Source organism: Microtus oregoni, unplaced genomic scaffold (assembly GCF_018167655.1).
Source record: "Microtus oregoni isolate MIOR12 unplaced genomic scaffold, Mior012 000032F_ref0000030, whole genome shotgun sequence".
In the NCBI taxonomy this organism is placed as follows: domain Eukaryota; kingdom Metazoa; phylum Chordata; class Mammalia; order Rodentia; family Cricetidae; genus Microtus; species Microtus oregoni.
The window spans coordinates 5,427,252-5,499,340 of record NW_024543091.1 but is presented as its reverse complement, the minus strand read 5'-3'; positions in this window follow the sequence as shown (position 1 = coordinate 5,499,340).

Sequence of the window (72,089 nt, the reverse complement as noted above, 5' to 3'; positions counted from 1 at the left end):
TAACCTTGAATATTGTGAGATAAATTCCTAGAGTAAGAAGCAAATGAGTTAGACAAAGTTTGCAGTGAATGGTAGATTTGATTTCATTATGAAGACCAAAAAAACCTAGCACTTGCCTCTCTCCCTGTGTCTTCATAACAATATATTCTATTTATCTCTCCTGGGAAGGTTCTCTTCTCCCCCAAAATCCCTTACTAAATTCTTTATCTTTGTGGTGATATGGATTGTAGCATGTATTTCAAAATTTTACACTAACAAAAGCTAACATCCACACATTTTGTCTTTGTGGATCTGGGTTACATGAAACAGAATTATTTTGTCTAGCTCTATTCGTTTTTCCTGTGATTTTCATATCTGTGTTTTTAAAAGGTGAATAACATTTCATGTACCTCATTTTCATTATTCATTCATCACTTGATAGACATCTAGGCAATTTCCAATTTATGGCTATTATGGCTTGAACAATGAACATGAATGAACAAGTATCTCTATAGTAGGATGTAGCATCCTTAGGGCATATGCCCAAGAATAGTATTGCTGAATCTTGAGGAACTTCTATTCTCCACTTCACGAGGAGCTGCCATAGTGCTTCCAGTAAGTTGTGCATATGAACTTACAGAGACTATAGCAACACACACATAGGGCTGCAAGGTTCAAATAAGATAAGGTCCCATTGCTGAATCAGAAAAGAACAAGGGCTCCCACCCCTAACCATGACTCTATCTGCAATTGGACCTCACTTGCAGAGAAAAAACATTTGTCTTCTTCAATGTGGTCTCCCTGAGTATGTTAATGACACTCAGGGTAGGCTCTATGCCCAGGCGTGGATGGCCATTACAAATAAACTCAGTGGTATTTGTAGACATTTTGCCCCAAATTTCTTTATTTTAGCACTTTTTATTTTATTGACTTTTTGCTTGTATATTTCTTCTGGGTTTTTTTTGTTTTTTTGTATGTATTTTTTATGTATGTAATTTCATTGTTTTATTTTTATGAGGGTATGGGGAGAGCATGCATTCAAATGATAGGGAGATAGAGAAAATTTGGGAAGAGTTGGGGGAGGAATACATCAGGGTATATTGTATGAAAACAATTTGTTTTAAAAATTTGAAAAATGTCATTTTAATATGGCAATTGCTCCAAAAAACAATTTTGTGACTATTTGTGGTTGTGTATAATTTGAACACCTGACTCGTTGTATAATCAATTAAATCAGATTGGGCCAATCTTCACTTCCAATGTTGAAAGGAGAACATATATTTGGTAATACAGAATGCAAACAAGCCCCGCATATGGTTGCTAAGACCAGTCTGAAGGTTTAAATGAACGCAGCAGAGAGAGAATGAAGATAAAAATGCTTCTCGGGTGTTTTGGATGAAACAACCTCTAAATATAACACTTGGAATTGATGCCTTATTCTCACGTATTATTCTTCTCATGGAAATTTAATTTCAATTTTCTAGCTCACTAAATACACCCTAGTTTTCATTATTGGATGGTATAGCTGAAACTGAACACTTCATATCTTATGGAGTACCTAGAAATATTCAAAAAGTATCAACCACCAGAGAGAACTAGTTCCTGCAATGAGAAAGGTCTGAAGAGGATTATGAATAAAAGGAACAAATAAAGTAATTTAAAAAAAAAACAAGAGAAATTTGTGATCTTCATTACCAGGCTGAGGTGTGGAGAAAAGAGAGGTGCAAAACTGGAAGATGTTAATCAGTGGCCACAAAGTCTCAGCTGCTCTGGAGGAATAAAAATGGGAATAAGGAGTGTAATCTTTCACATTATACACCACCCACGATGAATAGTAATTCACTGTGCGTTTTTAAATTACTGAAACAGATACTTTCTTAACACCAATAAATAAAACTACCAAATACAAAACCAAAACAATGAAGTACTGAGACGATAGATGTGTTAATTATCTTGGTGGAATCTTTTATTTTTTCAGTTTTTAAATTCATGTTTATATAATGCATATAGTAATGATTTTCATATTGGTATTTTCATACAGGTATATCATGTATTTAATCATTTCAACTTCATTTTTCCTTTTTCCCCTCCATCCTGGTTCCCCTCATTGTGTGTGTGTGTGTGTGTGTGTGTGTGTGTGTGTGTGTGAGAGAGAGAGAGAGAGAGAGAGAGAGAGAGAGAGAGAGAAAGGAAAAGAGAGAGACTGTATGTGTCCATATACAATCCTAGGGTCCACAAATGCAAGATACAGTCCTTTTGTCTTTTAAGTCTGACGTATTGTGCTCAATATGATGATCTCTCGTTACATATCCCTCCCAATTATATAAGCCCATTCTTCTTTATGTATGAATATAATGTCATTGTGTGTACACATCACATTTTCTTTATTTATTATTTTATTTATTTATTTATTAAAGATTTCTGCCTCCTCCCCGCCACCGCCTCCCATTTCCCTCCCCCTCCCCCAATCAAGTCCCTCTCCCTCATCAGCTCATAGCTGACAATGAGGACTACTGAGAACTCAAGAACAATGGCAATGGGTTTTTGATCCTACTGCACGTACTGGCTTTGTGGGAGCCTAGGCAGTTTGGATGCTCACCTTACTAGACCTGGATGGAAGTGGGTGGTCCTTGGACTTCCCACAGGTCAGGGAACCCTGATTGCTCTTTGAGCACATCACATTTTCTTAATTTGTTCCTTTTTTGACAGTCGGCTAGGCTGATTCTATTATGTGGTTATTGTGAATAAGCTACAAGAAACATAAACATGTGCATATCTCTGTAGAACATACTTTATTAATTTGGGTATATACCCCATTCATATATCTGGATCACGTGCAGGTCTGTTTTTAATTTTTGAAAAATCACCTTCATTGTGGACTCATTTATATTCCTACCAGGAATATATAAATATTTATTTTCCCTTATAGACTCACTAGCCTTTGTTATTTATTATTCTAATTATACACAGTCTGGCCAGACTGAGACAGAATTTCAGGGTAGTTTTACTTCATGTTTCTATAAATGCTAAGGTTATTTAAATTATTTTTAATCTGTCTATTTTCCATCGAGTGCCTGTCTTTTGAGAACTAAATATTTGTTTCATCATTCCATTTATCAATTGTTGCATAGTTTTGAATATTTAGTATTTTTTTAAATATATATATATATACACACACACTACTAATTCTCTGTTATATGTATACATAGCAAAGATTTTCCCCATTCTATAAGGTGTGTATCCATGCAAACATTTCCTTTGATGTATAGAAGGTTGATAATTTTAAGAATCTCATTCGTCAATACTTGTTGACATTTTCTAAGCTATAGCAATCCTTTACAGAAGTCCATGCCTAAGCTTATGTATGGAAGTATTTTGTTCATTTCCTTTAACTGTTTTGGATCTCAAATTATGGTCTTTTACTTATTTCACATTGTTTTATGCACAGGTTGAACATAAGGATCTAATATCTTCTTTTTACATATTGCTATCCAGGTTTATTAGAGGCTGTTTGTGTGCTCGCTTCCTTTAATGATTTTATTGGAATATGTAAAAATTCAGGTGACTGCAGCTGCAAGGATTTGCTTCTAGATTCTCTCTTTTATTCTGTCGGTCTTTACGCCTGTCGGTGTAGTGCTATATGTTTCTGCTACTGTAGCTTTACAATGCATTGACCATCTGTGGAGACTCCTTATTGTCATTTCACGTAGGATTCCTTTGTCTGTTCAGTACCCTTTGTGCATCAAGAGTTTATATCCTACAGTTCTCTATTTGGTTTTCGCTTTATTCCCTATGTTCAGATAGGATATAAGAAACAATTTCAGTTTTCCTTTTAAAAATTTCAATTTATTAAAGACTTGAATTGTGCAGTAAAATATGGTTTACTTTAGAGAAACTTACATAATGTGCTGGGGAAAATACATGTTCTATGGCTTTAATGGGAATATCCTGTAAATGTCTACTATGTTTGCTAGTCTCCATGCCCTTTAACTCCTATCTTTATGTTTCTACTGGATGACATATATGCAGGTGAAAATGGAGTATTCAAGTTACCCATGGTTACCATGTGATGCCAGTCTGTGCCTTGACAGCAAGTAGTTTTGTTCTTGTGGTTGGCAGTATGTGGTACATGTTCTTTACATGTTCTTGGTAGATTAAACCTTTAATCTGTATTTATCTGTTCTCATAAAATAATTTTAAGTTTATTTAGTCAGATATGAGTATAGCTATACCTGCTTGTAAGGAATATTTCCTAACACGAGCTCTCTGCAGACACAAAATCCCAGTCAAGCCAAATCAAAACAAGCCAAATTAAAAAAATTAAACCTGGAGGCCACAAATGCTACCACCAGGAGAAAGGAAAAGACACCATGTGTTCCTCTTTTGGGAGTTCATTTAAATATTCTGTGGGAGTGGTGGTCCTGACCCTCCTTCCCCCAGAGGGGTCAGGATCTAGCCTGCTGGGATTTGGAGTCCAGACCAATACATCTCTCAGGCCTGGGGCTGGGATAGGAGGGGCTAGGATCTATGTTCCCAAATTAACATTGCTTTTAGTTCCATTTTTTAAAAAAAAATTAATTGATTCTTTGTGGAATTAAAATCATCTTCCCATTCCTTAGCATCTGCCCTCTGCCCTTGAAGCCTTCCCCCAAGATAAAACAAAATAAAACTGTAAAGAAAAGAAATGAAATAAAATAAAAAATCCAATCATGGAAACCGTAGTGTGACACAGTGAGTTACACAATATACCCTTTTGGTCACACATCTTTACTTCTAAAAGTTCATTGCAATGAGTCATTGGTCTGGTGTGAGGTCTCTAGTGCTTTGCTACACCATAGATACTGAGACCTTACTGGAATTCCTCTCGGGTATCCCGTTGTTTTCCTGTGTCGTGGATATCCTGCAACCTTGGATCCGCAGGACTGGTCGGTCCCTTCATGTGCTCCAGCAGATTATAGATGGGATGGGAGATAGGCCAATTCATAGTCCAGGTTCTCGGTCTTGGTGGTTGTTAGGTGGTTCAGTTCACCAGCTCTCCCCACATCCTCAACACTAAGGTAAGCTCTCCAGCACCATCCAGGCTAGCTCAACCTGTGCAGTCTGCAGCAAGGGGTGGGGCTAGTTCTGCTCTCAGGCCCTTGGGACTGGCTCACCGAGACCTACACCACCAGGGCCAGCTCTAGTGTGGTGCAGCGGACCACTCTGTCAACTGCTGCAACTGATGAGAGGCAAGGCCAGCTCATGACCTCAAGGTAACTCTCCCTGCTGCCACAAGCAGTGAGGGGCCAGTGGGAGGGGTGTTTTCCCTCCTTCACCCATGCCACCTTACGGCAGCTGAGTAGTGGGCCATGTCTCTTTTAGTTCTTGGGGCTGGTTCACCAGAGCCCCATGAATGGGGTCAGCTCGATTGTGCTGACCAGGTGCAGAGGCCATTCTTCAAGTGTTGCAGCTGATGAGCGACAGAGTCACATCTCTTGCCTTCTGCAGGTGACAAGGAGAGAGAGGGAGGGTATTTTTCTATCACCTTTGCTAGAACATGGCAGATGGGCAGGAAGGGGCAGGACCAGTTCACCCACTCTCAGGCATTCAGGACCAGCTTACCTGCACCTGTCAGCAGGGCCGCTCTGTCCTGCTGCCCCTCTAAAGTTTGTAACTAGATTACTCTAGTGCTATAGCCAGTGAGGGTCAGGGCCAGTGCTTCCCAGTGTTTTACCCAGTGACGGGAAGAGCCAACGCTGTGCAACGCTATCCTCTCGGCCTTCAGTGGTAACAGGAGCCATGGACATGACACAAACCATGGCAACAGCAGGGCCAGGGGCACAGACATAGCTCTTGGCAGAAGCACAAGGCCCAGACATCATTATAGCCCCAGATAGTAAGGAGACCATCCACCTCAGCCCACGCCTCACCACCTTCCCCTCGGTTAATCTGCCTCGCTACACAAGATATGAACCACTCTGTCTCTCTCTATATTCCATACATCCACCTATATTTGCTCATCATAATAGCATCTGTGGTTTTCTCCTGCTGGCCTGGGCAGATAGTCCTGGGCAGGCATGTGGATCTTTGTTTCTTGATCATTCTTTTTTTTTTTTTTACTTTTTTTTTATTGAGAAAAGGAGAAAAAAAAAACAACAAGTTTCCACCTCCTCCCAGCCTCCCATTTCCCTCCCCCTCCTCCCACCCTTCTCCCCCTCCTCCCACCCTTCTCCCCCTCCCCCCACTCCTCTACCCCTCCCTCTCCAGTCCAAAGAGCAGTCAGGGTTCCCTGCCCTGTGGTAAGTCCTATGTCCTCCCTCCTCCGTCCATTTCTAGGTAGGTGAACATCCAAACTGGCTAGGCTCCCACAAAGCCAGCACATTACGTAGGTTCAAAACCCCGTGCCATTGTCCTTGGCTTCTCATCAGCCCTCATTGTTCGCTATGCTCAGAGAGTCCAGTTTTATCCCATGCTTTTTCAGTCACAGTCCAGCTGGCCTTGGTGAGCTCCCAATAGATCAGCTCCACTGTCTCAGTGGGTGGGTGCACCCCTCGTGGTCCCGACTTCTTTCCTCATGTTCTCCCTCCTTCTGTTTCTCATTGGGACCTTGGGAGCTCAGTCCAGTGCTCCAGTGTGGGTCTCTGTCTCTATTGATCATTCTTAATGGTGCTGTGCTCCCCTTGTCTCCTCCCTGCTCAGGGCAGAGAGCCCCAGAAGGACTTGTAAATCCTGGTGTCCTGCTCAGTCTTAATTGTAGTACCTTTTTTTTAAATGCCTCTTTCCATCTTTTCACTCCCAAGTTATGTTTCTGTTGGCTATTGAAGTTGTTGTTTAAAGCAACAAATAGATTGTTCCTGTCATTAATTTCCATGTCAGCAACTTTTGTTAGGAGAATTAAGATCGTTAACATTCCAAATTGTTATTAAAAGATGTGTCTTAATACTTGTTTTGTTATTCTTATTTTATTTGATGTTTTTCTAATTTCCATTATCTTATTTACCATTTCAGTGCAGTTTCTTCTTCCTATGGTTTCATAGGTGTGTTTATCTTTGCCTTCAGTATGTAGGATTTCTTAAATTATTTTCTGTGCTGTTAGATTAATTCTCATGAATTCCTTTACTTTGTGTTTACCATGAAATATTTCCCTTTAATTATTCAAGTATAGCTTTATTGCATTTTCATTTTGGATTGGTAGCTATTGTCTTACAGAGCTTAAAATACATTGTTCCATCCATGCCATCCATACCAGACATTGGGAAGTAGAAAAAGGCAAGATCTGAGTAAATTGGGAGCATGGAGACCTTAAGGGGAGGGTTGAAGGGAGAGAGGAGAGGCAGGGAGAGGAGCAGAGAAAAATGTAAGGCTCAATAAAAAAAAAAAAAAGACACAAGCTCTGACCACTCCCAAGCAAGCTGTGTCTCTCCTCCTCCTCTCTCCTTTCCTTTCCTTCTCTGTCCCTGTATTTCTCTCTTTCTCTCTCTTCTTCCCCATACCATCCCTACCCTTATACCCTCCCAATACCCACTAAATAAACTACATATCCAAACTCTCTGTGCTAGGTGTATCTGCCTGTCCTTTACCTGCTGAGGTTCCACACCCACAGTGGAATCTTCCAGGGATATTCTTACTATAAATCATAACAATATGGGTCCTCCATGAGTCTCATGGCTGTGAGGACTTGAGACTGTATTCAGGCACATACCATGATACACAACAATGTATTCTGAAAGCCCTTCTAACCTAGGACACAAATTTCTCCCAGTGCTTGGGCCAGTCCCTAAGCATGACTTGGATGTAGTTGTGTTTGGATGGGTCGTTGGCGACAAGGCAACTATCTCTTGTCCATGCAAACTGATGCTAAGCTGAGTTGCATCTAAGTTTCACAGTTATACTGACTTGCACAACCGGGGACTACCTTTCCTGTCATCCTTTCCCTGAAGTGTTTGAATCTTTCCAGCTATAAGTACCCAGGCAACACTGTAGTATGCCCTCCTGAAGTGAAACATGTCACCTGATGTTTCTTTGGATTTATAGGTTCAATGTGTGAGCTCTGGACTAGATATAGAGATCTTTCCTTTTAATGCTAAGTCTTGTGTACTGGGTCTTACACTGAGCTCTATGCTACATTTGGTGTCCCCCTTCCAAATACATGGAAACTCTCTTTCTTCTGCTGCAGGCAATAGGGGAAGGCAATCAGCTACTTTACTGACATCATTCTAAAGTTCTAATACCTAATAATCACAATCAGGACAAAGGTTATGAAGTTTCTCCCCTGTATATTGGGTCACTGTCTGGTACTAGGGTTCAGATTCAAAGCCTGGGATTAATCCCAGCTACCTCTCCCAAGTGTGAGGCATCACTCTTCACTGGTTGCAAGACAGCTGGGGATAATGCTCTTCTTTCTGCCTTCTCCACAGAAATTTTTTATTTATCCACTCAATCATTCTTTAATGTGTGGTGGTTTGATTGAGTCCAGGATATTGTAAGCTAAGTAATTTCTTTACCACAAAGCTCAATTCCTAGAACATATTTTCTTACCATTATTCCCATCAGTGACTGTGGTGTTTCATCTGGCATCTTCAGGCCTTGAGAATATAATTTGGCTTGTGAATAGCTGTTCAAACTAGTATGTTTGTGAGGGGATAATTCTCAGAGGATGTAAGTAATCACCTTGTACTGCCACCAGGTGAAATCTCTTTAATACCAAGCGTATATACTAAACCCTATGTTTTTGTCTGCCTAGACAATAATTAAATAAAATGTTATTCTTATCAATCATATGTTTTCCATTCATGGAAAAATGTGTGTTTTGAGATTATGGAATGTACAATGGGAATTAGTTTTGAAGAGAATATATTAGAAGCAAAGTAGTCTAAAGCTGACAATTAACACATTTAATTAAGTATATGAAGAGGCAGCTAAGTCTTTTAATAATTAAATTTCTCATAGAAAAACTCATCATCTGTACCTCTAGGATTCTATCAAGTGTCATAAACTTAACTTGAGCAGAATTTAATGACTTATGTAGTTAGGTACCATCGTGATGCTGTTTTAGGGAATTTCTGGATTCAAAAGATTAATTAACATTATTTTTTTCTGTGAAGAATACTGTAGGTGAAGTTTCTGTCCTGCCAAAAACTTCAAAATAAACATACTGAGACCTAATATTACTTATAAATGCTCAACCATTAGCTCAGGCTTATTACTAACTAGATCTCACATTTTAGGTTAACCCATATTCCTTATTTACACTCTGCTACCTGGTGGCACCTTAATTAACATAGTTTGTTCATATCCTGCTCCCTCTTCATCTCCCTGGCTATTCCTCTGACTCTGCCCTTCCTTTCCCCATCATTCTCAGTTTGGCTCTCCTGCCTAATTGTATCCTGTTCAGCTCTTGGGCAGTCAGCTTGTTCATTAAGCTAGTCACAGTAACACATATTCACACAGTGTAAAGGAATATTCCACAGCAGAATATTGTGGGTATTTTGATGATGATTGCATTGAATCTGTGAATTGTTTTTGATAGTATAGTCACTTTCACAATATTAATTCTGTCAACCTATGAACATGGGGCATCTTTCCATTTTCTACTGTATTATTTAACCGCTTTCTTCAGATATTTATTTATTTATTTATTTTGCTGTTGTTGTTGCAGAAGTTTTTCTTTTAATTTATTAGGTGTATTATAAGGTATTTCCATAGTCTTTGAGTATACCCATGACCTCTTTTTCAGTGTTTATTGTTGATATATCTAAAGTCTTCTGGATTTTATACATCATGGCTTTGCTGAAATTGTTGATTGTTTCTAGAAGTGTTCTTTTAGAATTGTGGGCATTCTTATGTATAATATCATATTAGCAGCCAATTGGGGATAAGTTGACATCCTTTCCTATTTGTATTCCTTAAACTTCCTTCCTCTCTCTTATTTCTCTGGCTAATGCTTCCAGCACTATATTGAAAAGAAATGAGGATAGTGAACACGCCTATATCATTCTTGATTTTAATGGGACTGCTTTCATTTTTTCTAGATTTGGTATTGAGTGACTGTAAGACTTGATGGGACAGAAACTTACGTCTACAGTTTTGATATGTTATGCTCAAATTGTTAAAGAAGAAACATAAAAAAAACCCTTAAACTTAATTAATGGGCTCATCAGTGCTATGTTCTATTTATGATTAGGTTAGTAATTCCTGGATGAGAGAAAATACAAGTATATTCTACCAGACAAGAAAACAGAAGCAACTAAGTTTTTTTCTCTCCTTCACTTCTCCCTCTCTACCTCCTCCTGCTCTTCCTCCTTCTCCTCTTCTTTTTCCTCCCATTTTCACTACATTTTATATTCCACTCTCTCTTTCCTCTCCTAAATCCTCTTAAGGACAAAAATGATTTGGGTAATAGCTTTCTCCTTTCTGTAACTCTTTTATTCAAAGCTTATGCTTTCTATTGTGGAATTATGAAAAGAATTCTCAAATTAAAGTAAGCTTTTTTCTCTTTACACTATAGAAAAATTACAACTGAGTTAGATTCTTGCTATTTATATTTGATATTTTCATAACACTGATCCAAAATCAAATACAATTCACTAAACCTCAGTGAGATCAAATGTAATATTTCACGATAATAATGCAAGTAATTAGGTAGTATTAGCTCAGTGTGAATGTGTTGAGTGGAATTGCTTCAACAAAGTGCCTCTAGCATGTCTTTGCATTTATGTTATGGCACACAATCATGTTTTTAGTTCCTACTACATAAACTTGATTTTTATTTAGAGTTCCTATTTTTGAGTGGTTTAATAGTAGGCTAACAATTTTCTCCAAAACTAAATTTGTTTTATTAAAATATTTTTGGTTGTATTTAAGAACCAATACAAAGTTCCTCTTTTAAAAAAATCATATATTGACAAGGTTTTTTATTTTGAATTATGATACTAAAGGGTTATAATTTTTTCTACTAATAAATTTTTGAAACTATCTGGAAAATTCATTCCTAAGATTCATGTATCAGTCTTCATAATTGATTGAATAGTGTTCCCAGATAAAAAATGTGCAAAGAATTTGTGAATATTACCTTCTATGGAAAAAAAGTCATTGCAGCTATGATTAACACAGGTCTCAAGGTGAAGTTATTACAGCTTATGGTCAGACCTGTATGCAGTCTTGAGTGAAGAACAGGCAATGTGTGAGAGAGGCAGAAACTGGGCTCATTCTATAAAAAGAGACAACAAAACCGATCTCTCCATCAGCAGCAGGAAAAAAGCAAAGCAAGACTCCTTCCTGGCATCTTTTGAGGAAGTATTGCTTATTTGACACCTTGTTCTGAGATGTCTGAGTTTCAGAACCACAGGAAATAGTTTTTAATCTACCAGATCTGTGGTTATTTACCATGACAAGCTTCAGAGTTTCTCCGAGTTTCCTGGGAATTCCTCCATCCAGAAAATGATTTCTTGAAAGATCTTTGAAAGCCTGTGTTGGATTAGAATCACACATTTTAGAAGACTTCTCTAGAGTTATTCATTTAAGAAACGTTGGCTCCCAATCCTGACATTATAATTTCCTTAATTGTTTTTCTTTTTTTGTTAGAATAATTATGACATTGTTCTTGTTACATTCAAGGACTTTATGTTAGGAAACTCCTTTCTTTTATATCCCCTAGGAAAATGAGTTTTTTTTTTTTTTTGTTTGTTTTGTTTTGTTGATTTTCGAGACAGGGTTTCTCCGTAGCTTTTTGGTTTCTGTTCCGGAACTAGTTCTTGTAGACCAGGCTGGCCTCGAACTCACAGAGATCCGCCTGCCTCTGCCTCCCAAGTGCTGGGATTAAAGGCATGAGCCACCACCGCCCGGCAGGAAAATGAGTTTTATTGGAGAAAATAATGAAAAGTTCCATGACAACAGTGGTTCATATATAAGCTTAATTAGTAAATGAAATGACAGATAACCCCAACATTAGTACTATTCACAAAGAAGACAGCATGGACAGAAATCACTATCTTTAGGATTAGCGCTTGCTTGATGGAAAACAAAGAGCTATCATTACACTATGGAAAGTATCATCACAGTAGATCATCTTTCTAAGTAGTCTTAAATCCTTTAAAAATGAGAGACAAGACACCAATGAATATTTCATAGGGAAATTTCTTTTTCACTCTATTGGGAAAAATCAACAATTATATAGAGCTATTCTTATAGTTCATGAACAGTAGACATTACCTGATGATCTTGATCTCAGATTTCAGCAGGATAGATTTCCCAGTGTGGCACAGGCTTGATGGACCCTTATTGTAAGGAGAAAAATGCATAAAAATGACCTGAAATCTGTAATGTGAGCTTGAGATTGGAGGACAGAGAACAGCATTTATCCTTGTTTCAGGCCTGATTTTAACATTTTCAAGGTACCAGTGTTGGAATGCAAATAAAGACTCAAATTCTTTCTACCTAATTATTTTGAAGTTAGAAGTTATCAAATATCATTTAAATTTATGTGGCACTTTTTTGTCTTTGTGGTCCAAAGAGCAGCACTGATCTCTGTATTATTTTCCTTTTTTAAAATTGATATTTATTGAGCTCTACATTTTTCTCTGCTCCCCTTCCTGCCTCCCCCTCCCGTTTCAACCCTCTCCCAAGTTCCCCCATGCTCCCAATTTACTCAAGAGATCTTGTCTTTTTCTACTTTCTACTTCCCATGTAGATTGGATCTATGTAAGTCTCTCTTAGTGTCTTCATTGTTGTCTAAGTTCTCTGGGATTGTGGTTTGTAGGTTGGCTTTTTTTGCTTTATGTTTAAAAACCACCTATGAGTGAGTACATGTGATAATTTTCTTTCTTTGTCTGGGTTACCTCAATCAAAGTAATGTTTTCTAGCTTCATCCATTTTCCCTCAAAATTCAAGCTGTTGTTATTTTTTTCTGCTGTGTAGTACTCCATTGTGTAAATGCACCACATTTTCCTTATCCATTCTTCGGTTGAGGGGCTTTTAGGTCATTTCCAGGTTCTGACTATGACAAACAAAGATGCTGTGAACATAGTTGAGCACATGTCCTTGTGGCACAATTGAGCAAACTTTGGATATATACCCCAAAGTGATATTACTTGGTCTTGAGGAAGGTTGTTTTCTAATTTTCTGAGAAATCACCACACTAACACCCAAAAGGGTTGTACCAACTAGCAAATCCACCAGCAATGCAGAAGTGTTCCCTTTTCCTCACAACCTATCCAGCATATTTTGTCATCAGTGTTTTTGATCTGTATATTTTGGAGCAATAAGACACCAAAAGGAGATCAAGGGGATACAAATTGGAAAAGAAGAAGTCAAGCTCTCCCTGTTTGCTGATGATTTAGTTTACCTAAGTAATCCCAAAAATTCTACCAAGGAACTTCTACAACTCATAAACACTTTCAGCAATGTAGCAGGATACAAGATTAACTCAAAAAAAAAAAAATCAGTAGCCCTCTTGTACACAGATGATAAAAGGGCTGAGGAAGAAATCAGAGAATCAACACCCTTCACCATAGCCACAAATAGCATAAAATATCTTAAAGTAACTCTAACCAAACACGTGGAAGGCTTGTATGACAAGAACTTTAAATCTTTAAAGAAAAAAATTGAAGAAGACACCAGAAAGTGGAATGTTGTCCGTCCCATGCTCTTGGGTAGGCAGAGTTAACAATAAAAATGGCAGTCTTACCAAAAGCAATCTACAGACTCAACTCAATACCCATCAAAATCCTAGCAAAATTCTTCAAAGACCTCGAAAGAATGGTACTCAACTTCATATGGATTAGCAAAAATCCCAGGATAGCCAAAACAATTCTGTACAATAAAAGAACTTCTGGAGGCATCACAAGGCCTGACTTCAAACTCTACTACAAAGCTACAGTACTGAAAACAGCCTGGTATTGGCATAAGAACAGACACGGGGACCAATGGAACTGAATAGAAGACCTGGATATCAACCCACATATCTTTGAACACCTGATTTTTGACAAAGAAGCAAAAAATATCAAATGAAAAAAGTAGCATATTTAACAAGTGGTGCTGGCATAACTGGATATCAACATGTAGAAGAATGAAAATAGACACATATTTATCACCATGCACAAAACTCAAGTCCAAATGTATCAAAGACAACATAAAGCCCGCCACACTGAACCTTATAGAAGAGAAAGTGGGAAGTACACTTGAACACATTGGCACAGGGAACCACTTCCTAAATATAATGCCAGCAGCACAGACACTGAGAGAAACAGTTAATAAATGGGACCTCCTGAAACTGAAAAGCTTCTGTAGAGCAAAGGACACAGTCAACAAAACAAAACGACAGCCTACAGAATGGGAAAAACTTCACTAACCTCACATCAGACAGAGGTCTGTTTTAAAGCCTTAGTGAAACCCAGGTAGGTCATAACCACCAGAGTTTGTTTTCTACAACCCTCTTCTTATCTGAACAGGAGATTGGAAAATCTTTTTCCAATCTTCACCTCTGGATTTTCCCCTTTTAACTTTCTATTATTTCAATTAGTGTTTTTAGTTTACCTTTTGCACTGAACTTATGTCCCTCATACAAAAATATAATCACTGATACCTCACAGATCTGTTCCACTTATATATCTTGGCACTGAAGATTTCTCATTACTTTTTTGGTGGTAGCTGATTTTACCTGTTGCTTGCTCATGCAGTTTCTTTATTGTTATTCGAGAAAATAACCAGAAGGACTAATGCCCCACCTTCTCACTTATCCACATCTCATGTATCTAATCTACAGAATAAGGAAAATAATAGTTTCTATTTTATAGGATTCAGTGTACACACACACACACATATACATACATCCATACACACACATATATATGTATGTATATATATATATATATATATGCATACACACAGGACTGTGAGATTTTATTGCCCACCTTTGTTTTTCCTGTCATAATTATGTTTTTTGTAACATGTTGTTTGCCATCCCTTTGGTATATAGCAAATGTTAGCTGGTTAATTCTTCCTCTGGTGGTTTAATAGCTCCTTTTCCTACAACCTAGTAATGCCTTGTAATGCAAGCATACCTACTTGTTTCTACTGAGTGAGTTATATCCAATAAATGCTGGCCCCGAGTTAGAGCTCTTATTTTGAGCTACTAAGTTCCAACTTATTCAGCAGCTTTTAAATTTTTGTTTACCATGAATTTCCAGAGACGTTTTCCTTGTGTTTTCAGAACACATAGTGGGTAAGAAAGAACAAACTAACATGTGGTAGGAGGTGAGTCAATCACAACTGCAATTTTATCAGAAATATTCTGACAGCATGCTATTTAGGGGAAGGTATAGAACTAAAATGTAGTAAAGAACTAGATTATTCCCCAGCACAATAATGGGCACTTACACTTCTCCCATGGAGAGTACAATGTTAGGTAACAGCTAGAAAAAACATTTAAAGTATCTTTAAATAAAATCCCAGAAGTTAACTCTATTAAAAGTTTCAAAAGAATGAATTACTTACCCATAAACAAATTTTGTTACCATAATAGTTACCTTGTCGTCTGTCTTTAGATTAAGTGAGTAGTCATATATATTTATCAACTATGGAAAAATCCTCATTAAAATTACCTTTCTAGTTCAAAGTTATAGAGAAAGATAAATCATATGCTATTAGTCATAGAAGATACCTCTTCCAATACAAAAAAAATTTCACTGTAATGCATAATGTTTATTCATCTGGATTTTTAATTTATTTTTTGTAGATTATTTCAGTTATCTACAAAATTGGGTAGATTATGGATAATGTTGTATTAGCTACAAATATAAAGAAAAAGACCAAAAGATTCAGTAAAATTTCCATTTTAATAATCTACTTTTCATTACAAAAAACAATAAATTAACATCTAGAACATGTCTTACCATAATTTCTATATTGTTCATCTATTGGATTTATTTTAATTTCATAAGAGTATAAATAACATAAGGATAGATGATGACAGCTAAATTCTATTTCTGATAGAAACAGAAACAATGGAAGTATTGAATTAAGACTATATAGTGTATATAATTGTAAATACACTATTTGTATTGATAAATATGTGTATAATGTTTATAATTAAAGAATAATGTATTAAAACTGAAATTCACCTAATGTCCTGTTGTCTAGCTATCTTGTTGATTTTGAGCCACGATAGAGCTAGAGTCCTAGTGTTTCCATGCATAAGAAGTGAGTGAGTGATTCAAGTTTGAAACAAGTTAATTGTATGAGACAATCAATACAAGGATTGGTGGCAAAAGGAGTCACTGGGCTGCCAGAGGGAAGAATGGAACTTGTGCAAATAGAATTATAATAGGAAATGAAAGAGAAAGTTGAACAGTTAAAATCTCTGTCCCTAAGATTCTTGATAGTATCAAACATCACTTGATGTGGGTTCTGTATATGTGTTGCTTTTTATTGGTTGATGAATAAAGCTGTTTGGCCAATGACTTAGCACAGCAAAGCCAGATGGGAAATGTGAACAGAGATATAGTGAGAGAGTAGGCAGAGTCAGGAAGACACCTTATAACTACTGAAAGACAATAATGCCAACTTCCAGCCAGAACCTTACCATAGGTCCCAGCCTCATGGTGATTCACAGATTAATAGAAATGTGTTAATTTAAGATGTAAGAGTTAGCTAGAAATACACCTAAGCTATTGGCCAGTGTTGTAATTAATGCAGTTTCTGTGTGACTATTCAGGTCTGAGAAGCCTGGAAACGAATGAGCAGTCTGCATTTACAATCACTTATGGTTGGAAAAGTTCCCATCTACTTCTGAGATTTTAGGCAACACTCATTGCTTTCCTAACCTCATAGACTGCCTGTCTTGACTATTTATCTTTTGAGTTTTTGATTCTTTTCTGTTTAATTTGTTTCTTCTATCTTGGCCTTTAAAATTCACTGTCAATTACAAATTTTTAAAAGCTGAAACAGTACATTAATATTTTTCAATATATTGGCATTCCCATTTTGAGAAAGCTCTTTCTGAAGAATATTAACACATCATCTTAATAAAAGAATAAATGACAGTGCTGGTGAATTTTAATACATCTAATGAAGAATTAGTCATCATAAAATAATGCATAAAGGAATGAGAAAATAAACATCAAAATGGAGGACTCCTATCCACAAAATTTACATGAATAAGACCAAAAAAAAAAAAAAGAATAGAAAGGAATCCACCTGACCTTTCAAAATGTTTCCATTGTTGTGTAAATATACAAAAGTCACCATACCTCATTCACAATCAAGTATATTCAAATTAAAATCATTTGAAATAAGAGTTTCTATTTGTTTATTTAGTAAACATGAAAATATCTAACATCAAGTGCTGATATAAGTGAAGTAATAGGAACTCACCTATATTGATTATGTTACTTCTTTTGAAATGTTCATCATGGAAGAAGGCCAACTGCTGTCTAAGAAGGGTTCAGTCATTTTGAGAAGCAGAGTCATAAACAAAATTTTCATCATAAAACCCATCATTTCCAATTGAAGAATAGAGATAAATAGTTGTAAATATGCATGAGAAGTAATGTCCCAGTGTATTTCAAGCTATATCCTGTCTGACCAACTAAAAATGACAACCTAATGTCATCCTAAACTGAGACCAAGATATGAATCTTATCATCACATCATGGCTTTTGCAAATCAATTTAAGTGAACAAGTGAAGTCTACATGCAAAAAAAAAAATGTGTATGAAAACACAATTGCCAGCAAACCTCAGAAGAATGCACAGGGAAACATTTATTTATTAAACTAGCAGAACTAAATCATATTGCTTGAGGATATGTGAAAATATGGTAAATCTCTAAGAAAGACAAAGAAATAATTATAACTGAAGTCAGGCTAGAGATTGCCTCTGATGGGGAGTTTAGTGACTAAAATTATGAGGAGGACATGAGGTGGGAGGAGGATGGAGGGAGTGTCTATTGCACTGGTTAATATGTTTCTTGACCTAAGTGATGTTTTATCAATATTTAAATTTAATTTAATTTAATTTAATTAAAATTAACTCTGAGGCCTGGCGGTGATGGCGCATGCCTTTAATCCCAGCACTCGGGAGGCAGAGGCAGGCGAATCTCTGTGAGTTCAAAGCCAGCCTGGTCTACAAGAGCTAGTTCCAGGACAGGAACCAAAAGCTACCGAGAAACCCTCTCTCGAAAATCCAAAAAAAAAGAAATAAAATAAATAAATAAAATTAACTCTGAGATGAATAAGAATGGGGCAATTGTCTTCAAAAATGGCTTCCAGTGAAGTGTCCTCAAGGTAGCCTCTTCTTTTGGAATCTGTGCTGCCTTTCACCCACAAAATATGTTGAAGAGAAGGCTATGGGACTTCTCATCCACATCATAAAAATCTTTTGTTTCTTTATTTGTTCTTTTGGAACGTTCTTTGTATTTTAGTTGTTTATATAGTCTAGATATTAACCCCCTGTCAGATGTGTTGCCACGCAACAATTTTCTCCCATTGTGTGGGCTTCCTCTTCATTCAATTGACTGTTTCTGTACCTGTGCAGAAGCCTTTGAGTTTTATGATCCCCTGATTGTCAATTGTTGATCTCAATTCCTGGGCAAATGGTGTCCTATTAGGAAAGTCCTGTCTTGTCACTGTGTCCTGTAAGATGCTGCCTATAATTTCTTCAGGAAGTTTCAGTGTCTCAGGTTGCACATTTCATTCTTTGGCTGACTTGGAATTGGTTTTGTGAAAGATGATAGATATGATGTAATTTACTTCTTCTACATGTGAACATACAGTATTCCCAGCACCATTTGTTGAAGATGCACTCTTTTCTCCTTGTTCTTGCAATCTTTGCTGAGTATTAGATGACTGTAGTTATATGTAATAATATATTGCTGCCATGAGGACCAGCTTCCAGCAGCTCAGGGTTTGAGAGAAAGTCTACAGAGTCCGGGGCTATCAATCAAATGACTTTTCAATCTGGGGTAGTAAAACTTAATTCTCTGTGGTCAATGATAGGGCAAAATTTAACTCTCTGGGGCTGGCAAAGAAGGAAAGAACACACACACACACGCACTTAAGAGTCTTTTTGTGTTCTCTCTTTCTCTCTCTCTTACACACACATATCTTTATTTTTCCTTTACAGCTTATATATCCCAGCAAAATATTTCAAGCAATATAAAAATTACAATATGGTTACATTCTATTTTTCAAGTGAATGATTACAATAAATACAGGTAAAAATTATCTTTCTGATTTTCCTTATATGGTTAAACATCCCACATACTATAGATGGAAAATAAATTATCCCAAGAACCTACATACATTCATATCCAAGCAACTAATTATAGGTTAACAGAGTTTAAGCAACCAAAGTATTTTTCCTCACCAGTTCTTTTACTGGCAGGCTACATTTTATGGTTAAAAAGAAAGGATCAATCATGTTATTGTTTATCTCAAAAAATAATCTTATAAGAAATATTAAAAGAATCACAAAGCCCAACTTTTATATATGAAAACAATCAGTCATCTCTACTTTAAATTCTCAGGGGCATACCCATTCATCCATGAGTTTTTATATCAGGAAGCTGAAGGCAGAAATGGGTACAAGGAATTATCAGCAGCATAGATCATCAACCAATCTTGGCAAGAAAGAAACATCAGGCAGCATTTGCCAGGTTGTCATTGTTCTTTTTTCTTGACCTCAATAAGTCCCTCTCTCAACTGTTAAAAGTATGCTTTTAAATTGTTTTTCAAGTTTTTTTTTACCTCAATGCCATTAACAAAAACATCTCAATCTAATCTTATGTTATATTTAAGACTGTTTAACTCTGATGAACACCAAAACTAGTAAACACGTCTCTCAACATTAAGATTATAATAACTTGAGCTGGCTGGGTTTCAGGGGATCAGTTTTTCTTATCTATTAACTTAAGTAACAGTCTATAAGGATCCTCAAGAGAAACTAGCAATGTGGTATTTCAAACTAGCTGTTGGATTTGGTGGGTTGAAAAGGACACAAAATTGGGTGGATAAGGAAGAGGAATGTGTATCTAGAGGATGAAGAGTTCAGAGAATAAATGTGGCCAAAATACATTGCATAAAATTCTCAAAGTATTAATAGAATGTATTTTTAAAGTAATGTTCCTTATTACAAATAAATAAAAATATCATGCAACTATAAAAGTGTTTTCTGTTCTTTCCAGAATCTACCCACACTTCTAGAAGTAGTTTACGGTTTGGTACACATATTTTTTAAACATTTTCATTTACTATCATACTTAAATCAACCTAGAGGTAATTGGTTGCACCCTATACCTGTGTGCATCATTACAGATGGAAACATATACAGTGCACATGTCAACAACACATAAGGACACCAGCTCAAGTCTTCACTATGTCTTCTCTGTTCAGATTCTTGTCTTTTAACTTTAGACACCTTAGTTTATTTCAATTAAAAATGAGAATTTATGTATGTTTACTTTGTGTATATACCTTCAATATCCTCCATTCTTATTTGTCATTTTCTGTCTTCTTTTGTATCACGTGAGGCTGCTTTGTATTGACCATATCAACAAATTCTCTTGATTTCTGACCTTCAGAAACACAAGTAACAAACTGGAGATACAAAGAAAGCTCCTGTTTCTCCTATTTCCCTTCCTGCTCTTCTTCCTCCTCCTCTTCCTCTTTTCCTCTTTCTCTTCCTCCTCTCCTCCCCTCTTCTGTCTTTTCTCCAGCCCTTGCCTCCTCCTCATTCTGTCCTCTTCCTCCATGTTCTATTCTTCATTCCTCTTCCTGCTTCTCTGCCCCTTGTTGTTCTGTTTTTCTTTTAAAATTATGTTTATTTTATTAATTTAGTTTTGACAAAGTATCTCTATATAACCTTGGCTTGCCTCTAATCCCTGCACTGTAGTGTGAAATTTCATATGCAGGTCTAGGGTATTGTTTTTAAACCTCTATGTGTTCTAATGTGCAACTCTCCTATTCTATATGGACAATACTCTTGTAGCCATCTGCAAACCTCTGGGTCTAATAGTACTTTCCTTACCACTATCTGGAAATTATCTCCGGACTGCAGATGCTCTGTTGTGTCTGGCAGACACTGTTTCCTTGCATTCATCTACCACCTCTTACATTCTCTTCATGCCATGTGCTCTTAGAGGCTGTTTGTTTGTTTCCCAGCCACTCCAACCCAAAATAATCACACAGACACCATATTATTTCCAATACTGTTTGGCCAATAGCTTAAGCATAATTCTAGATAACTCTTATATCCTAAATTAATCCATCTCCATTAATCTGAGCATCACCACAAGGTCGTGGTCTACTGGCAAAGTTTCAACGGGCTCCAATGGCGGCATCTGTCCCCTGCATGTTGTTGCATGGCTTCTCATTGATTCAGACTTCTCTCTCTCTCTCTCTCTCTATATATATATATATATATATATATATATATATATATATATATATGCATATACATATATATACATATATAGTCTACGAACCCAGCTCTATTCTGTTAAGTCATTGGACAAAAGCAGCTTCTTTATTTATTACCCAATAAAAGCAACACATATGCAGAAGGACTGTAATATAGATTTAGTGTTAATCATTCTCTGTATTTTTATTTTTAATATTTTATAATTATACATACCGATCCCAGTTTCCTTTTCTTCATGTCCTCAGACTTCCCCACCTCACCCCCTACCCACTACTCAGATCGGCTGAGGCCTCCCATTAGGGAGTCAAGGAAGTCTGTCATATCACTTGAGTCAGGACCAAGGCACTTCCCCCGTATCTAGGCTGAACAAGTTATCCCTTCATAGGAAGTGGGTTGCAAAGTGCCAGTTCATATACTATGGATAAATACTGGTTCCACTGCTAATGGCTCCACAAACTGCCCAAGTCACACAACTTTCACCCACATTTAGAGGACCTAGTTTGGTCTTAGGCTGGTTCTTTGGCTGTCAGTCCAAAGTCAATGAGCTTCTACTTGCTCAGGTCAATGGTTTCTGTGAATTTCCCCATCATGGTCTTGGTCTCTTTGCTCATAATATTGCTCTTCCCTCTTTGACTGGACTACAGGAGTTTGGCCCATTCCTTAGTTGTGGGTCTCTGCATCTGCTTCCATCAGTTACTGGATAAAGGTTCTATGATGACAATTAAGGTAGTCATCAATCAGATTACAAGGGAAGGAGTGTTAAGGTATATTCTCCACTATTGCTTAGATTCTTAGCTGGGAATTTCCCTAGTGCCTGATATCTTGCTAACCTATAAGGATCCCTCTTTCCAGGTATCTCTTTTCTTATTCTCCCTATTGGTCCTTCCCCCAATTCGACCTTCCCAATCCCTCATGTTTTCCATTATATTCCGTTTCTTTCCCTACTCCCTTACCACCCTCCACCCTCCAACCATGCTACAAATTTACTAAAGAGATCTTGTCTATTTCCCCTTCCCAGGGTTATCCATATATGTCCTTCGTAGGATTCTTCTTGTTTCCATTCTTTGGAGTTGTGGACTATAGCATGGTTATCCTATGCTTTATGTCTAAGATCCACTTTGGAGTTAGTACCTACCATGCTTGTTTGTATGTGTCTGGTTACCTCATTCAAGATGTCTTTTTCTAGTTCTGTCTATTTGCCTGCATTCAGAATGGCTGTATTAATCACAACCTACTGCAAATAGAAACTTCTCTGAGAGTTTACTTTTAGCATTATGCCGCACTCACTTAAATGCTATACAGATTATTAAGCTATACAAACATCTAATTTACAAAAAAGTGTTTAAGATTTTTAGAAGCCAAGAGTATTCTTATGATAGAAAAAAACCTGCTTTTCAGATAAAATTGTACCCCAGCTTTATATATTGCAAACATAGTCTCACTGTGTAAAATATCTTGTCTCCACATGGATGTCTAGGATGTGCAAAGAAGAGAATAAAAATATTTTTTATTTGAGAAGTCATCAGTTGGTGACCACGCAGCACTATACACATGAGTAGTGTGCTATCCAGTACCTCATTAACACTAACAAGCACACATGACCTGAATGTCTGTGTGTAGTCTTTTAGTTCTTATATAGAAGAAAGAAAATATCCTTTTTATCCTTTATCATTGATATGGGCAGAAAGTATTTTGCTACTATGAAATCTGATTTTTTTCCCTGTGATTCTGGCAATATAGCAACTTGTCCAATTAAAAAGCTGTCCTTTTCCTGTAAGTTTAAAAAGTCAGTGCCCACGCTTCACTGTGGTGCTTAGCTCTCACTTATTAATAGCTCTCTTGACATCTTATTAAATTGGAGAGGTTTTCAGGCACACAACCAAATGGAATGTATGAATATCTTTATATTATTTGAGATGTATTTTATACCCACATAAGTAGCTATTTTATTATATTTATTTCATGTATTTCCATTACTTATATGAATTATCACCAACATCACTGGGAGTGATATTTTCCACAAAGAAATTAGCCTGATAAAAGAGGGTCAAAAATAAATCCATAAATGGAAGAAGTTTAATCACAAGAAATATGCATTCTTCGTGAAAAAATGAATAGGTAAGACAAACAAAGTCTTATCTTTTTTATACCAAATCTATGGAGTGCAGAGGAATAAACATGCCCCCAAGTTGCACAAAGTAGATTTATATTGGCTAAGATTCAGATAAAGTGATTTAACTACAAATATATATATATATATATATATATATATATATATATATATATATATACACACACACACATAAGTACATATATATACTTTTAAATCACTAAATATAGACTTTTATTTTTTAAAAATAATTACTTCTTTTAATAACTATCTCTTCTCTCCCCAAACCTATGTACATTTGTCCAACATTTTGACCCATTTAGAGGTCTTTTCCGTCTGGATTTGCCTTTATTGCATGTATATCAATAATTATTTATTGACCATCAGTGCTTTTTTTCTTTCTTTTAAATGCTATATTAGAAATCAAGAGGTAGGGACACCAGTTCTTTTCACGTTATTGTCAGATAATCATTTCTAGGTCTTCTGAACTAGCAGAGCAAGGCTGTCTACATGTATCTACTAATCCACGTAAAAGCATATACTCAGAAATATTTCTTTTATTGTATAGGATTGTTTTGGCTATCCTGGGTTTTTTGTTTTTCCATATAAAGTTGATTATTGTCCTCTCAAGATCTGTGAAGAATTTTGATGGGATCTTGATGGGGATTGCATTGAATCTATAAATTGCCTTTGGTAGAATTGCCATTTTTACTATGTTAATCCTCCCAATCCAAGAGCAAGGGAGGTCCATCCATTTTCTGGTATCGTCTTCAATTTCTTTCTTCAATGCCTTAAAGTTCTTGTCAAATAGATCTTTCACTTCCTTGGTTAGATTTACTCCAAGATATTTTATGCTGTTTGTGGCTATCGTGAATGGTGAAGCTTCTTTGATTTCCCTCTCTGCTTACATATCCTTTGTGTATAAGAGGGCGACTGATATTTTGGAGTTGATCTTGTATCCTGCCACATTACTAAAGGTGTTTATCAGCTGTAAAAGTTCTTTGGTGGAGTTTTTGGGGTCGCTTATGTACACTATCATATCATCTGCAAATAACAAAAGTTTCACTTCTTCCTTTCCAATTTGAATCCCCTTGATCCCATTATGTTGTCTTATTGCTATTGCTAGAACTTCAAGCACTATATTGAAGAGGTATGGCGAGAGTGGACAGCCTTGTCGTGTTCCAGAGTTCAGTGGGATGGCTTTGAGTTTCTCTCCGTTTAATTTGATGTTAGCTGTAAGCTTGCTGTATATTGCTTTTATTATATTTAGGTATGACCCTTGTATCCCTAATCTCTCCAATACTTTTATCATAGCAGTATTATTTGTAATAGCCAGAACCTGGAAACAACCTAGATGTCTTTTAATGGAAGAATGGATGAAGAAAGTGTGGAATATATACACAGTAGAGTGCTACGCTGCGGTAAAAAACAATGACTTCTCGAATTTCGCATGCAAATGGATGGAAATAGAAAACACTATCCTGAGTGAGGTAACCCAGACCCAAAAAGATGAACATGGGATGTAGTCACTCATAATTGGTTTCTAGCCATAAATAAGGGTCACAGAGACTATTATTGGTAAACCTAAAGAAACTAAATAAGAAGGTGTACCCAAGGAAAAACATATAGTTATCCTCTTGGCTATGGGAAGTAGACAAAATTGCCGGGGAGAAAATTGAGATCTTGGGGGTGGGGTGGGATGGGGGTAAGGGGAGATGGGGAGAGAAAAGTTAGAAGGGAAGGAGGGGGGAACTTGGGGAAACAGGAGGATTGGGATAAAGGAAGGTTGGACAGGGGAGCACGGAACCACAATTCTTAGTTAAGGTAGCCACTTTAGGGTTGGCAATAGACTTGATCCTAGACTGGCTCTCAGGAGCCCATGGTGATGTCCCCAGTTAGTCCCTTGGGCAGCTGAGGATAGGCAACCTGAAATTACCCTATCCTATAGCAATACTGACGAATATCTTGCATATCACCATAGAACCTTCATCGGGTGATGGATGGAGATAGAGACAGAGATCCACACTGGAGCACTGGTTTGAGCTCCTAAGGTCCCAATGAGGAGCAGAAGGAGGGAGAACATGAACAAGGAAGTCGGGACCCTGAGGGGCGCACCCACCCACTGAGACAAGGGGGCTGATCTAGTGAGAGCTCACCAAGGCCAGCTGGACTGTGACTGAAAAAGCATGGGATAAAACCGGACTCTCTGAACATGGCAAACAATGAGGGCTGATGAGAAGCCAAGGACAATGGCACTGGGTTTTGACCCTACTTCATGTTCTGACTTTCTGGGAGCCTAGCCAGTTTGGTTGTTCACCTTCCTAGACATGGACGTGGGGGGCAGACCTTGGACTTTCCACAGGGCAGGGAACCCTGACTGCTCTATGGACTGGAGAAGGAGAGGGAGAGGAGTTTGGGGGAGGAGGAGAAGGGTGGGAGGAGGTGAAGGGTGGGAGGAGGGGGAGGGAAATGGGAAGCTGGGAGGAGGCGGATACTTTTTTTTCCTTTTCTCAATAAAAAAAAGAAAACAAAAGTAATAGAGTAAGAAAAACCATGTAAAGAGGGAATATACATACAGAGTCTGGATTATGTATATTATTGTATTTTCTTTGAATTTTTGACTGTAAAAAAGCTAGGTACAGAGAGATATTTGATTCTGGGGACTACTAAGCTAAGCCAACATATATATTGTTAAATTGGAGACCATTTGAAAATCTAGAGAAAAGTGTTTAGGTTGACTATCATAAAAATATGTTTTTCATTTGTCTGATATGGTTGGCTATAAATATTGCCCATGCTACTATTTTTGTTTTAGGTTGAATTTTTTATTATATTATATAATTTTCAATAAAAATTATATTTAAATACATTGTAGTTTATATAGAAAGATGAATTACACTTCCTTTTCATTTAAATTTATTTCAAAAAACACCCTATATGTTTTTAAACTTGAAAGTAAATAGATATAGCTGGCAATTAATGAACTTCCCAGCAATTGGTTGTCCCATCCATGAAATTATGCATTAAAGGCTTAAACTCTAGTGTATTAACATTTAGTAGCAAAGTTCAGAATAGTCTGACGAGAAATAATGGTCCCTATTCTAATCAATACAGCAGCAAAGGGCAATCTATACTGATTCCTCATACCTTTTAATTTGTGCTAACCTAATAGAAAATATTAGCACTGCACTTAAGGGTAAGTGCATAAGGGCCTAAACACAGAGATAATCAAGAAATGAGTAAGACATGAGCAATGATGCACACAAATATGTGTTCTCTTAATTTAAATGTCTACAGAAGAGGCTGTAGTTGCATCCTAGACCTGGATGGAGGGGGAGGACCTTGGACTTCCCACAGGGCAGGGCACCCTAACTTCTCTTAGGACTGGAGAGGGAGAGGGGAGGGGAAAAGGCAGGGGGAGGGAAAAGGAAGGAAGGGAAGAGGTGGAAATTTTAGTAAATAAGTAAAGAGTGTTCTGTGTAATTGTTAGCGTGAATCTAATCCATAAAGAAGCAAAAAAAAAAAAACAATTAAGGAGGATTCCTTATACATGTGACACTTCTTATTGTCACAAGATGCATAGTACTTTACCTTCTGCATCACAAGAAATTGGAAGAAAACATTAGGACCTTTGCTTTGACTGGCAAGACTACATGGAAGAGGGCTTTTAAAGACTAAGAAACAGTCACAGAATATCAATATATTGTAAAGAATTCAGTGTACTTTTCTATGGGCATATGATATCCTCCCTGTTCTACTAGGGGGTCATTTACTTTCAAATAAACTCAACTGGTATTTGTTATAACAAAAATGAACTCTCGGAAAAAGTTAAGACTGGTCAGATGGTATGCACAAATAAGTAGGAACATTTGATTTATCAGTTAATGAACACATTCCTATTGATCCTTTGGGCAAGCATTAAATTAAATAAATTAGCACCATAGTGGCTATTCTTTTACAACTTAAAAAAATCTATTGTATAGTTTAATTTTGCTTTTCATGGTTGAAAATTTCGATCTATTTCAGGATAGATCATTACCCTAAAGAAACATTGGGTCTAGGTTAAGACAGGCAGAAAGATGGGATATGATACCCGGACATTAGAGCTCAGTCTCATTTTCATTGATTTTGTAATAGTTGTAGGTATTCATCTAGAATGATTAAATTGATCACCCCTTTGTGGGGAATCATAATCTGTCTACTATAAGAAAAAACTACATTTTTAACTTGCCCCCTCCCTTATGCACATGAAGCTCAGAGGTTAAATTTACAGCCCTGGAGCTATTTTTTTTTTAATAAAAGTCTAGGCAAATGAGAAAATCCAGTTACCTTTTGCTAAGTATTCGCATTTAATTTGCAAGCATACATCCCCACATCTCCCACATATTTTACAAGTGCAAATGGATGTTAAGCAGCGCTAACTTGGCTGATGTAGTGAATCTGAATTTCAAGACCAATGATGGTGACTGGGTGGTCCAGCATTCAAATTAATGTTCACTGGTTCTTTTAATCAGAAAAGTGATTAAACTTCCAAAAAAGGATAATTTAACCGTTTATGGAAACAACATTAACAAAGGAAAAAAATTATAGGATTATAAATGATCAACTTATAATTTTACATAATACATTTTCTATATGAATACATGCTTGTTTATTAAAATTGTTGTGCACTAAGAACTGTGAGTGTGTATAGGGCACCTATTATCCAGCAAGGGAACTTACAACTGTGAAGAGTGTAAATGTACTTGTCCTCTGATACTAAATTAAAACACTGCTTAGACTGTGAATGTAAGAAGAAAGCAAGACGGGAGTTCATGGGAGTTACTAGAAAAAGGAAAAGGGGAAATGATGTAATTATTTCAGAACTGAAAATATGTACTGTAAAATGCCCAAACAGTACTTATATATTATCCATGTACATTTATATATAATTAACAATTTAAAAGTATGCTAAAATTAAATTTAATCAGTTATTAGATCAATTTTAAGTTTTGCTATTTATTATAATTTTTAATTCAATTAGAATTATGATTTGTCGAAAGACATCTGGAATCAGAGGTTACAAGCAATATGCCTTTTCCCTTATCCTTTTCTAAGGGTTTCTGATTTTCTATACTCATCCAGTAATGCTTTTATAGTCAATGAAACACACATTTTATTACTAAATCTTTTACTCCCACATTATCTTGGTGGTGATGATTCTGGTCTAGAAGTGAGTCTATCTGTGAAGGCCCTGGACACAGTGGACAAGTCTTGCTAATGATTTATAAATGACCGCAGGAGCTTTCCTCTGATGAATAATAACCTTAGCATCCTATTCCCTTTGCTCTGACTTAGAACAGCAATTTGCCTGGAATTCAACAGCCTCTTTTAATTAATGCTGTTTTCATTCTGACTATATTCTCTGTTTCGGTTAAATTCAAAGCTTCTGTTGTGTTAAAAACCTGGAGCGGGATAAGCTTTGTGAGATTTGGGCCAGAAAAAAAAAAAAAAAAGAGAGATTTTTGCCTTTCTGCAGATTTAGGGGTCTGCTCATTCATCACCTGAGAAACCAATCAGCTTTGCATATGCTGTCATTCAGATACCCCAAACCATATGATGAATGTTGTTTCTCTAGGAACAAGGGCATAGTTAGTCTCTGCTGTAAAAGAAATTAACCCTGACAAAAAAATTAGCTTTGTGAAGGAAAATTTCCAAAAGAACTGCAGCAGCCTCTGCACTGGAAAATGACAAGGTTAACCTGATCCATCTTGTGCAAAATGTCGACCATTGTGCAGAGTCAGAGCTCAGTAAATGAGCACTGAAGAGATATAACTGGGCATAAAGTCACAAGACAGTACCTGTAAGTCACCATACTTTGTAGGCATGGTTACTATTCTCTTATAGCCCATATAATAAAGATTTGAATGTAGAAAAGGACATTGTTTTCTTAAGATCTGGTTATGGTGATGACCATTCTTTGGAAATATAAAATATGGACTTGGGAATTGGATGGAACAAGATTCGATCCTTGCTCTTAGATGGTGAGCCTATTACCTTGGGTAAAATAACCTAATTTCTATGAGCTTTAGAGCATTTCTTTGTAAAATGGGAGAGCTGGAACCTAGATCCCCGTGCTGTGCTAGACAGTGAATGGAATAATGTGGACAGAACAGTACCAAAGCTGTACCAGGTGCTGTGCTTGATAATTAGAATGTCAGATTTGTGAGATCAGTAAATATCAAGGACAATAGTGAAGCACACATTTGAGTGTGCCTGTGGATGCTTTTCCAGAGAGGACTTACTGAAAGTGGAAGACACACACTGATGGTGAAAAGAACTAGTCTGGGATATGAGGTGGCAGTTGGACTAAGAAGGGGACAAAAGCGTCTAGGTACCATGATTTTTATCTGTTCCTTAGCCTTTGATGTAAGGTAACCATACTTTTACCACCACTAGGGATTCAAACTGAGAGCCAAAATGAACCCTTCCTAAGTTGTTTTTGTCAGGTTTATTTTTGTTGCAGCAGTAAGAACATTAATTAACCAATAATACGTCCCCCAACGGATTTAAAGCATTATTCTGAAAGTGAAATCATTCTGAGCTATTAAGAACTCATGTCTTAGAGAACAATAATAATCAAAACATTGGGGGCTGAGTTGAGACAGTTGTTGCCTCAAGTCTTATGTCGAACTTTTGCTTGTGTGATCTGGACAATTTATTGAACATCCCTAAGGCTTCTTTTCTGCACCTGTAAAATGTTGATAGAATTTGTCTCACAGAGCTGTTATGAAGATTCAATTACAAAGTTCATAGAAAGTTTGTGTTAGAGCGTTAAAATTCACTGATTTCTCACATTGATTTCCATGAATGTTTTAGTTCTGAGACACAGGGAGTGGAGACATTATTGGTCCTTTTGCAGGCCTTGGCCTAAAACCTTAAAACCCTTTCTCAGCCAGGATTGCTTGCAAGATAATGTGGAAAGGAGCCATTTTCAGCCATCTGCCTTGTAGGTACTTGGTATTCAGGGTAGAGTTAAGTGGTATTTTTTTAACCTACTCCTCATGTCCTCATATGGCTAATTGGAAGGCACCTGCTCATCTGTATACAATCCCACATGCCTGTGTTCAAGGTTATGTGCCTACATAGGCTATCTTCATCAGCAATGGGGATGGATAGAGATGAAAACATCAATTTTAAGAAGCCTTGTGAATCATTAATGATCAATATTTTGACATCTATACATAAAGTTATAGACTGCCATTAGGCCCTAGAACAAACAAAGTTTTCCTTTGGATTTTAAGGAATATCTGTTCCCGTGGGTCCTGCTCTATGCTCAATACTAGAGCCCTCAGGGTTCACCCCCTCTGTAACTAGCAGCTTATGTTGTCAGTTTGGAAATCCAAGCCATTCTTAACTAGGCATCTGTTACTGGCAATGTGAGATATGCACATAACCCCTGATCATCACCAATCCTTGCAAGGCAAATATCTCCAGTCTTCCTCCACAGAGTACACATTGAACTTCAGAAGTGTAGGATACTGGTCAAAAGGCACAGAACTGAAGGAGTAAGCAGGTCACCCTAAAGATGATTCAAATGATCTGGAAAGACTCTTTGAGAGAAGTAGATACATTAGTGACTCAACTGTGATGCAGGCTATCAACACATCATTATCTACCTGCAGTATTTATATAATGTCAGAACTGTCATTTTCTGCCATTGTATCTGCACTCTAAATAATTGCAAATCTAGTGGAAAACACTTTAAAACTTTGAGTATCAGAGTGCTGGAAACACTAAGAAGTCTGTTTTCTTTATCCAAAAAAAAAAAAAGTTTCTCTCTTTACAAGATTTTACAGCAAAGGTATCCTAATGTGCTACAAAACATTGCAGACAGGAAAAAGAAGACAACCTGGAACAGCACTGGATGAAGCTAATCTACAAGGTCCTAAGAGTTTTGTAGTCTACATATTAATCTTGGGCAGATTTCCCCATATTGTAGACTTGTACTGTTTATTTGGTTTCAGACATGCTCTCTTGCGTAGCAAAGACCGACCTGGAATTTTCTCTAGAGCCAAGGATAGACTCAAATGAATGTTTATCTAGCATCCAACACTGTAACGCTGGAATTATAGACTTGTACCACCACCCATAGCTTGCTAGATTCTTTTTACTTGTTTTTACTGCTACTATAGTGGGATTGTTTCCATTTCAAGTTTCCATTGTTTATCATTGGCATATGAGAATTCAGCATACTCTGCATATTAACCCAATAAACTGAAACTTTTTGTTCAAATGTTCAATTGGTTCCAAATTTCTATATGGGTAGATAATCAGTTCATTTAGTTTAAAAAGAATTTTTATTTATTCTTCCCAATTCCTTCATTTTCTTTTTATATTTGTCAGAATTTTCTGTATGCTTTGAACAGGAGCCATGTAGCTTTTACATTTTCTTTTCTTTTTTCTTATTTTGCAAAGAAGACATTCAGCTTCTCTCTTGCCATTAAACATGATGCTATCTGCAGGTGCTATATACATGTTCTTCTGTACATCAAACAAGCAGAGGGCTGCTTCTAGAGTGCAGAGGGGTTTTCTTTTCCTGAAGATTGATTTTTGAAGCTGAAGTGCCTTTTGTGTCTATTGACAGCCTCATTGATTTCCTTTTTTATTTTTCTAATCTTTGATGAGGAAGATTGCATTCATTGACTTTCAAATGTTCAGCTGGTTCTGTGTACCTGAAATAAGTCTCATTTCTTTGCTGTACATGACAGAATTGTGTTGAGAATTTTTGCATAAATATTTGTGACGGATACTTACCTTTAGCTGTCCTTTCCTGTGGAAATGTTTAACTGGTTTGGGTATCTGAATAATGCTAACATCGACAGCTACATGAGAAAAGAACATGGTAAGTTTTTGTTTTATGGAAGGTATTTGGGGAAATTGGTATCACTTCTGTCCTAGATGTTCACTAGAATCCTCCAGTTTGATCACATCTATCAGACTCTTTCCATTTAGGAAGCATTAGGATTAGTTATTTGATTTCTTAAATGTCTATAAATATATTAAAATTATCTGTTTCTCTCCAGGCTGTTCTGATAGTCATATCTTTAATGAAATTGACCATTTAAACTAACACTTCAAAAACTTTGTCCATAAACTTTCTCATAAAATTTGTTTATCATCCTTTATTGTTCAAAGGTTTCTCAGTGATGATTTTGTCTTTACTTCTCTTATGGGTCCTAAAACTTTTACACATATTGCACTGCTAGCCTGACTAGATATTTATCAACTTTATGGATCTTTTTGAAGAACCAGTTTTAAGTTATTTTTTTCATTTCAATCTCCTCTACTTCTGTTCTAATCTTCATTATTTTTATTGTGTAATTAAATTAAGATTTTTTAAGCTGTAGTTTATGAGGTGGGCATTTGTATTTGTGTGTGTTTATTGTATCAACCTTCATGCCCTTGTTATGAGATTCTTTTTCCTGTGGCTTTATGAGATATGTTCATGGAGGAAAGTGAGTAACAAATGGATCTATAGTCATATCAAAATAAAGAAAATTTAATTAAACATAAATTATAAGAAAGGGATCACAAAGCCCCTTCATGATTTGTGATCATTATGGTTATCTGTTATTAGCAGCTCTAGAGTATGTTGAAACATCAGGAGAAGACAGGTTAACTGAAATTCAATGATGTATACGAAATATGAGCATGTGTGTGCACCCCCTCACTCTGTGTGTGTATCTTATTTCAGAGTCACATTAGGAGGAAGTAAGAAAGGAATCTTATTGCCAATATCTAAGAAAATTTCTTGAGGCAAAATAAGAAGAATTTTGCTATAAATAAGTCACCTGGTAAAATGATGTTCCGAGGATTTAAAACATGATAGTATAGTATCAAGGGATGCACTGCTCTTGGATTCTGTGATTAAAGCAAACATAACTGTTTATCATCTAAAATTAATTTAGAACACTTTCTGTGCCCTTAAGGCACATGCCAGGATAATGTAAGGCCACGACTTACAGATAGCAATCATAACCCAGTCTAATTTCCTCACGCTGACTGCAATTTACTTGTTTTTCTTTTAGAAGCTGCCCTAATTCACAGAGTTAATGGGCAACACATTGTATTTAAACCTTCAAGATTTTATTGCAGACTTGTCATGAATGTAATATTGTTCTGAAGAAATATTTAAGAACTTGGAAGAATAAAAATTGCATTATACAGTCTACATTAAAATTTTTAAAGCACTGGATATTCAGAGAAGAGCTGTATTTTATTATATTCATGGCACTAATTTTAAGTTTATATTGAGGAAAACTTGATTTTACTATTTAGTAAGATTTTCAAATAATTTTAAAATCAAAGGCAAAAATGTTTTGCTTTTATGTGTTTTATCCATTTTTAGCATATCCTGAAGTATAAACTTTGTATTTTAATAAGATCCTAACTTTAAAATTTGAGAATTCTTACTCATAAAAGGATTCAGGAAAGTGCGAAAACCATAAAGATAGTCTAATTTATTCAATGAATATTTATTGAATAGATAGATAGTCTCTACAAACATCGATACTGGTAGTTGTCTTGTGGGAAGTCCAGTAAATAGGCCGTGTAGCAATCCAAGCCTTGCTATCACAGAAGAATTGATCTGAAGTACAAATGAGAGGACTGATACAAACCTGGCTTGTGGTGCTTAGAGATGTTGATCTGCTTATCTGACTGCATGGAAGAAGTGAACAATGTGAGAAATGTTCTTCAAGAAAAACATGCAGCGTTTGCGTCAGCTTGGAGAATGAACAGACATGGTCATGCTTAGTATAGGAGGCAAAGAGCACAAAATGGCAAGCACAGGGGCTATATGGGAAAAACCCTGAGAAAAAATACCTGTTGTAAGGTGTCTTTATCAAATGCTGGGTGGTGAAAGTTAGCACGTCTAGATTTCATTGGTGGAATAACTACTTCATAGTCTTAAGGAAAGCAAGAAGAGTAACTGATGACAAGTCAGGGAAGAACCAAACTATGACTATACATTTTGATCCTGTCCTATTAGTAACTTGATCAAATTGGAAGTGATGTGAACAATATTAAAGGAAGTCAATCTATATGAATCCATAGGCTTTATCTAGGACCTTTAAAGGTAATAACTATGAATGTACAAGCTGTAAAGATATTATGTATAGTGGTCAACAAACACTTCTGAGTTAAAACAAAATAAAACAAAAACAAAATTTCTTCTTTTTCCTAAAACCGTTTCCCCAAGAGTTGAAATGGAAGTTTCTGCATTTTAATCAACCAATACAAGCATCTTTCCCGAGAATCCAGGGACAAAGCTAGAAAATGCTTCTCTGTGGTGCTGAGAGTAATCATTATCTTTGTAAAATGTGTTTGTGTACCCATCAATTTCTAGAAGTAAGTCATCGCTGTAAGAAGCTGTCACCAGAAGTTCTGCTTATTACACTCAGGAAGTTCAGAATACTAACAGGTACTAACTACTCAGTCTCATGAATCTCATTGAGTAATACAAAGTAAATTGCAGAATAATGAACTGGACCATGACCTAAAGCAAGGTGTTTGAACACTAAGATGCTTATATTTATCTGCCTAAGATCTTATTAATATTTGCTATCATTTAATATAAAGCTCTATATTGGATTTTTAACTGACCTATGCTCAGCTGCCTCCTTAGAAAGGTCATCTCCCAGGTGCACCCCGGTATGAATATGTCTACAGTAGAATCCTTCCCTCTTCCTCCTTCATGTCACACAGAGCTGCCGGTCGCACACAAAACGTCATTGGAAGGAGACAGAAAACAGTGCATATGCTGCAAGGTTAGGAAATGGAAAGACCAAGAGGAAAATGCACACAGGAAGCTACACAATATCTGATGGTCAAAAATTTAGGGAGAATGCTACTCACTGAGGACATGAGCAAAGATTTAATTGCATATGCAATATATCTGATATAAAGGCAGAATTTCCCTCTCCTTAAGTTTTGCTTTAATAACAAGAACGGTCTGTGCTTGTTGTTGGGGGTTAAGTTGTTGCATGTAGGAATATAGGCCAAGAACTATGAATCTTCACAGTTTATTCCACCAGAAATTAAAGGTGCTAGTTAGGTAACAGATTCATAGTAACGAAGGGGTACTGATAGTATATGTTGAAACAGAAAAAAAAATCAAGTTTCTGACCCGCAAGGCTAAAATGACAGCTATGAAGAGAAGGGGGTGCAGAGAAATATAAAAGGAAAGGGTGGAACACGAAAGAAGAAAGGAAAGGATAGGAAGGAAGCAAATGGAGAAGGGAGAAAGTGGAGAGATAGAAGAGATGAAGAGAGGAGATGATCAGAAGAGGAGAGGGGAGGAGAAGGGTAGGGGTTAAAGAAGAGATAAAATAGAGAAGTCTTGACAGCTTGTGATAGCTCACAGAGTATGGAGTTACCAAGGGGAAGTTTGTGGTGCCTGAATTCTCATTGATGCATAATTTCTCTACAGTTTTGAATACTTTCATCGCCTGATGAAGATTAATATTCAGGAGGATGCCTATATGTTTTTCTTTGGGTTCTCCTTCTTATTTAGTTTCTCTAGGATCACTAATTATAGGCTTAATGTCCTTTATTTATGGCTAGAAACCAAATATGAGTGAGTACATCCCATGTTCCTCTTTTTGGGTCTGCCTTACCTCACTCAGGATAGTGTTTTCTATTTCCATCCATTTGCATTCTTTATGTGCAACACAATAGGGAAAAGCCACAGAACCTTTGACAACCAAGTCTAGTGGGGATGCATATTTCACTGTCAGTCAAGAATCCCCCTGTTTCCTTCCTTCTCTTGCTTGGGCTTTATATGAGGCTTATTGTTGCATATCCCTGAAATTACCTATGGCAGGGATGCTAGAAAGAACTGAAACTTTTATCCAGAATGCAAGAATAGGGACAGAAACCAAGTTATATAAGAGGTTAAAATTGAGTCAAGACATTTAACAATCACTGTCATCTGTTATAACATTGGATTCCAATTGGAAAGAAATATTACAGACAGAAATTAGAACGCATAAGTATAATATCATATTTTAAGTTAGAAGAGTGTTGTGGAGGATATATTGTAGGAATAATACAGAAAATATAGCTCTTGATGAGTGACATATACTTTTTTGCAAATTAAAAATTTGACTTTTAACTTTAAAAAAAAATCTATGTATTCTGGATCATTGCCATTCTGGCTGGAGTAGGATGTAGTCTCAGAGTTTTACTTTGAATTTCCATAATTGCCTGCCACGCACTGCGGCCCCTGTCTGCGCTCTATGTGCTAGAACCCAGTTCGCAAGCTTCGGGCAAGGGGCTGGAGGTTGAGAATACCCACACAGAGACAGACAGACCTTGCAACACTGGTACCAAAAAAGCCCCTCTTTAATAGCACCATGGAGGCTTAAGTACACTGCAGTCAATGGCCAACAGGTGAAAATCCCATCCTCTGATCCTCTAAGCTAGGCACAGCTTCTAGTAACTTCAATTAGAAGGCTCTAGACAGGGAAGAGCAGCTGAAGGCCAGGACTTAATTGGTCCCAAAAATTGCAAATCACATTTGGATTTTGTTTTTTAGCCATTTTTGTTTTTCTGAGATGCAGTAGAGAAAAGTAGGAGATAAAATAGGAGTTCTGGGAACTCACCAAGCAGAACCTGTGGACCCTGTGAAGATTTTTCCAGCCAGGAGGAGTTGAAATTCATGACTATAACTATTCTAAAGTAATAATATCTTATAATCTAATTTAATTTGATCTAATTATTTTTGGAGACAATATGTGATTTCATTATTTAGGCTAGAATAATTTTGATAGTCTTCCTGTTTTTGTTGACCCAATGCTGAGATTATGGTAATGCATCTATATGCCAAATAGTATAGTTTTAAGGTACTTCTCATGAGATAGAGAGAATAGGAGTCAAAACTACCTCAAATATCCAAGATCCATTTGTCATCTATCTGTGAATTTTTAAAAGATTCATGAAAACTCTTGATTTCCAGTTTGGCTTGAAGAAGATAAGTCTGGATTTATCTATATAAATATATAAATCTATATTTATAGATTTTTCATTGAGTTGTCAGATGGAATTTTAAATTACATAAGAAAAGCAAGACATTCATTAATGAGGACATACATTTAAGTAAATTGGGGCATTAGAATTAAGTATAAAAGTTTGTGGTCTGAATAGTAACATTTTTGTTATGTAGGAGTTAAAAAGTGGATTAACCCGCCGGGCGATGGTGGCGCACGCCTTTAATCCCAGCACTCGGGAGGCAGAGGCAGGCGGATCTCTGTGAGTTCGAGACCAGCCTGGTCTACAGAGCTAGTTCCAGGACGAGCTCCAAAGCCACAGAGAAACCCTGTCTCAAAAAACCAAAAAAAAAAAAAAAAAAAAAAAAAAAAAAAAAAAAAAAAAAAAAGTGGATTAAAATGTTTAAAAAAAAATGAGAAGAAACGAATTAGAAACAGCTTCAGACAGGGAACTGGCTTCAACTGCTATATCTAAAATGGAATTTGGGGTTCGTGTGGAAGCACTAGTAAAGATTTTGTTCATCTGTGTTCATTTCTGAGACCATGAACAGTCAGGTAACTTCACGGGGGGCGGGGGGGTATGTTTGTATTTGTGTTTCCATTGCTGTAAGGAGATCTGAGAAAATCAGCTTCACAAAGGGAAAAATTATTTGGGCTCATGATTTCAGAGAATTAGTTTTATTCTTCCTTTGTTGGTTCCATCTCTGAATCTCAGAGAAGGTTGACAGCATGGTGGGAACATCAATCTCCCACTGACTTAATTGTTCTTGCCGTTTGCTCTGCAGCCCAATAACACCCCCCAGCTGGAAAGCCAGCCTTCAACATTCAGGGTACACTCTATGTCTACACCCTAATAAAGGTAAAAGGACTGTTAGGGTACAACCTGGAATACAGGTTACAAAGAGTGGAGACAGACTTCTTCCAGTGCTATGTGCTTAGAAAGATGAACAAGGAAAGGATAAGGGACGAAAATGGATGGGATGTCGGAGGTATAAACATTAGCAGCATCTGCAAGAAAGTCAACATCTACTGTCTCAGATAAAAGTGAGAAAAGAAAAGAGATACAGAGATGACAAGTGGTTCTTTCTCTATGGAATAAGAAACACCATCTGCAGGAACGAAAGTGTTGGCTGAGCAGTCAGTTAAGAGCACTTGTTTACTCTTGCAGAGGACACAGTTTAATTTCCAGCACCCATGGTCAGCTCACAGTCCTCTCTAACTCAGTCCTAGAGGACCCTACACCCTCTTTTAACTTCCTCAGGCACCAGAAATGGTGCCTGGACATACATTGACATACATACATACATACATACATACATACATACATACATACATACATTCATACTTACAGCCAAAATACTCACACATAATAATAATAATAAAATAAATAAGTCCACAAAAACTAAAAAAAAATTCATCTCTTGAAGATGGTTGTATGTGAGGTGTTTTGGGCCATATAATTAATTATGATAGTTACTCTTATTCCATGTAAGGGGCTGTGTTCTAAGCCTCTCTGATGAGTCTTTAAGTCACAGATAAAATCAAAGATGGTATCTAAGCATTGTGATTCCACATCAGTTATTGTTAGGGAAAGAAGAGGCCTAGCTATTAAATGAATGCTGAGTAAATAACACATATCATGTGGTGAGAACAGTGCAGCAAGACATGAGGTTGCATTATGATACTTTGTAGAGATAAATACATGTTTCTATATATGAAATTAACTTAGGGGATTAAGGCATAATAAGCACACCTCAGGAAGGGAAGTAAAACACCTTGTGCAAACACCATGTATTTCAATAGGAAGCAAACAAGATTATGTCACTTAATTTTAGCACTGTTTATGAAAATTAGTTGGTCAACACTCCAACTTGATGTACTTCAGTGCTAATCAGGTCTTCATTGTTGTGGTCACTACAGAACACAGGATGCTAATTGAGAGGGGACATACTCCTTTAAGAATTGCAGATCGACCTTACTTTGTTAACAGGTGTGTCGCTCAGTTGTAGTCACTTTCATACTGAAATTAGAAAATATGAAATTTCCTAGTAAGAGTTTTATGCCAAAGGTGCCATGTGAGGCTGTTTGGCTCCAGAGATGGCTGTCGCCTGCCATTTATAGAGATACCTATAATCCTGGTGCAAGGAGTAGTAATTTCTACAATTATCAAGTAAAGAGCATACCCAAGGGAGCTTAAATACCAGGTTTGCTGACGTTTCTTCAATATGATATCCGTATTTTAATAAAATTGGTTACTTTAGTGTGTAATTTACCTCCTCTTAAAGCCTTTTCCCAGCCACCTTGGCACAATGACATGCTGTGGTTACTTTCACTTTAATGATACTTTCTGAATCCACTTGATAGAGATAGAGCACAAAAATGCTTTTAGTCCATCCTTAAGGTAACAATTCCTCTGAAGCAAAAGCTGCATTTTTCCATTTCAATTTTCTAGCAATTGCCAATTCAAAACGCTTCTTGATATAGATGTTATCTTAAGGAAGTCTGAAAATACCCAGCCTGAAAATATAAAAAGTCAATGCATTTTAATTATAATAAATTGTAGAGCGTTGTTTTTAATATTATATTTCTTTATCATTCAAATTGATTGGTCTTTTAATAAGTATTATCTAAACACGCAGGATAAAACATTTAAAAACAGTTTTTCTGTAGGGCTATTGACTTCTTGAGAAGAGTGTCACGTTTGTAATTCTACCCATCAATACACTGAGACAAGAGGATGCACATTAATTTCAGGCCAGAATGGGTTGTGTGGCTAATTGTAGGACAGTTTAGAATCTGTGACTTCTTGGGTATGCTTACTCTTCTGTTCAAACTGAAGTAGTCTTCCTAGTAGCTTCTGTAGGGCTGGTTTAATAGTCATACATTCCTATAATCTGTCTTTAACATGGAACACTTTTATTTCTCCATAAATTTTAACAAACAGTTTTGCTGGGTAGAATAGTATGGGATGACAGTTGCGGACTTTACAGACTTAGGAGTACATCTTTCTACTCTCTTCTGTGATGTGGGATTTCCCTCTGTTTGATATGAATGTGTTTTATTAGCATTGACTAATAAAGAAGATGCTTTGGCCTATGACAGGGCAGAATAAAGCCAGGCAGAAAATCTGAACAGAGAGATATAGAGAGTAGGCAGAGTCAAGGACACACCATGTGGCTGTTGAAGGAGAAAGCCGCCAGAACTTTAATGGTAAGCCACAACTTTGTGGCAATACATAGATTAATAGAAATGGGTTAATTTCAGATGTAAGAGCTAGTTAGAAATACACCTGAACTATTGGCCAAACAGTGTTGAAATCAATATAGTTTCTCTGTAATTATACGGGTCTGGGTGGCCAGGAACTGAAAGTGGAGTGTCTGTTTACACTTCAGGATTTAAAGGTTTCTATGATATAAGCTCTAATGAGCTTGCCCATGTAGGTAACTTGGCCTTTCTTTCTTACAGCTTTCAATATGCCTTCTTTATTCTGCTAAATGAGTCTAATATTAAACCAACTCCTAATGGCTTGCTATGTCATAGATTAGTGCATCTGCCAATCCTCAGTGAAGCTATTTGGAGTAGATGGAAGTTAATGAAACATACAACTGGTCAAAGCACAAAGAGTAAGAGACTGGTTACTCCTGGAGGGTCAGCCATGTTCTAGGGAAAGGTTACAAACCCAGTGATATATGGGTGGTGCAAATTGGATTCTATTAAGAAACAAAGACACAAAGTTGTGTGGGTAGAGGAAGGGAGGAGGTGGATCTGGGAGGAGCTTGGAGCAGAAGGTGTCTATTATAATCATAACACGTAATATGAGATTCCCAAAGAAGTAATAAAAATGAGAAAATAGTTTGTTGGAGAAAACTATCATAACTGGCACAGAAAAGCTCCAAAGGCTTACAGAAATAAAATCCATCCATTTTCAGACATCCAAAAACATCTAAACTCACATTTAAAAAAATTCTGTGTCAACCTCTTCCTTCAGTTTAAAATGTGCAATGATCTATATTCGTGCTACAAAGATTGCCAGTTTGAAGATACAGTTTTTCATTCTTAACACCCTCTAGAAAATTATATTTATTGCATGGATACGCTTCACGCTCTTAAGGAGGGGGAAGCATCCTACTTTCAGATCATCTGTTCCATCCCGTGACTCTGTTCTGACTTTCGGCATCAGGGAGGATTGTCCTGCCTGCACAGGCAGTGATGGGAGCAGTTGGCTGGCTGGCATCTTGTGGGGATCACACTGACATAAACATTGCACAGGCCAGCACATTTCTTCTCACTTGTCTTACCCCTTTTTTAGAAAAAGAGAGAAAAAAAAACTGCTCTGGCATATCGCCAGTCCTCAGGGGATCTCCTAAGAATTTAAATGATGCTTGCCAAGTGCCTAGCACAAGGGAACTAAGCAGAGCAGCATACAAAATCACAGGAAGAGAAAAGATTTTATATCTTCTCGCCTTGTGTTTACTGACTTTACTTGCAAAGATACCTGCAAAAAGTGATTGCTTAATGGCATTGCAACTGCGTAGTGAACACCCAGCTCTTCTTTGTGAAATTTTATTCTCCTAGTTCCTCCCCTATTGCATAATGTCTAATTTCTGTCATAAAGTCCTATTTCCAAAAATTTAAAGTGACTGCTTTCTTAAGATCTGATTTATTGGGAATACCTTAATTTCCATTCATTTGTACATTTCTCTTATATTACATTTTATTTTTTAGTCATCTATATACTCATTTTGAATACACTTAGCAACCATATGTAAATTTGTTTTTCCTTTTTCTGTTCTTCCTTTATTCCTTTCTTGTCTCTCCTTGTTAGCCAGCAATTGCCATCAGATCAGAAACTTAATATGTTTTGTTTTTCCCGCATACTGCTGGGATGTGTGTCATATCCTCCATTGTTTCTGGTAAAATAATAAACTATTGTTGAATGATTTGAATAAATACTATTAAGACAGTGATTTACTAATCAAATTATTAGTGTCATATGTTTTCCTAATGATCAGTCTGATTAATTATTGAACTTGAGTTCCTAAACATCTTCATTAGTCTCCTTACAGTTAACTGTAAAGCACTGTTGTGTGAACATAATGCAATTTGCCTTCTTTTCCAGAGATGTGGATTGCCTCCTGAAAATAATCAATAATGTGATTTTGTAACTAATGATGAATCTGGAATAATATATAAAAGGCTACATTTAAATTAAACTGTCATTGTGTTTAGAACATTGGTTCTGTTGTCTTATTCAGAAAAAAATTAATTTCATAACATACACTTTGAATAATATAGTAACCAATTATTATCAAAGGCTTAAAACTCTTTTAAATCTGGATGATGCATTTATTAATGGCATTTGAATATTAATAAAATAAACATTAATTCTTTTCAGGAAGTAAATTTTATTAAGAAGTCTAAATGTCTTTCCCATGTTGATTTACAATCAGTTGACATGCTGAAGCCATTGCTCAATGTCTAATTATATTTTATAGATAATTCCCATATCTCTGGCTAGGATAAGTCTAAAAAGAAGCATTTGAAAGAAAATGTGGCATCTTGCTGCAAGACAAGACAATGCTAGGATGATATATTATGAACGCTTAAACAACCTACAGTAACATGCTTTTTATCTCTGTTTGCAGTTATTTTGTCCTTGACAATCCTAATTAAATATTTTAATAAATACTGTTCTATACAGTAGCCCATGCCTATTCCTTTTGATGCATTAGATACCTATACTTTTGTGAACACATGGTTTAAAACAGATTTTACCAAACCTTTGCTTTCCATATGCGATTTATAAACATGGCTGTATTTGTTTCAATTTTATGAAGTAACATCACTTTCAGGAAATGAATGCAATGGTGATCATCATATTATGCAAAATAGGTGATGGTGAAAGAAAACTGTAACATGTTCTCTCGCACTTGTTGATCGTAGGATTTATATAGAAATATAGAATCGTTTCTGATATGAAAGTAGATATGAGGCTATCGGGGACAAAGATGGAAACACCAGGAGTGGAGAGAAAGGAGTAGGAGTGAAAGTATATGATACACACCTGTGAAAATGTCTTTGTAAAACCCATGGCAATATAGAATCATTATATTCCAATAAAATGACAGATATATATATATATATATATATATATATATGAAAATTTTGCCCAACAGTTGCATTCAAGCAAAGGTAGATCCAGTCCCATTTATCCGGAGTAAGAAAATGAACTGTGGAATAATCTAATCTTAGAAAGCTAGAAATAAAGTATTGGGAAACAGATTTAAAATAATCAATATTGTGTTTTTTTAAATAGCCATATATCTGTAATAATATATAAAATCTATGTTTAAATTAATTTATAAATTAAATCTCGGTACTTTTTAGTGTACTTGATTGATGAAATTAATACTATTATTAAAATGACTGTAAAATATATAGTATTTTCTGGCGTACCCTGTTGCACCCAGCGTAATCACTTGGAGCTTTTTAAATATAGATGAAAATGGTAGAAAAATGTCTGAACAAAAGAAAAAAGATGTAGTAGAAGAGTAGATGAGATATGGACCAAAAGGGAGATCAAAGGCATTTGAAACATGAGAAGGACTTTGTTGCCTTTGAAGCTGGGGGAAAGGCCACTGAAGTAAAAAAATAAAAATAAAAAAAAAATCAGTAAGTAACAGGAAATCTCTAGAAGTTAAAAATATCTCACTGAGATTTCTGTGAGGCATAAAATGAGGAGCCTAAGTCCTACACAGACAAGTGATTGCATGGTGTCAGCAACCTGAAGGAGCTGGGGAGCAGATTCTTTTCTCAAGACAGCAAGAACGAATACAGTCTTGTCAACCTTGTGAAATCACTAGGTGATGAGTTACCTGTGCAGAGGTCTGCTGAGACTTCCCAACTACAGAACTGTGAGTTAATAGCATGTGATGGTTGGAGCTGCTAGATTTGTGCCAATTTGTTCCACAAGCAAGAAAAAAACTAATTTATGCTTACAAGGGCCCAGAAAAAGAGGCAAAAATAAGCAGGAGTAGGAAAGAACCAGTACCGCTTCCTGAATTTTTAAAAATCATTTTAATAAATGAGACTTTAAAATATTCACTAGAAATTATATAGCTAATTATCATAGTTCATTAAAACAATTTCATAGTGTTTGTGTTTGCTTAGGGGAGATCAGCGAGAACACACAATCTTATTTAAATGTGTTTGAACCTTATGCCCAATATTTACTGAAAATTTATCATTTTATAGTGACAGTACAGCTGACTCCCAATCATTTTCAGTTGGATTGAAAATCTATGTTAGTAACATGTCTAAAATTTGGCTTATATTTGGTCTAAAATTGGGTTTATATTTGCATATTCCAAAAGCCTCCACTTTTTTTTATTTTTTGGTTTTTTTTTTTAATTTCTAGATAAAATAGTCAGGCGGTGTAGTGATGAAATTGCTTTTCACCCATTGAGTAGTTCAGTGGAGAAAATTCTGCACCATATCAAAAACACTTCCTAGAGAGACAAATATTATATGAGAATGCTTAGGAATCAATGGTCGTTTAGAAATAATGGCAGCAGATAAAAACACAGACTTTAAAATGGCAGTAGTTTTTTTTTTCATAGCCACATATGCAACTGTGAGTGCCTAGGATTAGGTAGCTATCACAATACAATAGGAAAACAGTGGTGAGCTGCAGACATGTTGAATTGGGTCTCTACCAATTGAATGAGTCACCCAAACCCAGGAATTTCAGTAGTCTTAACTTTTCAACCAGAACAATATTTACTTCCTAAATTAGCCATATAGATTGAGTCAAACCATAAAATAACAAAGTGAATAAATTCACCTGGTATCATTAATACCATTCTCAGGAAACTACAAGTGTAATATACTCTCGGTTCTTCGCAGATATAGGAAAATATCCTAAAAGTCTTATGATGATACTGGATAGCCAAGAAAATGCTAGAAAAATTACAACACCATAGTTCAAGTTATTGTACAAACTATATAGCAATATCCAATACATGGTGCCAGAAAACAAGACATGTAGATCAATCAAGTAAAACTGAAGATCCAAATATGAAGACATGTAGTGACAGTCATCTCATATTTGAAAAATAATGCAAAAAATATGTACTGGAGAAAGGAAAGCATCTTCACCAAATGATGCTGGAAAGAGTGGATGTCCAGACACAGCAGGCAAAGATTAGACCAATCTATCTAAAACCCCAATATACAACCTGGGAGATATTAGGACTAGTCTCTATGATGGGGGAAATAAGAAAAATAGGAGGAAGACTTTATCTGGTGGGAGAGCAGGGAGGGCAATACAGGAGAGAGAGGAAAGATAAATACACCAGGATGTTTGAAAAATCCACAGGGAAGCATATTATTTTATGTTTAGTTAATTTACATGTACAATATATAAGTGTATATGTATACATATATAAATAATTTAAGCAAAGTTATGCCTCTGGGGTGATAATGTTCCCCTGAAGAATAGTAAACTAGCTAACAAAAATCCCAGTACCAAGCGTGAGAAACTTCCCTTCCAGTTATTAGCCAGGGGAGTCTAAAAGACTCCAAATACAAGGGACATTATTGCTCTTGTCTACCAGAACTTGAAGGTAAGACCCTACTGCTAAAGGCACAGCATATTTCAGACGCAGGACTTGAAGAAATCAAGCTAGAACTGACATGAAAGCCTTATCTCTGAGGACTAACTCTCATAGTACCAGAAGGTGCTTCACAAGTTTCCAAAGAAGGAACACAAGTCCCAGCCAGCAGTAAAACCCATAAATCCAAGGGCACAATAGTGGCAGGTTTATCTTTAGCATAATGAATAGCAGGCTAATTGGACTTAAGGCCTGCGCAGAAGGATGGAATTGATGCAGTAATTCTATGATAATTCTATAAAGCGCTATAAACATAGCCCGCTACCAGAGGCTGATGAAGTCATGGATCCTAATGGACACTACTACTACTACCTACACAAATCTTTGTGTGTGTGTGTGTGTGTGTGTGTGTGTGCACATGTGTGTGATTTGTTACAGAAGTACAGGAAACATACAACATAATGCACAGTGAATGTTAATTTGCGCTCCCATGTTTTCCTTTGCTCTGCTTGTTAATCTTCCATTGTGGCTTTTGCTTTCATCACAGGAATAAGTTGTCATGACCCTCAGGTCATAACTCTGCAGTACAAATAGTCCATGTAGCGTCCATAAGTATTTAATAAACCTATTTGTAAAATTGTATTTATGCATGCTTCCTAACAATCAACTAATTAGTGTATCAAACCACGGAAAACAAGGTCCTAAGATGGAGAGAAAGTTGTATCCTAAATGTGACTGTAATCTGCTCTAGTGTCTAGTATAGATATGATGAATGAAATTCATGCTGACTGCACTAAAAAGTGTAAACTCAAAGGAGAAAGATTTATTTTTCACTCTAAAGCCAGGAAAGGCTTCATGGGGGAATTCATACTATAATTTTGCCTTTCATAGGTAAAAGTCAGAGTAGGATATAGCAGTAAACATTCAAAGAACTGTGGAACAGTTTGTAAACGAGGACAAATGGTGTCCAAGAAAGAGTGGGAAGGCCATGTGTTTTCACCATGGAAGAAGGGTTACATGTATTCATAACACATCTCCTCTTGATACTATTTGATTACTTCATGCCTTTGAAATCAAGTCTGAGTGTTTCAAAGATACCATAGTATTTCCATTTTTAAATGCTGGCATCTAGGGCTTACTTCAGTAGGTGAGGGTGTAAATTCTGTGTAACATGTACTCAAAAATGTCTGAAAAATTAGATCTACAAAAGTGAAGACACAAAAGGAAAATGTACACGTAGCTGTCTACATAGTTCAGATTATTTTAATTATCAAATTCCTATGTGAACTTGATAGAATTGGAGTAGAACATCAAAGCACTTTATTTTTTTATGCATGTTTTTGAAAATTTTGTGTCAGCATAAAGCCCCTGTGTGGCTTTAAAATATTTACATTGCTATTTTGCTATTTTCCCACTTTAAAAGATTTGTGGACAGTCTAAATCAGCCATGTATTGATTTTTTTTTCCATTGAAAAGTCTTTAGAGAAGTCCGAATCCATGCAGTTGTAGAGAAGGCTGAATCCACATAGCTATAGAGAAGGCCAAATTCATGTAGCTGTAGAGAAGGCCAAATTCATGTAGCTGTAGAGAAGGCCAAATTCATGTAGCTGTAGAGAAGGCCAAATTCATGTAGCTGTAGAGAAGGCCGAATCCACGTAGCTGTAGAGAAGGCCGAATCCATGCAACTGAGGACATGGCTCACAAAGTACAGCTTGCAGCTGGTTTCAGTATGACCAATTGACTTTTTTACACCTGATTTCCTCCAACTCAATCCACTATTGTTGGTGTTAGGGGGCTAAATTGGAAGATCAATGTTCATTATCCTCTGTGAGGATTAGCTCACCATTTATCCTGATGTAGACCAGCTCAGGGGAGGAAATGAGAAACAGGGAAACTGCTTAGGCAAATGAAAGAGAAGAAACCAGTGAGGCCATGAATGAGGATGCAAGTATCAGACAGATTGTTCCCAGACAGGGTGTGCATCAGCAGTGCATACATCTGTTCAAGTGACTCTCTATTCACTCTTTTGACAGATTTCTTTGATAGATGATGGTAGAGAACTAGCTACAGTATTGCTGGCATCTCAAGTATTTCAAGAAAATTGAGAAGCAGCAGAGATGGCTTATTTGGCCTTGTGTTTGCCTTGGAAGCATGAGGACCTGGTTTGGGTAGTCAGAACCCACATAAAAAAAGATGGCTGAAGGATACTTCACTGATGATCCCAAAGATGGCATGATGGAAATCAGGGAGAGGTGGATCTCGGGAAACTCAAAGGATTGCTAGATTAAGTAGCACACTCAGATGAATGAGATACCCTCTCTCAAACAAAAGATGGAGAGGACTTGAGGACTGACTTTGACATGTGCACACTTGCATCTGCATGTGCACACACACACACACACACACACACACACTTAAAAAGAGATAATTGATTGAAATGATAGAAGTACTTGGGAAATAATATTCTTAAACCCAAAGTAAATAGGGAAGAAACAAGTTTTCAGAATCTTTATTATTACATTTTCAATGAGTGCTGGAATTTTATCAGCCAGGCTTGCTCAGATCTCAGAGTTTCAAAGGATGAGTCCATGACCATCATGGCAGGGAGCATGGGAACAGGGAGCATTGTGACAGCGGCTAAGAGTTCACAACCTGATCTGAAGGCAGGAGAAAGAGAGAGCTAGATTGGGTCTGATGTGAACTTTTGAAACCTCAAAGCCCACCTCCATGCCATACCTCTAACAGGGCCACACCTCTTAATCCTTTCTAAACAGTTCCATTACCTGGGAACCAAACACCCAAATATATAAAACTATGGGAACCATCCATATGTCAAAGGCCAAGGAAACTGAGTCCCAAACATTTTAAAGTAATAGTGATCATTTCTGTCATTCAATGAGAATGTTATTCTGGCTTTGTACCAAGAAATTGCTTGCTACAAAACTTTATTGAGTACACAACAAAACTGGGGAGAATCGGTGCTCAGTTAACCAATGTAGTACAGCCTGCAAGCCTCTAACTAATTGCTTGCATTTATAAGTTTCCTGGACTGTGGTTCCACCTTACAGCAATAAAAGAGTAACTAAGAACCATAAATTAAGGAGTCTAGATTAGAGTGCCACTCAGTTCATTTGAACTCTACAGTAATCTTCTATATTCCCTCACTCTTAACTTTTCTATAGCCATATTGATTCTTTTAGTGATTTGTAAGTAGTCAATATTCCCAGCTGTGCAGAATATCACAATTCACCTCACATGTTATTAATGAAGCTTGATACTGTTTCTGATCATTTTCCAGCATGAATAATTATTCTTCATTTAGAGAAGGGATTTTCATTCTAGCATTTTTCCTCTAACTCCATTATTGTCATTTCAGAAAAATAGATTAAGAGCGGTGCAATGGTTATTTTAAGGCATCCAATTAGAGGAGTAACATATCGAGAATGCCACAAATCTGTGATTAGAAAACACTTTATAATGCTCTTGAAAGATGAAAGTTTTACTTATTTTCTATGCAAAGAGCCCTATAAATTTCAAAAGAGTTTTACTATGAGTTGGAAAGAAAGATGAAACAAAATTAAAATGCTACATAGATTTGAGAATTGGATCATCCACAGTATTCACAATTCTGCATGTGCTTTTAGAAGCGGCACAGCCTTCATTGTCTTTGCTTTGATATGGCTTGGCATCAGCTTCACACACCAAATATATTCTTCAGATGTTAGACATTAAAAGAGAATCTAGAAATGTACATGGTTTTGAAAGTAAACAAAGGGTGAATTTAATATCCTTATATTTGGAAAAGAATAATGGAAACAAATTTTTAGGATTTTTAGATGACTGCATATCAAACTTTTGAAATAAAGAAAAAAGACTTTCAGTTGGCTTTGTGCATACTCTTAGCAAGTCAAACCTCATTCCACAAAAAACTAAGCTACTAATCACATGTAACTACAAATATATGTATATATACAAATATATATATATATATATATCTTCCTTCATTGCATGTGTTTGTGTGTTTCTTATTTCTATATGTGATACAAAATTATGTTAGAAGCAGAATTCATTTTACCATTGAAAAGAATGAAGCCAGAGCAAATGTTTAATATTTTCCCCTACTTTATTTTTTGCCGTTTTTCACTTTCCCCCCAAAACATAATATTTTTATTAATTATTGGGGAAATTTGTACAATGACACCAATAACATTTACTTCCCACTCTTCCCACATCAACCCTGCCACCTGTGGCCACCCCTCCAAAAAAATAATTAAGTCCAATTTGTGTTGTCCATATACTTACCAGAGCATGGCAAATTTCCAGTGGCCAGCCCCTTACAGAAAATTGAGTTCTCCCTCTCTCTACAACCTGCCAGAAACCATCCACTAAGAAGAGCTACACTTCAGCATCTCTGTCACAGTTCTTAAGGACTCTTCGCAATAGCTTCCTGTCTAGATTGTTTCTTTTTGGGGGAGGTCACACAGGGCGAGGGAGGATGTCACAGAAGCCTTCAATGTCTCTTATTCTCAAATATGAGTCTGCAGTCATCGATTCCACTACATATAAAGCGTCTTTGCCTATAACAGCCTGCTGCAGCACAGAGCATAAACTTCCTCATAGTTCCCAGTGGCAGCATGATGGTGGCATGATTTCTTTGCTGGTGGCAACTTGGATCACAGACAGCAATCTGATCTCTGGTGGCAACATAATGCCACCTTCAATCACAGAACTATTTATACGATTCTTTCAAGTTGCCCATATATACGATGAGAATATTCTTCTTTAATGAGAACAATGTTTATCTATTTGTTAATACTCTACACATGCATATTTCTTATACTTCTCCCAGCTGTCTCTTGACTTCAAATTCATGGCTTATCATAAAGCTGGAATGTAAGAAGATAGCATTCTGAAATAAAGCACACAGAGGCACTGTCCCTAGTGGATTGAAACACTAGTTGTCATCAGGGGATGCTGAATGGCTACTTTCAAAGCACAAGAGTTATGCATTTAAAAAAATAGCCTGTCTTTTTTGCAAGGGGATGCTGAGAGAACACAACACCATGAACATTTCATGATTGTAACGATTTTGCAATTCTTGTAAACAAAGAAGATAACAAAAGGTTCCACTTGACACTGATTTTCCCAAAAGACAACAATATTGTATAAATAATGAGGCGCTGCACAAAAGGGAGATTGACAATCTCTTAAAAGAAAGAATGTTTGGCAAGAAAGGGAAGCATTTCAAAGAAAATTTTCATGTTAAAAATTAGTTGAAAAATTTGGTGTCCAAGAAGGAAGAAATAAAAACTGCAGCCAAGATACTAAAAGCTTTGGATGTGTTTAGTATCTTTTCTGACCTGATGAAAAGCAATGGAGCTCAAACAGTGAAAATAAAAATAAATATGGAATGGAGTGAAGGACAAATAGAGCAGAGAGTTGTTAGTGAGTTCATTAGATGAAATATAGAAGAATTAATGTATAAAATACCCTAAGTGCCTTATTGCATAAACTTTATCATGGAAAGATGATCCTTTGGGAGGTATACAGTACAAGAGTTTGCTGAAAAGTCATGCTTCCTTCATGGTCATGAATCCTAGGTAATGTACAGATAGGCTGAGGTGAGAGGTATGTGTGCTGTATTAGCAGAGACTACTCTGTATTTTGCTAAAATAAATTTATGGAACAACTATATTAATGATAACACAGATTGAATTTCATTTATGCCTTGTTCTGTTTCCAGTCATATTAACGAAGAAGTAACTTCATGTAGGATACACGGAGCGGGCTTTCTGCTTTCATAAGAGTTCTGTCTAGACCCATGGTAGTTAGTTCCTTCTACTAGTAAAAAGTACAACCCTTAAATTCCTTTCATCTCCAAAAGGCTTTAACTAACTATTCTGTCATCACATATGACTGTGAACTGTGCTTTTTTTATCTAATCATACACCTTTAGAAGTAGATATAATTTTTGTGGGCCCTGGAGCTTTTTTACAGGAAGATAGCTTTAGGGAGTCTAACATAAAATGATAAATTCAAAATGAAGCAAAGGACCTTGGGAAGTAAACAACACATCCAAGGGTTTATGTCTCATTAACTTTTAGGCAAATTAGTCCCTGTAATGTATGCTCTAAATAGCTTCTCTGCTACCCGAAATTAGGATATGCAATAGGACATTGTGTTCTGCCACTATGTCATATCTAACCTGTCAAAGATTAAAGCATTGCAGGACAAAAATCTTAAATTCTAACCAGAGTTCTAAGGTATATGTAAGAGAGCTAGCAGAAGGTGGCCTGACTGGTCCTTTATTCATTTAACTTCCTATTTTAGAACTTATGTAAGTCAGAGTTCTATTAAAGACATTTTTTCAACAAAGTCAGTTTTTCCCAAGACACAGTTTGATGATGTATAAGAGAATGAAGTGACAAAAATATGCAAATAGTTACTGGATAATAACCTGTAAGCATTCAGACTCCTAAACTATCCTGGTCTAAGAATTATACATGAAAAAGTCTGCAAGTCCTGTTGTCCTGAAACTCATAACCATATTGAGGAAGCAGTTATGAATGTTTACCCTACTAAACTGTTTGGTAGAACAAGGCATGCATGAGCTTTAGTGGTCTGGGTTGAGTCAACTTTTTAATGACTGAATATAAAAAATTAGAGTCGTTTTATTACTCTAGCTCTGTAGCAGAGCTTGAAGTCAGGGATGATGGTCCCTCCAGAAGTTCTTTTATTATACAGGATTATTTTTAGCTATCCTGAGCTTTTGTTTTACATATGAAGCTGAGTATCATTCTTTCGAGGTCTGTAAAAGAAATGTGTTGGAATTTTGATGGGGATTGCATAGAATCTGTAGATTGTTTTTGGTAAGATGCCATTTTCTATGTTAACCATAGGGATTGCATCTTAGACCTGTCAGAATCGCTAAGATCAAAAGCATTATTGACAACTTACGGTAGAAAAAAAAATGTTGAGCAAGAGGAACACTCCTCCACTCCTTGTGGGAGTGCAAACTTGTACAGCCACCTTGGAAACAATATGGTGCTTTCTCAGAAAACTAGGAATCAATCTGCCTCAAGACCCAGCTATATCAGTCTTGGGCATATGCCCAAAGAATGCTCCATCACACTGTAAAGAAACTTGCTCAAGTATGTTAATAGCAGTGTCATTCTTAATAGCCAGAACCTGGAAACAACTTAGATGCTCGTCTACCAAAGAATGGATAAAAAATGAGTACATTTGTATGATCGAGTATTATTCAGCTGTTAAAAGAAATTACATCAGGAAATTGAAAGGCAAATGGAGAACTAGAAAAATCACCCTGAGTGAGGTAACCCAGACCCAGAAAGACAAAAATGGTATGTGTTCAGATATTAACAGTAAAGTAAAGAATAACCAGGCTACAATCCATAGCCCCAGACATGCCAGATAACAAGGAGGGCCAAAAGAGGGAGAAATAGACTTCACTAGGAAGGAGAAATAGAAGATATATGGATAAACTAGGGGCAGGTGGGGATGAAAACATGAAGGATTGGGTTAGGGGTGGAATGGGGGTGATTCATTCAAGAGATGTATTGATGGGGGTGCATTTTGGGATCACATAGAAACCTGGTCCAAGGGAAACTCTCATGATTCTACAAGGATGAGCGCAGCCAAGACCCCTAGCAATAGTGGAGGAGGGTATTTGAACTGGCCATCTCCTATAATCAGATTGGTGACTACTCTAATTGTCATCAGAGAACCTTCGTGCAATAACTGATGGAAGCAGGCATAGAGCTCCATAGTCCAGCACTGGGTTGAGCTCCAGGGATCCTGTTGAAGATGGGCAGGGGATTATACATGCTGAGGGTTCAAGGTTATAACAAGGGAACCCACAGAAACAACTAACCTGGGCTCATAGGAGCTCGCAGACACTGGACCAACAGCTAAAGAGCCTCATAAAACCAACCGAGGCCCTCTACATATGTGTGACTGTTGTGTAGCATGGCCTACCTGTGGGACTCCTAGCAGTGGAAGCTGGGCCTGTTCCTGATGCTTTGGAAGGCTATTGGGAACCTATTCCACATACTCAATTGCCTTATCAAGTCTTAACACAGGGGAAGAGGTTAGTCCTACCTGAAGTTGATACGCCATACTTTGTTGCCACCCCTTTTTGAACAAAAACGGAGGAGGAGTAGATTCTGAGGTGGGTGGCATAGGGAATGTTGAGGGAGGGAAACTGTGGTTGGGATATAAACTAAATGGATAAATTTCATTAATAAAAATGTTGAGTCTTCAGCACTCAGGAGGCAGAGGCAGGCGGATCTCTGTGAGTTCGAGGCCAGCCTGGTCTACAAAGGGAGTTCCAGGACAGGCTCCAAAAAAAATTGAGTCTTTCTGATGTGACTACAAAAGGTCATCAGCCATGGGCAGGTGGGATTTTGTGGCATGTCCTAAGCTCTTAGTAGGGGAAAAAATACATATTTTTACATTTTGTGGTAGTCAAAGAAATCAATAAGGTATACTGATTTGGAAGTTGCACTTGTGCTGAGTCATATCTGATGGGAATGGCAGGAGTCATAAGGTCAGTACAGCTGTTTAACAAAGATCCAGCGAAGCTGAGCCACATGACAGCTGCCATGTCACCTTGGTTTTCGTCTCCATCTGTTGCATACTTGGAGAACTTTTAATATTTGTACAATATTTTCAGTATTGAATTGATGGGAAATTTCTTATGACTCATTTATGCCTTTACCCATAAGTACTGCTTCTAAGCTTCCCCAGGAACGACATGAACATTTTCCCCTTCCTGTTTTGGGGAGATGTCCTTATCTATCAGAAGGTTCTCCTTACACCTTGGAGGTTATGACACACATAAAAAAAGACAGAAGTCTCTTTATGAGGCTATGAAGCATTCTTGAAACATCTGTCCCTGTACTTGTGCAGGAACAAGATATTCAAAACTAAGTCAACTCAGAAATGTCAACAAGATAAGTGAGCTGGATGAGTTGGCCATAATTCAGATTGTAAGTCTCTCCCCATTACACACTCTGGCAATTACATGGCATATAGAGCAACAAAGTTAGAATAGCTGAAGTTCCCTCTGCCCTACACAAAGATTTATATTGAGGGACAAAGAATTATGTGAAAAGATAATAAAAGAATAATTTGTCTGCTAGGTGGTGGGACATGCCTTTAATCCCAGCACTTAGGAGACAAAGGCAGGAGGATCTGTATGAGTTCAAAGCTAGCCTGATTTGCAGATCAAGTTCCAGGACAGATTCCAAAGCTACACAAAGAAACACTATCTCAAATATATAAATAAATGATTAAAAAATAAATAAATATATGAATAAATAAATAAGAAATAAAGAAAGATTGATTGATTTCAGGACCTCCCTTTGATGTGGGAGTGATTTCTTATTAATAAAGAAACTGCCTAGACCCATTTGATAGGCCAACCCTTAGGTAGGCGGAGTAAACAGAACGGAATGCTGGGAGAAAGAAGCTGAGTCAGGGAGTCGCCATGATTCTCCCACTCCATACAGATGCAGGTTAAGATCATTCCTGGTAAGCCAGCTCGTGGGCTACACAGATTAATAGAAATGGGTTAGATCAATATGTAAAAGCTAGCCAATAAGAAACTGAAACTAATGGGTCAGGCAGTGTTTAAAAGAATAGAGTTTCCGTGTAATTATTTCGGGTAAAGCTAGCCGGGTGGCGGGACACAGCCCGCTGCTCCGTATTCCAACATCCCTTTCTTAGAAAAGTTAGCACATGCTTAGCCACTGTAATGTCATGTGACCATAGAACAAAAGGATGTCAGACTTATACACATAAACACATCTTATAAATATATAAAATGTAATCATTGTCTTATGCCAGAATTTGAATAATAACTGCAACAGTTTTGGGTTGAGGATTTTTCTTGGTCACTCTGACCATTAAGAGTTAATAATACACTCTTTGGGACATGACAACCTGCCCAGACTGACTTGAAGATTTTGTTTTGGTCTAGTGTCCTTGTAACCACAAAGCAACTAGCCTAAGAATAGTCTTCCATATGCCTCTAGATTTTTAAAAATTGGGTTATGTAGTTACTGAGTAAAAATGATAACAAATGATAACTCTGTTTATCAATAACGTCAAAACTTAGAAAAAACTTAATGTAAAAGATAACTCTGTTCTGTCACTGTTTATCAATGATGACGAAAAGATGAGCAAGAGGAACTGAAACATATGTCCAAAAACAAAAATGATACGATCTATGTTTTGGAACAACATGAATCTATGTCTGCTTACTTAGTTCTCTATAAATAAAGAAGCACTCTGCGTGCAAGATTCTCCCAACCATTATGCCTGGCCCATTCCTTCCCTCACTGACTGACTCCTTAGATCCTCTCGGGCCCTGTAAATTGCCAGGAAAGTCCTTAAGGTAAATTAGGTTTATGCATAGATTAGGCTATAGTATTGGATACAGTGCCTGCAATATTTTGTTTCATAAATACATCTTAGTTGTCTGTGTTATGTATGCTTTATCTTTATCAGTTCCATGCTAATGAGAAAAGTACTACTTTTCAAAAAATGGTCTAGCCTATATCCAGAGGAAATCATCCTTCTATCCACCATGTAGTTTGAGGTCTCCCTCTGATTCTTCTTCCTGATTCTATAGCTAGATAATGCCTACAGTCTTCCCCACTTTCCTCCTTACTCCCTGGAGGTAGACTGTCTTCCAGGGTGGATTGTGCTAGATCTTCAGTGACATCTTTGCTCTCAAGCTTCCCAGATCTGGTCTCTTATTTTGAAACTTAAGTAGCTATCTGGCTATTTGATTTCTTCTGTGAAAGATATTTATCTTAAAGTTTTAGACTAAGTACTCAATATCATTCACAGAAATCATTCAGATTAGTGTGATGAATTCTGGAACAAAACTAAGAACACCATCTAGAACTATCTACAGTCCATTGAAGATCATCCATTGCCTTAAGGTGATAAGCTTCTTTGTCCGTATCTAATCTTACTGTATTTTGGTCACATCATAGAATATGGAATGAGAAATATACAATATATTTAAGAAACATCTAAGCCAAGATTTGCTGCAAAACTACGGTGTTTTTAAGTTGTCAAATTACTAGCAAATTAAGAAATATTCTCCCCTACCACAGATTTGGATGAAATAGTTATTTCAATAATTTTGAAAATAGAAATTTATTCTTTTTTAGATAGAGAGGATAGCCCAGAAATAGGATAGCTGGACCGTATCCTGACTCACAAGTTAGTAACAGCCCGCTGGATTGTTTTGTTTCCTGTTTGCTTGTTTCTTCTTGGACTGTGGCTCTTAGGACACATAGAAACCACTTAAAAACAGTGTGGCAAATATACCTGCTGGCAGGACATATCAGGTAGTGTTTGTTTTCAAAACCAAGTACACAAGGACAGCTGGTGGGATGATTCTCAAAGCCCCATAGCTTCCTAGGCTAGTGAATGAAGTACAACCGTGTAATTTAAGATAATTTAAGAATATGTGCTTCCAGTGGGCAGTGGTGGTGCACACCTTTAATCCCAGCTCTTGGGAGGCAGAGGCAGGAGGATCTCTGTGAGTTCAAGGCCAGCCTAGTCTACAAGTTAGTTCTAGGACAGTTAGTCCTGTTACACAGAGAAACCCTGTCTGAACAAACAAAAAAGAAAAGAAGAATAAGAAAGAAAGAAAGAAAGAAAGAAAGGAAGGAAGGAAAGAAGGAAAGAAGGAAGAAAGAAAGGAGAGTGTTCATAGTTGCAAAAGTAGCCACGATCACCGTCATCATAATCACAGCAGTGCAAATGCTGTGCATGACTTTTTTCTGGGTCCTGGAAGGCTCATAAATCCACAGCTATTACCTCGGAAGCAAAAAACTACAACTGTGCTCAAAGCAACATGGATACAGGGACAGTGTGGGGAAGTGTGGAATATGTGGGACATGACTCCTGTTATGACACCTTCCCTTTATCCAACTGTGGTTATAAAAGTTTCTTTTTGTGTGTGTGAGTACTTAGAAAGAGTTATTAAGGGAGTGACTTACTTGTGATCCTTTGGGACCTCTTTTGGGAAGAAGCTGTTTTTATTATCTCAGCATTTGGATTAGAGTGATAGCATAGTTCACCTCAGATAGTGCTCTTTTAAATTACTTTCTCAATAACATGCCTCCACATTTTCCAAAGTTAATAATCCCAAATGTTAAAAATAAAAGTTAGAGTTTAAGAATGAGGTGTTGGAGGGAAGGTTCAATGGTTAAAATCAAGGTTTCAGTTCTCAATGACACAGTTTTTATTCCCAGCACCCACATGACAGTTCCCAACCATCTATAACTCCAATTCCAGGAGATCTGATTCCCTTTTCTGGTCTATGCAGGCACCAGGCACATATGTGATGCACAGACATACGTCTAGACAAAACATCCACACACAAAAAACAAATAAATGAAATTGTTTTAAAGTTCAGAAGGAGAGATTGTGGAATCTGAAATTGTTGTTGATAAAATACTAAAGTACCTATTGTAGAGTGTTACATCCAGGGAGAGGATGCTTCCAGTCCCATGACTGCTTGTCCATATCACAGATACCTTTGTATGAAGTCTTTTACAGAGATCAGTATTCTGTCATCGTCTCATTTGCATTATCATGATTTGAAATTAAATTTTAATGCATACCTGTCAGTCTTGAATAAAACTGTGTTTTAAGAAAGAACTAGTAATTGATGTAGTAGGAATTGGGTGAAACATTTTAAATATTACCACATTTAATCCCCATGAAAATCTATGAAACAAGGAGTCTCACTATATCCATATAACAAGTAAAGGGACTGAGGCATACAAATGGAGAATGGAACCACAGCCTGAAAACAGGCACCCTGGCTCCATAGCCCATGTGCTAAACTACTGAAGCTAAGAATTTTCTTTCACCGTGAAAAAAAGCATCCATAAAACTGGATCAGTTCTTTGAATAAATTTACATGCAGGGTAACACATCTCTAAGTGTATGTCATTTACTGGATTTAAAAAGAATAGAAATGCCAATCACCTCTGACTGTAAGAAATAATCACATAAAATGATCTTAGAAAAGTGGGGGAAGAAGTGGATGTAAAATTTAATTATGACAAAGTACCGCTGTCTCCTTATTCTATACAGCATTTGAGAGATGCAGAGGCAAGGACCTTTCTATTCTGATCTTAGTGTTGAATTCTTCACCTTTTACAGTTGCATTCACTCCAACTAGTTTCTGTGTTAAATTAGTAACCCATTAAAAATAATAATTCGCTGCACATTAAGTCCTATGAAATAAAAATAGTTTTGATAGTTTAATGATTCAAAGCTGTCCTGATTAAAACTGTACCATAAATCAAATAAAATTAAGAAAAGTCATTAAATGAGACTCTAAATATTTACATGAAAAGAAAAACTTTTTAAAATCATTATTAAGGAAATATTTAAGTTTAATATTGCTCAGAAAAATATCATTTAGTCTAGATAATCTGAACACTAAAAGCAATGACAAATTTGTGGTTTGGTTCCTCAAATACATATGTATATCTTTTCTTGCTAAACCAAAACACTCAAAAACTAGTATACTTGACAAAAAAATAATTTCTAAAACTAACTTGATTAAACATTGGTGTAAGAGTTCCTTTTAAACAGAAAAGGAGAAATGGTGTAAGAGGTCCTTCTGTCTATGTGTTGCTTTCATTGGTTGAATAAAGAAACTGCCTTGGACTTTTGATAGGGCAGAACTTAGGTAGGCATGGAGAAGACAGAACTGAATGCTGGGAAGAAGGGCAGATAGAGAGACGCCATGGAGCCACCAGGTCAGACATGCTGAATTTTTCCCAGTAAGCCACAACCTCATGTTGATATACAGATTAAGAGAAATGGGTTAAATCAAGATATGAGAGTTAGCCAAGAAGAGGCTAGAGATAATAGGCCAGGCAGTATTTTAATTAATACACTTTCTGTGTAATTATTTTGGGTGGAAGCTAGTTGGGCGGCTGGGATGACAAGCAGCCCACTCCTCCTGTTACAAAGCAAAACAATGTTTTCTAATGTCAGGTTTCTAATCTTATATGGCAAAGATGGTAAAAGTGTTATCTCAATATGGATTGAAGAAGGTAGCAGAATTCTGCACCTAACAGACTTGAATATTTTTTCCTGGGAGAGGGAACAGAGGTCCTGAAAAGTTAAATGTATCAGCATCCCCTGCTGACCCACGGGATATATTTGATTGTTCTTACTAGTTATGTAAAAATTACTTGGCATTTGATTACCATAAATACATATGTGTGCTATTAGAACATTTGCACTGTTCTGGGGTTAACTCTCTAGACTGTCAGTTTTGAATTGAATGAATTAAATAAATAGATAAATACAGAGGTTTTGCTAATTCCTGGGCAGTAGGGATGTTCAAAGGTAATATAATGGTACATTAATTCCCTTTGAACAATATAGTGTTGAGGAAAAGGTACAGAGAAATATGTCTTTTGTGTCAGTCATTGTTCATTTCAAGGTTTCCAATTGTGTTTTTGTAACTGATCTTTTATTACTATTCCCTATTGCAGGAAATCATCAGTGCCTTCCTTATTCTGCCAACATAGTTTTCTTTAGTTGTTTGGACATGTTTATACTAGTCACTTCGAAATCTGTTCAGTTCATCTGACAACTAGGTCTTAAAAGCATCTTTTATTACTTGCTTTCCTTCCTTGTGTATTTGTTGAACCTTTCTGCCACTCTATCTACCCCTCCCTTTGCAGAGAATATCACACTTCAGGAAGTGACATTGTAGCTACTGTGAACCCCACCCTCCTTTCCCGATCTCCTTTCTGGGATATATTGTGTGCTTGTATATCTGTCTATTGACTTGGATGGAATATTTTATTGAAATCTGCTTTCTTTTGAGTATGCGGGCTCTGAAGTTGCTCCTCTGCTTGTCCAGCTGCACCAGGACTATAAATTCAAAAGGAGCCATTCATAACTAAGCATGAACTGAGATATTAAAAATTCAAAGCAAAGCAAAGGTTATGTATATTTTGCAAAGGCAGATTTAGAGAAATAAAGTAATAGTGATTCTTTTAAACATAAATACATCTGAAGTATCTAAGTCAATGTGATTCATGTATGTCCAGAGGTTTAGACAAACTGCTAAAAACAAATATTCTCTGTAAAATATTACAAGCAAGTATGAAAGCTGATACTTTTACATTGGAGACTAGTTGTCCAGCATAATGTGATGAATTTGGTGTGGTTATCTCTAGGGGTTGCCTATAAAATTCTTATTTATTCGGTTGTGTTAATTTTTCAAGCTCTAGTTTGGGGGGAATACCAAGGCTGGCACAGGCCTACAGGCATGAATAAACACCACTCCAATAAGCATGTATACACATATGAGCATAAACACTTGAGACAGGGGCAAGCTCTAAAATATATATCTATCTTTTCTTACAATTTTTGTTTGTATATGTTTGTTCATTTGTATATGTGATCATCTTGTATTTTTGTCTATATAGTGCTGAAATTTTCTCCTTATTAGCATTTTTAGATTATGTGTTGCTTGATTTTTAATATAGGGTTTTTAATTCTGCAAAATAATTATTCATTATTGTCTCCTCATTTCTCCTAATTACCACTGCCACCTGGCTATTATTTTCAGACAAGGTCTCATGTAGCCCACACAAGCTTCAGTAAAGCTTACTGCATACAAGAGAACAACTTCTAACTCTTGGTCTCTTTTCTCTACTTTACAAATAAGGAGAATTATAGAAATATACCACCAATGCTTTCTTTACTCCTCTAGTAATTGTGATGATTTGAATAAAAGAATGGCCTCCATAGGTTCATATATTTGACTATTTTGTCCTCAGGTGGGAGCTGCTTGGGAAGTATTTCCTTGCCGGAGGAAATGTGTCACTGGGGTCTGACTTTGAGGTTTCAAATACCCATGCCATCCCCAGTTAGACCTCCTTATCTCCTTGTTGTATCTCAAGATGTGAGCTCTCAGCTACTGCTCCAGCACAATAATGCCAGTCTGCCATCATTCTTCCCACTGTGATGATCATTCTGTCTCTGGAACTCTACACCTCAAATAAACTCTTCCTCCTTTAGAATCATAAGATTCTAAAGTCAATCAGATTTTTGTTTACTTTTAAGTCTGGTGTTTTCGATATTCTAGTTTCATTAAGATTATAAATCAAATATTTAAACATTTTAAAAGTTAAGAGTTTAAAAATCCAAACCAAGATAGATGGGATATTGTTGCTTCCATTTTTCCTTTGTAGAAGTTGAAGGTAAACCTCTATTTTGGAAGACACCATGATCTTTGGACATGGGACTCGGAGGAATCAAATCACCTCAAACAAGAAATTCTCCTGCACAAGGACAAGTATTTCACATCATTGGCAGGAGCTAGGCATCTGTTAAAGGAAGGGATCAACCAGCAGTTCTATACAGCTGTCACACTGATGAACCACAGTGATGACCAGTAACCACAGAACTTATGTCTTGCCAGTGAGCAACGGTTGTATAATTAAATTCAAAGCCCAATTAGCAGGATTTAAACCATGTCTAGTACTGAAAACATAGCCAGCTACAAATGATAAAACAGTAGATCTTTGAAGAGAAACTCCTACTAATACTGTGATCAGTATAATTCCTAACTGCATTCTAAATACTTACCTTTTTATTTTAGTTAGGTTTCTATTGTGTGATAAACCATTGTGACCAAATCAATTTAGGGAGTAAAGGTTTTATTTTGTCTTACAACTCACAGGCCACACTATGTCACTGAAGGAAGCCAGAACAGGAACTGAAGCATATGCCACAGCAGAATATGGCTTTCTGGTTGATACTCATAGCTTGTTCAGCATTCTTCCTCATATAATTCAGGGCCTCCTGCTTAGGGTTGGCATTTCCTCCAGGACATGGGTCTTCTCACATCCATCATTTACCAAGAAAAGATATTACAGAATTGCCCAGAGGCAATCTTAGAGAGGTGTTTGTTCAATTAAGATTCTGTTTCCTAGATATGCCTAGGTTTCTGATAAGTTAACAAAAACCTGCCAACACATCCTTGTATCTTTGGATAAGTGCAATTGTGGCCCTTATAAAAGAAGTTTCTTTAGGCGTCAAACAGAGACCATTGAAGAGAGCCACAATTGGTCAAAATGGTGAGGTATCCATTGCCAATTGATAAGCCTCCAACACAACCTCAATAGTTAAAGAATATTGTGGATGAGGAGAAAGACTGCAACAGCCATGGGAAAATAAAGGGTGCTGAACGATTGTGTCTCCTAGAGGAGAGGATGGCAAAGAAGTTACACCCTTAAAATCTTAACAGTAAGGCTGTCTAACAAGACCTAAAAAATGACAGCATTAATAGAGATGCCAACATGGAAGGGAGATGTATAATTGGACCCCACACAAAGGAAACTTAATGATTTCTAAGAGGGAGAATTATAAAACCCTAAGAATGCGCTCTCTAATTGGTTATGTAATATCAAGTGAGAATTGAATATGTGTATATGTATGTGCACTTATATAACTCCAAATAGATTATATATACACATAAATGCATGGGTGTGCACACATGCAGGTGTGTGTATGTGTTTGTGTGAAAGTAATACAGGAAAGGAGGCCATAGATTTGAGAGAAAGTGAAGAGTGGCTATGGGAAGTGTTGGGAGGAGGGGACAAACTTAGAAATGAGGTAATGATAGTTCAATTAAAAGAAATTGCCTATATCTACTAAGAAACTGTCTACTTTAGGAGTTCATCTTCTCCTGCACATGAAATTAATGCAGTACCTAGTATACAGCCCTTACTTATGAAAGCCTGATTGTGGTGAAAGCAGCATTGCTGCTGTGTACAGACATGCCTACCCTATACACTGTAAATAGAAACTGAGTCTCAGAGCGTCCACAGGATTTATGGCAGTGATGGAACACCTCTATGAAAGTGCCCTTTTCCCCATTCACTGCAATACTCAGGATTGAGAATGTTGTTTGCTGCAAAAAAGCAAATCAATTATCTCTTACGAATGAGTTAAACATTTTATAATGCTCTGAAAAGAGGGGAGTGATTTTCAGAAAGCTGATGACATAATGCTTAATCCCAAAGCAAGGGACATATGAAAACATCTATTAAATGCTAAATGTGACTCAGGTTATGTGATTCATTCTGCTGGTTTCATTGATATCGTCAACAGACTTCCATAATCGAACTAAAATTAGCAAAATGAAAATAAAATCTCAATTTTTATTTTCTATCATTAGACATTTACTTATATGCATGAACATTTTAAAAGTATTCTTGCATAGAAGTTATATAATCGTGAAAAACTAATCATAGTACTAAAATTATGCAAAAAATTGAAAATGAAGGAAAAATTACATCCATTAAAGTCATTTAATAATGTTGTAATTTTAAAAAAAGTGGTGAGAGAGAGAAAGATGCCATGTGACAGAGTTCACATGCAGGTTTTTTTTTTTAATTAGGGGAAAGGAAACGTTAACAGGGGAAATGAGAGAGGGGAGACCAATCTCCGGGGATAGGAGCAGAAGAAAAGAAGAAAGAGGCAGAGAGGGGAGAAAGACAGAGCAGCAGGCAGAGAAGGGGAGAGAGAGAGAGAGTAATAGACAGAGACAGAGAGACAGAGAGAGAGTGAGAAGGAGAGATGGGAGGTGGGCAGATGTTGCAAGGAACCACTTGTTTGTCCCAGCCACCCAGAGCCGAAATAATCACACAGAAACTGTATTAATTAAATCACTGCTTGGCCCATTAGCTCTAGCTTCTTATTGGCTAATACTTACATATTAATTTAACCCATTTCTATTAATCTATATAGCACCGTGAGGTCATGGCCTACCAGCAAAGATTCAGCATGTCTATCTCAGGTGGCAGATCCATGGTGTCCCCTGACTCTGCCCTTCTTTCTCCCTGCATTCAGTCCAGTCCTCTCTGCCTACCTAAGTTCTGTCCTATATACAGGCCGCGGCAGTGTCTTTATTCTTAATGGTAATCACAGCACACAGAGAGGACTCCCACATCAGGCAGAGCCCTTCTAAAAGGGAACATAGTGAATGTGCACAGGAGGTGCTCTTAGTGGTTGCAGCTGAAGAAGTATCCTGTCAGATCCCCAAGAGCAGGCCAGTACAGATGCCTGAATACTAATAAATAGTTACTGATTTATTCAGCATATATTTCTCATATACATTCAGCTTTATGTCATTTAATTAATAAAACAGGCCTAAGAGAAATTATTTCACATTTTACAGATGAGAAGAAATCTAAAGACAGGTCTGAATTTGCCTTGGTGATATGTTAGAAAGAACTGGCAAATTAATTGGAAAGGGAAACTTATAGTTGGTTTTCAGAAAATTTATCCCAGAGCAACAATAAAGTTAGGGCTTAGTGCCAACTCCATGTGGGAACATTATCCTAATAAAGTATATGCACACGAACAAGCCTTGATATGAAAAGAACATGTTTGGAAACCTTTAAATGATTCTGCTTTGCTTCTCAAAATCTGAAAGGTTAAGTCTAGAAGAGGAAAATGTTCTATAACTAAGAGGGTTCATAATGGGGTTACTTAGAGTGCAATAGAGAAGTACGTTCAGGTTAAGCAGGGGAGCATAATCACATAACATAGCTAGTGAGAAGCCAGATAAACTTAGAAACTAGTTTATTCAAAACTAAGAGAGTTTCAATTGGATCATCATAATCATCCTGATATGAGGAAAACTGAACATTTGAGAACCAAAGACGAGACAGAATTGGGAAAGACATAATTCATTTCATATCAGAAGAGAAAACAAGATTAAATAGCTGTGGATCACGCTGCATATATTAAGGTTTTGTTTTCATTCTTGAGATTAGAAGTAGGAATTGGTTGAATACTCTCAGCCAAACAGACAACAGTGAAACTGACAAAGAGTCTTAGAACAAAAGGAAAATCACTCCATTACTCCAGGGACAGATGCTTGAGAACAAACACTTCATATGGCCAAAAAGGAAGGGGAGATTGAAGGAGCTGACAGAGAATAAAGCAAAGGGGTGGGTAGAAAAATGAAGCATCAAATTTCAAATTTGATGCAAGAGTTACAAGTGTAACAAGTGAGATGAATAAGCTTTGCAAAGATTTAACTTTGACTTTACCTTCCCTTTAGTTATTATAAAGGCCAGTGGTAATAGAATGCCACTCCAAGCTTCCAAATGAAATCTGAACCTGCTATTTAAATGGGGGCAGGAAAGGCAAGCCTGGGGGACAGAGTAAACTGCTAATGCAGGCCTTTCTTTGTGTGGTAAAAATAATCTCTACTGAAAAGAGAGAATTGAAACAGGCATGTGTGATTCCTGGGAGGAATAAACTGCAGCCATCAGGCAGAGAAGGAAGGGAATCTAAAGAGTCTTCTTACTGCCTTCCACTGGGAGGCTAATGCAAGTGAGAATGCAGACCACACAGCCCAGCTAAGCACAAGACAGGGCCAAGAAATCTGAAATATTGGTTGTTTTCCTTCAAAATCAGTTAAAGATACCTAGTTCTGGCTACTACACAAACTCAGTTAACATAGTTCTTGATTTCTATTTAATGTGGAATGCTTTACATTGGAAAAATGAAGAACACATTCAGAGCTGCAGTGATTAGTTGGTGTGTGTGTGTGTGTGTGTGTGTGTGTAAAACCTGTGCATGTATAAACATTTAAATGTATTTTAATAAAATAGTCAGAAATCTTATATAATATTCATATATTTTATGATAAATGTGTGTCACTTTACAATTATATATTTCATGAATGTAATATATAATTTAATCATATATTTTATAATAACTGTACATATTAATATATAATTATGTGTGTATATTATATATCTTATATAATACGCATATTGATCATATGTTTAATATATATATATTAAGGAGACAACATGCTAACTAGGACATTTATTACTTATAATTAAGATGTAATGAAGAAGACATAGCACAAGCACTGTTAAAAAGTTTTTATCTAAAAATATATAATTCACTCAGGAGGCAGAGGCAGGCTGATCTCTGAGTTCAAGAATAGCCTTATCAATACAATGAGTTCTAAGACAGCCAAGTCTACACAGAGAAATCCTGTTTCAAAAAACAAACAAGAAAAGAATAAATAATTTTCTAAAACTAATGCATGAATTAAATAAAATAATAAGCACTGAATTTTAATTGGCCAAGAGTTATGTTATTTGTTAATTATTAATTAGATGCTAAGTTAATTTATATACAGTAGCCAACATCCAGATGTAACAAAATGTATGAAATAGTTAAAGAAAGAAACTTTGTCTTACATTTTTAAAAAGCAGATGAAGCCGGGCGATGGTGGCACACGCCTTTAATCCCAGCACTCGGGAAGCAGAGGCAGGCGGGTCTCTGTGAGTTCGAGGCCAGCCTGGTCTACAAGAGCTAGTTCCAGGACAGGTTCAAAAACCACAGAGAAACCCTGTCTCGAAAAACCAAAAAAAAAAAAAAAGCAGATGAAATGCATTATAGTGGATGATTAAGTTGATCAATAGAATTGAATAAAACTGTAAGAGATGATAGCTAATATGAAGAGGAATGTGAATGAATAGGAGATCAAAGCTATTTAAATGTGTTAAATGGATTTTGACTACTAAAGTCAGAAACTTTCTTAGTAAATGACAAAAGCATGTGTATCATTACTAGAGTAAAGAGTTAATAAGAATAATATAATACTACTTTAAAGAATGAAAATATATACTCAAATATCACAACACATTTCTTAATCCAAACAAGAAACCTGGGTGTCTTAAGTTGTCTTCCAGGGCTGTTATAAAGACCGTGTGGAAGTACCTAGGGGAGAGAAGGGTTCACTTTAGCTTCCGTTTAAAGTTTATCATAAAGAATAGTCAGGCAGGTGCTCAGGGTGAGAACCTGGAGGCCTAGTAGAAGCAGAACCATGGAGAAATCATGCTTACTTGCTTGCTCCTCATGTATTGCGCAACTTCCTTTCTTATACAACCTAGGACCACTGTCCTGAGGTGGTACCACCCACAGAGACCTGGGCCCCTCCAACATCTGTCATTAATCTAGAAAATTCACAATAAAATGGCCACAGCCCAATCTGATGAAACTAATACCTCATAATTCCTCAGTTGAGTTTCCTTCTTCCTAGTTATGTCTAGGTTTCAGTCACGTTGCAAAAAATAAAAAAAAAAAAAGACATACATCTGGGTTGGTGAGCTAGGTCAGTTACTGTTTACCATGCAGGCATGAGGACTTGAATTCAAATCTTCGTCATCCATGCAATTGCTGGTGTGATTGCAACCCCGGTATTCAAGTGAGGTCTGAGACAAGCAGGCCGACAAGTCCAGCCAAATCCATAAGGGCCAGGTACTGTGAGATACTCTGTCTCAAAGCATGAGGTGGGGAAACATGGCAAAGACTCCTGATGCTGAAATGGGATCTGCATGTGTATACATACATGCATGCACCCATGAACATGCAATCACCACACCCCCGCATTCCCTACATGTAGAAACACTCCACAGATCACACATACACCCCCTAAAACCATATATTCTGAAATGTTTTCAAAATTCTGACTATTAAAAATAAAAACAGAGGGACATAAAGAAATGCAAAAATAAATAAACGAAAGAAATATCTACAGTTATCTCCAAGGTACATAAACTAACTAAAGATCTATATTAACCTGCTGATTGGGATGGACAAACAGAAAGCTGCACATGATTTCAAAAGCTCCCAAAAGAATATGTCAACTGAAACACGGACACAAGGAAACTCAAACTCACTGCCACTGATAAAAATGTAGATAGAAGACAGATTCTATTGCACGCAGTAGATTGTTAAAAGCTAACTGAAAATAACATCCACAGCTGACAGGAAAGGGCAATCACATGTATATTTCTACGAAAATGCAATTTGTCGCTGAATTTGGAAAAAGCAAGCTAACTGCTTCATCAAAATTAAAAGTACATGCCATGTCACCCAGCAATTTCCATCCTGAAAATATGCTCCACAGAAATAAAAGCAGCAGTAAAGATGATATATTTACTAGGAGGTTTATTATAGTAATGTTCAAAGCATGGGAAGTGGCAGTAAAGTCAGCGAACATCAAAGAGAGAAAGAAGCCAATAAATCAGGCTTCTTTGCATCTCAGAAGTTTATGGCCATTAATAAAATGAATTGGAGATTTGTCTGCTATCCCAGGATCTCTTAATGAGTGAGATGAGTGAAATGCAGAGACAGGTTTCTGAAAGATCACATTCTTTACAGAGATGCACAGGGAGGAACCTTATGTCTATGTGTGTGTGCTTGTGTATTTTCCCGTGTGGATCGTTAAAGAAACAGAAAAGTGAAGAAAGGTGTTTGATGGGCAGAATGGGTGTCACTGAAGTATTTAGAAGGAGAAGGAACAATTGAAAACATTGCTTTTAAAATTAATCTACTTGAAATTATACATTTACGTGTATGAAAATTTGTCATATAGATGTAATACTACTAATGTGGATTAAAATACATCACATAGATATAATACTATTAAAGTGAAGAAAAAGAAAATATTCTGTGCTTATATTCTATCCTGTCACTTAAAGCAAAATGTTGAAGGATAGTGTTTATAGTGTAGTTTTCCTTAAGACATTTTTCCTTACCCATTTCACAAGTTTTATTAAGGGCATGTTAGACTTCAGTCTCTATGCTTGATACAGATTATTTAATAATAGTTGAAACCCAGTAATTATTTTCACAGCTTGTAACTCAGGAATAGAGAAATAGTGATAACCAATAAACTTTATAGCAACATACTTATATATAAATTTCCTTCTCAGAATGATGTAATGAAAGATAACAGTCTGGGCATGGGGACATATTTCAGAGGAAAAGCGTAGCTGCTTAGCTTTCACAAGGTCCTCATTTGGATTCCATCACCAAGTCACTTTGTAAAGAGAGAGATGGGGAGAGAAAGGATGAGAAAAAATAAGCAAAACTTGAGTCCGCACCATATAAAGTCAGGAGAAGGAAGACACTGTCCCAGACAGAAAGGAACAGATGTATAGAGGTTCCCACACAGAAACAAACATTCTTCTTTGTTTGTTTGTTTTTTCTAGACATGGTTTCTCTGTAGCTTTGGAGCCTGACCTGGAATTAGCTCTTGTAGAGCAGGCTGGCCTCAAACTCACAGAGATCTACCTGCCTTTGTCTCCTGAGTGCTGGGATTAAAGGCATATGTCACCACCGCCTGGCAAAAACATTCAGAACAAAAAATTTAATTTCATTGTCTGTTTGTTAAATGAGAATATCTAATTGAAATACATTTGGAGACATAGTAAAGACAGAAAATAATGTTTTGTAGACTAGACAAAGATGATTGGTGTCTCCTTCTTGTAAAACAGAAATCTGTTGAAAATTTTAAACTTTGAAGTACAATTAGTATATTTGAAGTACAAGTAGTTTAATTATCTAATCATTTTTACAAAGATCATGCTAGCTTCTTTGTAGAGCATGGCATGGAAGGGGATGGAAACTTTGGGCAATGCTTCAGAGGCACTAGAACTAGCTTATCTATTACCTCAATGCTTCAACTAAAAAAAATACCAACTACATGTGTGAGATTAACAGATAATGATGACGAAAAGAAGGCTAAATCATAATAGTCTTCCTAGTTAGAATATGTAAACTCACAGGCAAAGCAAAAGAAAGTGAGGAAAATCATAATTCTTTATATTCCCAGATTGGATATTGAGTATAGCATGAGATAAATAAAATCAAGTTTAATTCAGCTCTTAGCTTGTTTAGTAGGCTATATAAGGTTAGTGTTAGAACATTGACAGGTAATAACAAGAAGAGCAAATTAGTTGATAGTGGGTGTGTTAGGTGTTATTACCATGACAAATTAATCAAAACATCACTGATGAACTCTGGAAGTCAGCATAATTTAGAGGCATACAAATTAAAATTCCAAGGAATACAATTTAAGGCACTTATATACTAATTCTCACCTGTGCTCACTATTCCTCCTTCAAAGGTAATTAATTATCTAACATCTGGTCAGAGCATGTTCCATTGTCAAATAAAATCATCAGGTAAAGAATGCAGGATCTAAAGTTGGATATTACATAGGCAGGTAGTTGAGAATAGAGGAAATATTTTCAGGCATGTGTAGTGCATGATATATAGTTAAGGACATGTGCTAGCATTTCTATTGCTATGAACAGACACCATGACCACGGAAACTTAAAGAGTAAAACTTGCAATTGAGGGTGGCCTAGAGTCTCAGAGGTTTAGTTCATTTTCATCATTGCAGCAAGCAAAGTGTCATGCAGGCAGCCATGGTGATGGGAAAGAAGCTGAAAATTCTACATTTGGGTCCACAGGCAGCAGGAAGACATTGCCACACTGGGCTTGGCTGCAACATCTAAGACTCCAAAACCTAACTCTTACTGACACACCTCCTCCAACAAAGCCATACCTACTCCAACAAGTCCACATTCCTGATAATGCCACTCCCTATAGGCCTATGGGAGGCATTTTTATTCAAAACACCACATTCTACTCACTAGGCCCAATAGGTTTATAGCCATATCATAATGCAAAATGTAGTTAGTAAACCAAAGTCTATAACAGTCTCAAACTTGTTTTAAAGTCCAATGTTCAAAGTCTTTTCTGAGACTCTTGCAATCTAACTGTAATTCCTTCTAAAATAAAAGTGGAAAAGTGTAGAAAGGAGCTGTGGGCTGCATTCCTGTCGCCTAGCTCCTGGCCGCCTGGTTAGCTTATGCCCCGAAATAACAACACACAAATTGTATTCATTTAAACACTGCCTGGCCCATTATATCTAGCCTCTTCTTGGCTAACTCTCACATCTCGACTAACCCATTTCTAATAATCTGTGTAGCACCATGAGGCAGTAGCTTACCAGGAAGGATTCTAGCCTATGTCCATCTTGAGC